A 72,089-nucleotide genomic window follows, 5' to 3' on the forward strand; every position below is an offset into this window, starting at 1 on the left:
TCCAATTATGTAATTCGAAACTTTGCATACGTATTAGGAGCCAATGACAATGCAATAGGTGAATTGTGTTTTTTTTTAGTTTTTTTTAACAAACTATTTTTTTGTCATCCCTATAATTGCGTAATCAAGAGGCTAACAAACGTTGTACTTTCAGCCGAAGACCTCTCCAAATTCACCCCTCTCACCTGGAAGGCTGTTGGTGATGTCCTGCAGGAACCAATCCTCTTCGCCAGCATGAAGAAGATCCTCAACAACTTGAACCTTTACCTGAGATCCGTGACCTTCGAAACCGAAATCGCTGCGTCCAACGACTTCATCTCACCATTCTAAGAGACTCAAAACCCATCAATAGCTAAATGACTGCGAATAAATATTAAAATATATGATTTTATACTTTATTGTACACATTATATTTATATTAGATTATTAGTTTCGTTTGTAAGGAATGCTATAAACTGAGTAAATAGACTCGATATAACATAACAGTGTGAGATAGTAAACAACCATATATTATTAATTTGTGAGTTTACTGTAATTAAACGCCACTGTCCTTACAAATGTACAATTAAAATTTTGGTGTTGGTACTTGGTAATGAATGGTGATTGGTGATATCAAATTTTGGACCTATGCTATTTATTTATTTATTTAGGCACATCAACAATATAAACACATATTTTTTAATCAACATTAAATAAATAATAGCTAGTGTTTACATCACTTATTACTATTAGATAAGCACAAAATTTTAGAAAAATTCAATTAAACAATCAAAATTAAGTTAATAACAAATAATTTTGGTACATGCATAGTATTAATAAAATACAAATTTTAATAAAATATAATTGTAAAAAATAAAATTGATGAAATGTTTTTAATAAAGATAATTATAATAATAAGTAATAATTGCTATAAATAATGCTAAAATATAAAACAAAGACTATATATAAAAAACTAAATCTAAGTCAGAGGCTGCGGGCAATGTACCCAAGAGGCTGGCAGCATTACCTCGCTGTATCGCAAGACTGATACGTTGGCCGAGGTAAACGCCAGCTCTGGGATCGTTAGTTTTCTCAACCAGTCTCTGGGATAACTCTCTGAACATTTGTTTGGCACCAGGGTCCCACGGACTCAGGGTTTCAACCCCGAAAGGTACAAAAAAGTAATCATTCCCCAGTGCTTCATATTTTCTTCTTTTGTTTGTCTCTGCTTGTGCCGCCGCAGCTCCCGCTTCCCTTGTTGTGGCCGTCACATGTGACGCCGCTAGCGTATCCACGCAGGTGGCGTCCCAAACAAGAGGCCTCCCGCGGCTCCATGGAACGAGCGTCATTCCGTCGGGCCTTTTGCCGTCGTCACGTGCGATACCGTTCGGCTCGAGAGTGGCCGGCACGTTGACAGAGGCAAGGGCCCTGCGGATCACGTCGTTCAAGGAAGCATGGCGGGACTGGCAGCCGGCGCTGCGTCGACAAGACAGACCGTGGTGACCCTGGCGGTCTACTGCGGCGCCGCAGTGGCAGCGGTGGAGTTCGCTGATATTGGCTCCTAGTCGCAAACTGAGTGATAAGTTGAATGTATGATTATCTAATAGTGTTCCGGTATTGGATGATGGGTATGCCTGGAGCCAATAATCTGATTCCGGCTCAGCGGACGCCAGGTGACGCGCGCGATCTGTAGTGGACGATGAACTTAGGATCTCTGACTGTGCCAATTTTATTAGGGGTTCATCCCAATTCTTTTGGATGTTGGGGTTGACAGGAACGTCACTGTCACTGGGACAAACACGTTTCCAAGCATCGATCGCCTCAGTTAGTGATACATTGCCTATGTTTCCAAAAGAAGTGGTGATGATTTTAATGAAGAGAGGATGGATGCTGTGAGCTGAAGAAAGGAAGACGGGAAGAGACACGCGGGACACACTTCTAAGACCCAAGCCACCGAAACGAATCGGGAGAGTAGCTTGGGCCCAGGAGGTGTCAGAGATTTGGCAGTTAACATGACATGTAAAGCTTATAAAAGAAATTACTAAAGTAAAACAATTTACAGGGGGCGCGTAATAGAAAAAAAAAACCTAAACTAAATAGAAAAAAAATAAGCTTCATAAAGGGCTATGCTAACAATTTACAGAGGGCGCGTAATAGAAAAGAAAAAAGAAACTAAAATCTAAACAATATACTTAGTAAAAAAAAAGGTTATTTATAATAAAGGGATAAATACTTAACTACCTGAATTCATAACAGATAAAAATAATACACTATATTAGAAATACTTAATAATATTAGAAATACTTTTTCCTCTGCTTCTTGTTTCTTGGATGCGGGAACCAACGATATCAAATACTTCTATGGCGTGAACTATATATGGAGAGTTGCTGCCGGTTCCGATGCTGATGCCAGAGCAGTCTACCCGCTGTTTGCGTCTCTTAGATCAATGACTACATCTTTTTTTATTACTTATTGACAAATTGATCGGGATAGATAATATCTTTAAAAGTGCGAAAATTATGCTGCGTCTTCCCTCGACAGGCTGGTCAGAAGGTGTGGAACGGAAGAAGGCTTCTCAGATTGTTTATATTTTTACATACTATTTTGCAACACTTGTACGAGTTCGAGTATTCAGAGGATATTATCTCGAGTCGATACTCAGTACTCACGGTTTTGCCTGCTCTGGCTGCTGTGAATTACTGACGATGGTAATAATAGTGCTGAAGAGAGTGTGTTTTACACTTTGTTGCTATATTTGTATAGATTTTTCTATTTATTATCGAAAAAAATTTGCGGAGAAAATTTTTAACTTTTTCAATAAAATAAATTGAAATTAAAATTAATGTCAAAGTTATCATAAAAGGAATTGCATTGATTTTTATTAACATTGTTTATACATTTCTTGTCAAAAGTTTTTTTCCTAAACGACGTGCGTTCAAAGAATTAGAAAATTCGGGGCTTAATTTCAAGTATAAAAATGAATTATAAAATCAAAACTTTAGGGTTAGTCGCCCCCTTAATAAGTTTGATTTATCTTCATATATATAAAATTCTCGTGTCACAATGTTAGTTTACCAAATTTTACATGCATATTCAGTAGGTCTGAGAATCGGCTACTGGGTACTTTTTATATTGATAAGTGCATTTGTTGAATAAACAATAGTAAATTATTACAACTCGAGACTGATTAAGTAGTTTTTAAATAATTATGAGGGGGTCAAAAGTGGTTCCAAATGGTTCGTGATTATACACGATGCTGATAGTCAGTACTGTTATACTTGAACTTGGCTTGACACGCTATCGCATGTCTAGATAATTGCTATTCCTTAAGCTAAGGCAAACTCATGACACAGTTAACAGGGGCTGTGCCCCCCCAAACAACTGAGTTGAGTTTCGGCGTTAAATTTCTCCTTTTTTAAGAACAAAGTTAAAAACTAAACGCATACGGTTTTCGAGTGTCATTTGATAAGTCATCTATACATATAATAAAATGGTAGAAAAGTAAATTCTGTACATTGAATATTTTTGAAAAATAATACTTGGGAAGTGATCTACTATGCTAACGCGGACGAAGTCGCGGGCAGCAGCTAGTATCCATATTAAGTGGATTTACCCATGCTTCGTAAATGCACAAAATTTTCAACGGTTCCATTGCACGACACAAACACCTGGTATAAACGTTGGACAGCAACTGAACAAAATGCACTCGTCTGGCAGCCCAACAAATTTCTGCGACGGAAATTCCCTGACTCACAACCTCACAAAACTAAGCTCGTTTTGACGTTAACTAAATGAAAGGGGGGCAAACGAGCAAACGGGTCACCTGATGGAAAGCAACATCCGTCGCCCATGGACACTCCCAGCATCAGAAGAGCTGCAAGTGCGTTGCCGGCCTTTTAAGAGGGAATAGGGTAATAGGAGAGGGAAGGGAAGAGAATAGGGGAGGGTAGGAAAGGGAATAGGGTAGGGGATTGGGCCTCCGGTAAACTCACTCACTCGGCGAAACACAGCGCAAGCGCTGTTTCACGACGGTTTTCTGTGAGAACGTGGTATTTCTCCGGTCGAGCCGGCCCATTCGTGCCGAAGCATGGCTCTCCCCTGTGGCAGTCCAACAGTCCGACTCTTATCTCACAAATTACGCTCGTTTGGCTTCACCCTAACCGTACTATTAAGAGTAGCGCGCACTGCAAACTTTTGTTCATCTGGCTGGGCAAGCCAAAAAATATTATGTATTATAGTTATTATTATGTTAAACTTTTTATATCGTAATAAATTTAAATAAACGTAGGGTCGTAACATTTCGAGGCTGAGACCTTAAATGTTACATACCTACTTTTAACAAGGCAAAATATATTGTATGTAATTTAACTTATATAATAAGTAACGCGTCAGCCAGTTCCAATTTTATGCAAGGGTAATATGTATTTTAGTAATATCATTTTATTATTTGTTTGGACATAAACATAGACAATTTTATTGCAGAGATAAATGTACGATAAGCTCAAGCAAATTCATTATTTAATTTATTTTTCCGTCTAACTTAAGTGTCCTGTACTAAATTATTCCTCGTAAAATTTTAAACCAGCAAATGCATTGATTGTAATCTTAATTGCCTGTGATAAAAACAATAAACCGGTTCTAAGCCGGAATTATATATCTAAGGTATATTTTAAGTGGACAAAGTTATCCCGAGAATCAAATGAACCCATGAGAGTAAAGACAGCCCAATGTTATAGTCAAAATAAAGAAAGTTCTGTACACTCACGAGCAGAATGGGCATTGTCCAAAAAAATCACATGTACTTTTTAATTTTTTTTTCCTTTAAAACAGGGTATTTTCAGAATATAAATTAAATAATTTTGAAATTTATTGGCTAGTTTTTTCTCAATAAATTTTTAAAGTTTCGCTCTGACGTCATCATCGGCGGCTAATTGACCTCTGCAGTATGTTTTAAATTTGCTTTCAATCTTATTTATAATGGCTGGTTCGTCTCATTATGTGAAAGCTGATACGAGAAGCTTACCAAAAGTTCAAAACGTAATGTTGGTCGAATTTATTGCTAATTTAACGCCATTGAAGGTCAAACAAAGGTTAAACATGTTTGTTCAAAAATATAAGTAACTAATAGGTATTTTTTGTTTATATACACAAAAACGATCACTGACCTTATTCCTCGAAATGTTTTTGTAATGAGCAAAATTAAAAAAAAATGGACAATCCCCATTAGCATGGCAATAATAAAAAATAAAAGAACAGACAGTCTGCAATGTGCGGCTTAGGGGAGACTGATTGAAAGAGAGTGGTCTCTGCGAAATATGTTTAATAACTGACTTAATAACTAATAACATTAACTTATATAGGAGGGAGGCGATACACACACTACAAGTCTATTTAAATTTCAGGGATAGAATATTTCGTACGTGCTTAAATTGTATATACAATGAAACATTTGCGAAAATATCCCAATTTCATATCGTGTTAGTTACAACAGAACAAAAACATTAATTGATAAATCTTCTGGTAGTTTTAAAAATTTCAGCTTCACCTCTGAACTGAGGTGAAGTTTTTCTGTGGCGGTGATCACACCGGTGGACTGAGTCAATCCACCGGTGTGATCACGGCCACTGTAAAAATATAAGACTAAGGGGCCTGTTTCATCTCTTCCTGATAAATTACCGGATAGGCTATCCACAACTTTTTTGACAGATTCTCAATACTCTATCTGTTAGGTGCTGGATAGCCTATCCAGCACTTATCAGTAAGTGGTGAAACAGGCCCTGAGAAAAGTGCTCGCGACAAAATCCGTAAGTAAATTACAGATAATATACCATTATATTGTTATTGTTCGTACCAATAAGTATATTCGAAAATATACAAAAATGTTTATGATTGATGATGATGAATCAATATAGAGGACGTAAAATATCGTAAGTACTTTGCATTAATACTGTAATGAGCAAAAAAACTTTTAAATGTTGCGCGTTTTTGTTGCAATTATAAAAACGCACCGGACTTAATATCCTTAGTACTGGCATTTATACTATGGTACTGGCTACATGTCTTTGAGTGACATAGTCTATAGTGCTTGTCGCAGAGGATAGACGTAAAGATGTTGCGTTTATTTTTATGTTCCCTCGTGTATTTTGTTTCAACAATATCGGATGTATATTCGAGTAAGTGCTCTTTTTTTTACTGGTTAAAAATAAAAATCTTAGGTGGACGTGAATGTATAAGTCCCGTGTATAGAGTTTACTGTAAAAATAGCAACGCTGAAAGAGCAATTTATTTTTTTCACTTTTATATGGGAAATCTCATGACACTGGGGCGCTTGCCCATTTATCACTTAGTTTTGTTACACTCTGTTTAAGCAAAGCCAAGTTTAGTAAAAGTCATAGCAGGAGTTGCTTTTATTAAAGAGATATTTAGTTAATACTGTTATGTCTTTGATTTCAGGCAATACTCTACCAACATGTGGACCAAACGATATCGCTTGTATGGAGAAGAAGGCGAACGCAGTTTACCAGATCATTATGAAAGGAGATCCAGAAAGAAACATAGAGCCCCATGAACCCTTATTCCAGGATTATATTGAAGGAAACCTTTCGGTGCTGGAATATAAATATTATAACTCTACATACACTGGTATGGACACTTGCAAAATCAGCAATTTAAGGTAAAAACCTAGTAGCATAAATTATACGCCCTGAACTTCGTACACACAAAATTCAGAAAGAAATAAAAAAAAAATCTCAGTAGAGGTATTCTTTATCCATTTCCGTGGTTGGCTTTAAGTATGTCCGAACGTTTCAGTCAAAACCTCAGAACAGGAAAATAAGGTCAAAACCGAAACCTAACTTTTGGGCAGTCACTGCCAAAATATAACAAACAAAGAAATCTAGCATGTTAATATTTAGCTTAGCATTTAGATTATGGACGACTAAATTATAATGGTGATTAAAATATAGACGACCAAATAATGTTAATTGAAATCTATAATATTTTAATGGCAATTTAGTTCCACAATTTAAAATAAACTCTAATCCGCGATTTAGCTTTAACCAACGACTTTTCGTTTTCAGTTGGGATGCAAAATCCTCAACCATGAGTTTTGACTACGAGTGTGCACCAATCAAAATAGACGGGAAGTATGAAATCACCGGCAGGCTTATTGTCTTGCCCATCGAAGGGAAGGGAGATTATCAAATACAGACAAGTAAGTTACTCTAGCTTTTTAAATGATATTTATAAATATTAGTACTTCACTCTCTTATGCTAAGTACTCACATACGGTTTTGCTCGATCGAGCAATAAAGTCGAGCAAAACCCGCGGCTCGGGATTTCGTCCACACATTCAGCATTGCTCGATAGTTTTACTCTAAATCGATATAATATTTCATTCCATGAAGCCAGTTCGATGCGAGCCTTCGAGCTGTGAGTTTTGCGGTCCACACACTAATTATTACTCGATTTGGAGTAAACTATCGAGCAAAACTTAGCAATTGGAAAGCGAATTTTTGCAACGAAACTATAAATATTATTACAAAGCATAATGAAGTTTATATTAACACTATAACATACAAATTAATTACGAGCCCAAAAATTGAACGCGCGTCTTCTGCAGAATTCCCGATAATAGTATGCCAGTGTCGTCTGTGGAGTGTGGAATCCGCGGGAAGTGGCGCGAACTAGTCAAGTAAAAGACACAGACAAAGCAATGGGATGTCCTCATGACGCTTTCATTCCGCGCGTATGTAAATTGAGTCATAGTTTCTAAACACACAGGCTGAATTACGCCGGCGTAAATTCCGCCGCGTTTACGCCGCGTTTCAAACGCATACAAAATACGGACGGAACGCGATGAACGACACACTATACCGGAATTTCGCCGAGTCGAGCGTAAAGTTCGGCAGCGATTCGGTGGTAATGTTTTTCAAAACCGAACATAGCATATCCATCCTTAACTCCAAAGCGTTAACGCACACATTACATCTGAGAATTTTAAAATTCCGCCGCGTAATTTCGGCTCTTCGCGTAATTTATAGTGTGTTTTCCTTTCGTTTTCGTTCGTTTCGGTTTCGTCAAAAGCAAGGAAAGGTGGTTGTATTGGTGGTGATTTTATCATAGACTTATTTATATACTTACTGTGCATTATAAGTTTGTGGATTTTATAGTGTGGTATATTCCCAGTACATAAGTACACAGATAATATTATCTTACAGCACGTCTGGCGAGACATCAGGCACTGTATCGAACTTTTAAGTGCTCATCCGACACATGAATCAACTTTCTTTATCAGACAATCAGGTGATCAGCCTGATCGTCCTGAACAAACTTGCAAAATCTTTTTTAAATTAAAGTAATTTTATCGCGGGCTTTGAGCGCGATGATCGAATCAAGAAATTCCGTAACGAAAAAACCTAACACCCCCCGAGCACTAGACGTATGCGAATTATAATAATTTGAAATTTCATAAGTTGATAAAAAATGTTATGCAATAGCTTTACAGCGGCAGTCCCCGAATGCGACACGTATTTTTAGGGTACCGTACCCAAATGGTAAAAACGGAACCCTATTCTGTCCGTCTGTCTCCAGGCTATAACTCAAGAACGGTAATAGCTAGAGAGTTGAAGTTTTCACAGATTATGTATTTCTGTTACAGCTATAACAACAAATACTAAAAACAAAATAAATTAAATATTTAAGGGGGGGCTCCCATACATCAAACGTAATTTTTCAATCATTTTTTGCTCAGTAACACAGGTAGGCATTTGAAATGTACACAAAATACTCAACTGTATTTATAATTTAACAATTAATAATAAAATTTAAATAAAATAAATAATTAAGGGGGGCTCCCATACAAAAAACACAATTTTTACTATTTTTGCTCTATAATGATACGGAACCCTTCGTGCGCGAGTCCAATTCGAACTTGGCCGATTTTTATTTTTTAACAAGGGACTCAAACCCACAACCACCAAGTTATGAACCACCAAGACACAGCTAGTAGTTTTAACTACGAAATATTTTAATAGCTATAATCTATATTCTGCATTATAAATTATAATAATGTTTAAATGCTAATAAAAATAAAAGACGAAATATTCAACATTTTTGTAATATAAAAACTGTTGCTGTAGATATGTAAATAGGGTTTCTTTCAAATACTTATTTGAATACAAATAATAATTATTAATATGAATTTCAATTGGTAAACAGGAAAATAAGCGGCTAGTTTTTTGTCTTATTAAGTCAATTGATGATGAATAATTATTATTGATGGTATACATGACAAATAGTTACTTACATTGTGTTCTGTTTTATTCGTGTTACAACACTTATTGTTTGAATTGTTATGATTGTTATGTTTTGATGTTTGTATTTCTAATCGTTGATGTAAATTATTGTAGTGTGTGTCCTATTGGGTGAAATAAATGTTTATTTATTTTTATTTTATATATTTTACAGAGTACAGACTACACACACAGACGGACATAATCAATACTTACGACTTTGTAAAATGTCTCTTGAAAGTTGAGACACAGCTGTTTCTTTCTGAATTATGTTATGTGGGGTAATTTCGGGTGGGAAATGCTTCGTATCCACGACTCCATGATAATGTCATCCACACACCAAACATCACTTTACATTCTAATTGGTGTAATTCAAATGCAATATGCTAATTTCTAATGCGTTTATATTCAGCCCTGCCGGGCTAAAATGGGCGTATAGCAATTCCTCTCAATCAATTCACAAAATTAATTGTCAAAACTGTCAAAGTCACGAATGTCAAATTAGTACGAATGTAAACCAATTGAATTGGTCAAACTCACATGTCAAGTTCGTACGAATTTAGACCAATTGAATCGGTCTAAATTTGACATTCGTGACTTTGACAGTTTTGACAATTCATTTTGTGAATTGATTGAGAGGAATTGCTATACGACTATTTTAGCCCCGCTGTTGGGAAGTCAGTCATAGTGTTAATGTCACTCTTGCTGCCACTGCTCGACGCGGCAAGTGAGTAGAAGGCTAAGGGCTATCCGGCACTTATCACCACTTCCTGATAAGTGCCGGATAGTGTATCCACCACTTAACTTGATATACAAAGTATGGAGATTCTGTCAAAAAGCTGTTAATAGCCTATTCGGCACTTTATCTTGAAGTGGTGAAAAGTAATTTGTAAATCCTAAAGAGATGCTGAATGTATGCTTGAATTTTGATAAATTGGTTTTACTTTGAAAGTTGATATCATGAGTATAATAAACAAAATTAGAAAATTTAAAACGGGAAAGGAATGTTGATATTCCTTTCCCCGTTTTAAATTTTTCCATACACACACCGCCCTTTTTTCCATACAAACGCTGTCCCCTGTTTCCTCCCTGGATAATGCTAGTTAAGTTATAATTTTTACTGAATATCCACGGCCACTAATACAATGTCCCTATGTTTTCCTTTTTTTCATAATTTAATTATTAAATAAGATATGAACGTTCAAAAACCCCAAAAAAATGGCCAGATTATCCGCTGTATTCAAACGTCTAGAAAACAGATTTGGCTAGATTATACAAAAAAGTAAAACATAGGAACACAGCTCAAGCCTTTCTTTAATTTTTAGTGAAAAAAGTACTTAAATCGATTAAGTTTTAGAGAAGGAATCAGGGGACAACGAATCGTTGATTTTCTGCAGTTGTCTCTATCGTTTTCTGCGGTATAGGCTTGAGGTAAGGGAGACAGCTATAGATGTTATACGTACTTTTTTTTATTTCTCTAGCCCCTGGTGTATCCTCTTAAATACGGTAAATTACGGAATCTCCGTAGGGAAGGGCCGAAACCTACGCCGAAACAGATAACCGCGTTGCTGCATCGGCAGTGGCGTGGCGCAGCGCCGCAATCCAGTATCTTCTGTGATTATTGTTTAAAACCGAGTAATGTTACAAATAAGTAGAGATGAGCCGACTAGTCGGTCGGCCACTTATGTAGTCGCCAACTATCTAGCTTTTTATTAATTTACTATTATTGAAATTACTTCGGTTTTTTGCAACCGACTAATCGGCTAGTCGGCCAAAGTCATGATCGATGACTACAAAATATAAGCAATATATTTCTTTCGACGATCCATGGACCATGCCAGAGACACGTCCATTCACAGTGAAATATCACGAGGTACTGGTTGGTTGCCATAATTGCTGCTGTTTTTCGCGACGCGAACGCCCCGCGACGCCGCAACGCAAGCTGCCGATTTCAGCGGCTCGGCAACGCGGTTATGTGTTTCGGCCCTAATATCAGGATGCCTCAAAATTTTTAATGACGTAATGACTGCATACGAGTTAATACGATGTAAGTTGTAACCAAGAAGAGAGTCCGTGGCCTTCCCTGTGGGTTAACATTTGGTTTGCACTCGAAAGGGTGAATTGATCCCGGGTAAAGGTGTATATCAATGAGACATTTTCAGATCGCAATGATCAATACGGACGCTCGTACGGCGAAGAAAAACACCTGCTCATTTCTTCGGACTAGACACAAATAATCCACAACGGATGCAAAAGCCTTCTTATGCCGGTATAAATAGTCAGTACTTAAGATGCGACCCGGTCTCAAGACGCGGTTCGGCTCTGTGATTGGTCCAAATTTTAACAGCCAACTAATCACAGAGCCTGAACCGTGTCTTGAGACTGAGATGTATCTTGAGCACTGACTATTTATACCGGCCTTAGTTTGAACTATAATCTCTTTTTTTACAGATGGCTACAAGCTACGCGTTGACTGTGGAATGAGCATAGTCGAGAAGGCTGACGGCACCAAACACTGGCATATCAACACTTACAAATTAGACGCAACAGCCACTGGACCTTTAGTTTTTTCTTACACAAATCTATTCAATGGCCAAAAGGATCTATGTAAGTAACTAAAAATTTACGAGGTGTTGTAATATGGAGGCCGATTTGTCAGATCGGATTGATCGCAGGTCGACCTAGTCGGACTCGTTTTATGTCGTTCGTGAGTACATGTCCGGTCAGTTTTGATCGGCCTCACCGTATATTAGCTGAGGAACTTGGGCTGAACACTGTTAGGATGGTTGCCTATGAAAAAGAAATTGTTAATCTGAAAACTAGCTATATTATGATTTAGAAGAAATTTCGAGAATTCAGAAGGTTGTTACTTGTTTTTAAATTGAAAAAAGGTTTTGGCTACGAATCACGATTAATGTAAATGTTACTTCCATTGGAAATATTAACATTATTTTGAGTAACATAAATCCAATCTTTCTTTCAGCGGACACTCTACATAAGTTCGCTAACGCAAATTGGAAAGAAGTAGCTGAGATAGTAGAAGATCCCGTGTGGTACGCGCATGCGAAGAAAATTATTGCTGCTGCGAACAAATACTTGAAATATGACAATATTTAAACTGAAATAAAGTCTATTATAAACGAGTCTCGTTTACTAATAATATTTACGCAGTGTATTAGCTGGTATTAGTATTCAGGATCCGCTGTCTTTATTTTTCACGTAAGTTTCCCAATGTGCTTAACAAAGACAAGCAGATATTCTGTATAGTATACTCGACAAGTTGAAAATGGTACAAAATGGTATAAACTTACTTATATAAATAAGTAGAATATTCCGAGAGTCTCTTCTTTCAGAATCTTTTTTTGAAATTTCTTAAATATTAATAGTTTATGAAATATTGCTAAAAAACGAAATGCCATTTTTTTCACCTTCAATTGTTCATAACTTTTGCAATTTTTTATGTGCAAATACAAGCTTTTGGCAAATTTTTTTAGACGTCATTCCGAATCGAATATCATAATTTTAAGAGCAGAGGAGCTAGACAAGCGTCAAGCGATTATTATAAACGCTAACTCCAACGCACAAAATGTATATGGGATTTGACATTAGTATTCGCTAGCGGAGCGATGGCTTATGTCAAATCGCATACATTTTGTTAGCGTTTACGATAATCGCTTGCCACTTGTCTAGTAGGGCTGTACCTCTAATTTTAATTGTACCATTTTCCACTTGTCGCGTAGACTAATAGTTATTCACTGTATATAATATATACTTTCAGTAAACACTATAAATATATTATTTTTAGTAAGGGGGTAGTATTTTTTACTATAGAGTATAACGGACTTTCATAGTTATTTGCCATAATTTAATTGACGTCAATAAAGTTTTTATATAAACTGTATCTTTTAATAAACAAAACACTTTGAATATAAGCTCAGTTATATCGTATTATACATACATATTTTATGTGTCTACAAAAATGTAATTTAAATGAATTACAATTCAATACATACTGTGTTGAATTGCTTCCACTCAGACTATACAAAAACGTGTGATCAGTCCTTTATTAATAGTAAGAAAGAAAGAAAGAACTGTATTTGATAAAAATAATTGTACATTAAAAGAGGAAATAAAACATTTGAAAACCGTATCTACCAAATTGGTGCTTACTCAGCATGTGTTGCGATCATAGTCGCAACCCTGATTTTCAGTAAGCGCCTTGTGCTTTAAAATAAGTAAATAATATAAAATTAACTTTTAAGAATACACATTTAACAGTCTTGACAGTCTTTAAAGTCTTTAAAACATAAAGAATAGAATTAATATTCTTTAGCAAGTCTTTAACAATAACAATTATAATATCAGTGTAATTTACAAATAGCCACTTAACAAAATATTATCACTCTGCTCCCATAATATATTATAACTTATAACAAAAATAATATAGTTTTATAATACATAAACTTTAAACGGAGTTTTTTGTTTGTTTAGAAGATAATCGCGCAGTTTACGTTTGAACGTGACAATTGTTAATAGTAATATAATAAGGCTGAAGAGTTCGTTTGTTTGTTTGACATTAAACGTGCCTACTGCCTAATCTCAGGAACTATAGGTCTACCAGAATCTAATGGCAAAAAATGGAAAAAGGGAATTGACGCTAACAATACTGGGGAAATTGGAGCAAAACGTTTGATACTTTTTTGCCTTATAGCGGCTGATTCTGTGTGTGATAATATATGCAAATGTAAAAAAATATCCAATGATTAAGGGTATTTTTTTTAAAATATCTGAACCAAATTTGCCATTAGATTCTGGTATATCTGCATCATTGGTTTATTTATCGAGGAAGGCCTTATAACAATTTTTATAATTAATTTTAACATCAGGCTACGACCAATAGGAGCAAAGAATCAGTGGAAAATGTGAAAAATACGATAAAAATCGGCCAAGTGCGAGTGGACCTCGCGCACGAAGGATTCCGTACCACAATAGATAGAGCAAAAAAATACTGGAAATTGTGTTTTTTTTTTTTATGGGAGCCCCCTCAATTAATTCATTTAAGTAAATTTTATTATAAATTATTAAAGTGCGAATAAAATAGAGTACTTATTTCGTGAATATTTCAAGTGCCTATGTATTGCCATTATTGATTACGAGCAAAAAATAGATAAAAAACACGTATGGTTGTTGAGCCCCCCCTTTTTTTTTTTTTTTTTTTTTTTTTTTTTTTTTTTTTTTTTTTTTTCGACGGGAAATGCATTGACGCATCCCGGGGGAATTGGGGACTCCCGATACACGAGTATGTGGGGCTCGCTGCGGCCGTAAGGATGGTAAGTGACCGCAGCCCTACCCACTAAAACCCGTCGGTACTCTTCGTCTTCCCGTTGCCGAGTCGCGAGAACGCGTGAGCTCTACTCCGTGGCTCGACAATCGACCGCCCGCGTATCAATGGCGGGCCCGTCCTCTTTGAAGCACTGTCGCTATGCTTCTGTCACCAAACAGAGCCCTTTCGGGGCTTGGCGACTCTCTCTGTCGTCGCGATGCGCGAAGAGTACACTGCGCATCGCGACCCTCTCGGGGACTCGGTACAATGAGTGACGGCATCCCCATACCGCCACCCTGAGCTCCCCATTTACGGCGGCAAGTTATCATTCCGGATGACACGTCGCCTTGGTCGTCTTCGTCAAAGAGGGTCCAGCGCCCGCCTTTCTCTATCGCGCTCTGCCTCTTCTTTGTTGGAGATCACCTCTTCGGCGAACTTCTCCACGTCCCTCCAGTTTTGCTCACTGCTCAGCATGGCACTTACCAACGCTGGCAGTGATAAGTCCGGTCCGATGGCGGCCGTTAATGCCGCACGTTGTCGTGTCCAAGAGGGACAAGCCGTTAAGGTGTGCGCGGCCGTGTCCCTTTCGTCGTCACAGTGGTGGCACCGCGTCGTCTCCTCCCTTCCGACGATCTCGCACAGGTACCGACCGAAGCAGCCGTGCCCGGTCAGCACCTGTGTGAGGCGGAACGAGAGGGCGCCTTTCTTTCGGTCCACCCACTCTCTGAATACTGGGCGAATAGCCCCTATGAGGTCTACGCTTACACGCGGCTCCAAGAGACGCTCCTCCCACAACTCCAGGGCCCTGTCTCTGGCTTCGTCCCTCCACCGACGTACGGCGTCCGGAAGGGGATTGCTGCCCCCCGCGCGGACTTCTGCGCTACGCCAGTACACATCGGCGAGGGCTCTTGCGTCCAGGTCCCATGGGACGCTTCCGGCGAGCAGGCACGCAGCATCCCGGGAGATGGTGCGATACCCGCGCACTGCTCGCGTTGCCATCGTTCTTTGTAGCCGACCAAGGATGAGCCTGTTTTTGGCTGACAAATTTTCGGCCCAGATCGGCGCACCGTACATGGCCATGGAACGTACAACGCCCATGTACAGGCGCCGACAGCTCAGGCTCGGGCCCCCTAGGTTGGGGAGCAGCGATGCTAGAGCTCCTGCTGCCTTCGCTACCTTCTCGGATAGCCGGCGGAAGTGCTCCTTAAAGGACCACCGACTATCGAGTACTAGCCCTAAGTATGTCAGAGTTGACGATACTGGGATGGATGTTCCACCGACTATCACCGCCAAACCGGGCGGCGGCGCGTTTCTGGGCCCATGAAAGATGATGGCCTCAGATTTGTTAAGCGCCACCGTCAAGCCTAACGCCTGTATTCTGCGCACAACTTGTGCAACAGCTGCCGTCGCAAGTATTACGGCTTCGCGGTGTGTTTTGGCGCGGCAGACCGCCGCGGTGTCGTCCGCGTACGCGATCAACTCCACGCCGGGTAAGTTGGCACCGCGAAGCACGTGGTCATAACCCATGTCCCACAGTTTCGGGCCGAGAGCCGAACCCTGCGGGACGCCGCAGTCCACCTCCTGCTCTTCCCATCCCTCTTCAGTAGGGTACTGCACCGAGCGCTCCGACAGATAGTCGCCCACGAGTCTGCAAAGGTATCCCGGCACTCGGTGGTATCGAAGGGCCTCTTTTATGGTTTCCCAGGGCAGGGTGTTGAATGCGTTGGAGATGTCTAACGAGACAACCAACACCACCCCGCCCCGAGAGATCTCCTCCCTCGTAATAGACCGGAGCCGTGCCACCGCATCCATCGTCGATCGACGAGACCGGAACCCGAACTGAGCATCGCTCAAGTTCGGGCCGACGCTCTCTAGATGGCGGTCGATACGCGCCACTACGATCCTCTCCATCGTCTTACAAATCTCGTCGATCAAGACGATAGGGCGGTAGGCTGACGGCTGGTCTTCGGGTCGCCCGACCTTCCTGAGTAGCACGAGTTTGCCAGTCTTCCAGCGACGTGGTATTCGCCCTTGCACGAAGCACATGTTCAGTAGGGCGAGAACACGCTCTTCCATCTGCTCCATCGCTAGCACCCAGACACGACCGGGGACCCCGTCTAATCCAGGGGCTTTGTTCTGGAGGGCCATTTTATGGACCGCCGCTGCCAGTTCTCCGGCTGTCACTGGGGGAATTTCCTCCTCCTCGGTCTCTGCAGTTGGTGGTGCCATAGTTGGTGGGGACCACTCGGCCCTGGGTGGAAATAGGGCCGACACAATAGTTCTACAGAATTCCGGTGGCAAGGACTGGGTGAGAGGTGGGGCAGCAGGGCGAAGCTTTTGCCTCACCCACTTGTAAGGTCTGCCCCACGGGTCCTGCTCCAGAGTACCCAGGAATTCCTCCCATGCCGTCTTCTTGGCCAGTCTGATGGCATCGCGAAGGTTATGGCGCGCAGTGCGGTATCCATCGTATATGGACTCCTCCTCTGCCTCGCTTCGGATCCGTCGTCTTCGATACCGCAAATAGCGGCGGCGAGCTGCCACACACTCATCACGGAGACGCTTCAAATCCGGACTCCACCAGTACGTCTGGCGTCTTGGCACGGCTGGTCCGGCGCGGGGCATTGAGGCGTCACATATGTTGTGTGCCGCCTCAATCAGCCACTCCGCGCATTCTTCTACGTCCTCTGATGGTAGAGGCGCCCACGATGCGACGGCTGCTGCCTCTTTGAGGAGGTCGCGGTCCAACTTCTTCAAAGACCACCTCAGGCCTGTACCAGGTGTGAATGAGCGGCCTGGCTCCGTCAAGTGAGCCGAGACGACGAAGCGTATGTAGAGGTGGTCCGAGAGAGTCTCAATGCGACTCAAGACCTTCCACTCGGTGATACGCGGGGCGATGGCTGGGCTGACCAGGGTGAGGTCCACTATGGACTCTCCCTGTGGCCGGACGCATGTACTGGACGCACCGCGGTTTGCCAGGACCAGGCCGGTAGTGACCAACCAATCCTCCAAGAGTCGACCTCTCGCATTTGCCGCCGGGGAGCCCCACAGCGGAGACTTCGCGTTGAAGTCTCCGGCAACAACTACGGGGCGACTCGACCCCTCTACGACGGCGGTCAGTTGAAGCAAGAGCGCCTCAAACTCAACGATCGGCTTGTTGGGGGAAAAGTAAACCCCCACCACGGTGAGGGTCCCCAAGATGGCGACAACAAATCCACGGCCCCTTATCGCGTTCCTCGACGAAGGAGGCACGATTTTGGGACCAAAGACTATGGCGACCAACGAGTCGACGTCTCCCACCCAGTCGCTTCTATCCAGGACGCGGTACGGCTCTGCAATAATGCCCACGTCGATCTCCCACTGCAAAAGAACCTGAACCCAAAGATCCTGCGCCGCAGCGCAGTGATTCAGGTTGCCCTGAAGGAACCGTAAGGTGGCCGTTATTGGGCCTCCATGGGGTCCGCTCTGGCACTGGGGGCCGCCGTAGATGTTGTGGCAGCCTCTCGAGGCGATTGGCTCTTTTTAGGGCCTTTCCGTTTTGTTTTGGAGGCAGATTTATTGCAGCGTGCGCTGCCTACTATGTGGTCTGCCGCCTTCCCTCTCGACTCACATAACGCGCAGTGCGGAGGGTTTCCGCACTGTTTGGTCGAGTGCCCGGGCTGACCGCAGCGGAAACAGAGTTCACTGCGGTCAGTTTCTGAGGAGCAGGTTGCTCGGGTATGTCCCTCTTCGTGGCACCGGAAGCATCTCATGGTGCGCTGGGACAGGAGGGTCACTTGCGCTACCGTCCAGCCGACGCACACCCTGGTAGGAGGTGCCATCACCAATTTGGCGGCCTCAACCGGGCACCTGACCCAGGCCATACCGCGTCCTCTTCTGTCTACACGGATCTCGCCGACTCTGATATCTTCCGGTCGACAACCACCCTTCCTTGCGACAGCAGCCGTGATTTCTGTCGCTGTTGCAGAGTCGTCGAGACCCGTGATTCGGAGCTCGGCGCATTTTTGCGGTCGGGACACGCGCACCATGTCCTCTCCGACAATCTCTCTTAATTTGCTCGCCAGAGCGTCGGCCCTCTCCTTACATTCCGCCCCCGAGACTTCGTACATACGAGCACCGGTTATAGCCCGCTTAAATTTGACCGCCGGGATGTCGAGTGCAGTCAAGTCCAGATGCAACTTGGCCTTATCAATGACGTCCTGGTAAGTGACGCCATTTTTCTCCGCATCCGGAAGCAGCGTAAGTACTACGGCTGCTGTCTTCGGAGCGCGGAGCTGTCTTTCCTTCTTCTTTTTCTCCTTCTTCTTCAGCGTCTTTTTCCTGTCTCCCGCCTTCATCGGTGTCTTCCCTCTCTTTACTACCTCTGTCCATGAAGGAGAGGCTGTTGGCTGTGTCGCAACTGCCGCAGTCGTTGCATCGCTTCTCGCGGTTGGAGCCTCGACGGCGGCGGCAGACTTTCGCCTCTTCTTTGTCCTTTTTGGTTTGGGACCCGGATTCGTCGGAGGCATCAATGTAGAGACTGATGGCCCCGGCGTAGGCGGAATCTCTTTTTCCATTTCAGGTAGCTGCGGCCTTGCGACTGATGTGGAGGCAGCGCTTTCCTTCTTTTTGTCCGCGGCGAGTGGAGGGCGCAGGCGAGGCTCCGGTAAAAGTCGGGCCTCCAGCCCCTCCAGGCGCGCGTCCATGCGGGCGTTCATCACGGAGACCGCCTCACGCAGCGCTCGCTGCAATAGCTCTTCCACATTCGGCTCTTTGATGGTGGGAGCAGACTGTGGTTGGGCGTCAGCGAGCTTACGCTTGACGGCCTCTAGCTCCTTCTTCATAACCTCAAGCTCTCTGGAGAGGCGTGTGTTTTCCGCCGCCAGGGCTCTCGTCTCTTCCGATACTGTCCTGCTAAGAAGGCAAACGCACGCCTCCTTTATGGTGCAGGACGCTTTCTTAAGGGCCGCGATGGAGGTTCCCTTAAGATTCTTCGACTTCTGAGTCACAGCGGAGATGGCGGCAAGGCTCTGCGTTATTGCCTCGCCAAGTTTCGCCGTTGTGACCTCGTCTTCCGCCATTATGCGATCCGAGAGTGAGGACTCCGACAGCCGGTTGGACCGTAGGTTCGGGAGTCCCTTTGTCACGTCCAGTAGTTCCTTCTCTACCTCGACGTCAAGTTCCCTCTGCTTGATGTCGAGGAGATCCTTCTTGGTCTTGTACAAGCCAACATATTTCCCTGTGATGGGCGGTCTTCCTCTTCCGCGTTTGGAGGAGGGCTTTGCGGCCGCTCCCCTGTCTTTTTCCGGGCTATTTTCGAGCTCACTACCGCGCCTCTTGCGCCGGAAAGTGGCCCGGGTCCTTCCCCTCTCACTGTCTACGCCCGGGTTATGAGAGGCGGCGGACTCATCACCGCTCTCGCCGCTATCACCTCCGGGTCTTCGAAAGAACCCAGAGCCCATGCCTATGGATGCGGGCGTTGCCGCCCGTGATCCACCCTCGCTCGCCGTCGTCATTACCAAATCGCATTGCCTTTCATCGTCCATTAAATCGTTGCCAAAGTCGTTATTCCTCCCCCTCTCCTTCAAAGCATGTTTGGGGCCCCCAGTATACATGGCCCGATCCCCCGCCGAAGCGGGAGTGTGGGATTCTCCGGCATTGCCGGTACCCACCCTGGGAGAATTATCCGCATGCTTGTTTTCCATATTGGTGTCAGTTAGGGGTGATTCTGCCCCAGCGCCCTTGGTACGTAGCCACCTGCTCGTAACGCATCCCACGGCCGGGCGCCAAAAACCCTGGATTAGGGGCCCACGGGCCCATCCATCGCACAAACACTCACAGAAATACACACGCAAACAAGCAATAGTGTAAAGAAGAGTGTAACAAAAATTGAAAGATAGTGAAGAAAAGGTGGTGAACGATAGCGAAACAAAAATAAAATAATACAAAAGAAGGGTATACTACAAAAAGAGAAGAAAAATAGCAAAGACCGGCGTTCAGCCATCCTGGGTGCCTCACCCCGTGTAAAGGGCGGGGCGGCGCACCCAGGCGCCCAGGGACACGAACATGGACGGACCGGTATCGCCCCCTGTTGAGCCCCCCCTAATATTTAATTTATTTTGTTTTTAGTATTTGTTGTTATAGCGGCAACAGAAATACACAATCTGTGAAAATTTCATAAGTCTAACTATAACGGTTCTTGAGACGGACAGACGGACAGACATCGAAGTCTTAGTAATAGGGTCCCGTTTTTACCCTTTGGGTACGGAACCCTAAAAATTGTGAAAAAAATTATTCATCTCTGTTACTACTTATGGGGCGAGTGAGGCGACTAACCCAAAATTGTCGATTTTGTTATCCATTTTTATACTTGAAAATAAGCCCGCGAATTGTTTTATTTTTTAAACATACGTAACATCTACATTATTTGATCAGCGGGGCTAAAATGGTCACATTTAGCAATTCCTCTCAATCAATTCAGCAAATGAATAGTCAAAACTGTCAAACTGACGAATCTACTCCCGTGATTTTTTCACATTTCCAGAAGCAACCGTTTAGCTGGTAGAGGAGCCCCCCCTCCTCTACCAGCTAAACGGCCCCCCCCGTTTAGCTGGTAGTACCCAGTGTCTCTCTAACTCTAACGATTTTTTCCACTTTAAAAGATAAACTGTTTTTTTTTACACAACACGTTAAAAAATAATCTATGAATACTCATATTATTTTTAAAAAACCTATCCAATGACACCCCACGCGATGGGGTGGATGCGAAAAAAATCATCTCCGCTTGGTGTGTACCATAAAAAATATTGTAAAACAATTTAAAAGATTTCATGTACCATTTTGTCGTAATTATTTCTATGTGCATTTATGCCAAATTACAGCTTTGTAGGTCTTATAGTCTCTGAGAAAAACCGCGGACTGACAGACGGACAGACGGACAGACAGACGGACGGACAGACCAAAACTATAAGGGTTCCTTGTTGACTACGGAACCCTAAAAATGTACGATAAACGTGTCCTATGTCCTACGAGTTCGTTTCAAAAACAGGTCTGCTCTGAGGTCACCGGTGCCCTACGTGGCGGCTTGATAAAGGCATGGGTCCGGTGACCGGTGACCTACGCGGCAGAGAACGTGTTACACATTCACATAATATTTAGTATGGATCTATTTTAAAGTTTATTAAATAATCATATTATGTTATACTAGCGACCCGCCGCGGCTTCACACGGGTATAAAATATAAAGCCTATGTCACTCACTGAAAAAATTATAAAAATTTAAAATCGATTCAGTACATAGTTTTGATTTTTATTCATAACTAGATGTCTCGCGCGGCTTCGCCCACGTAAATTAGGAATTTTACGGAAACAATACATTTTCCCATAAAAAATAACTTATGTCCCTACTCCCTTCACTTGGTCTACTCTATATCTGTGCCAAATATTGCCATAAAAATTGCTCCAGTAGTTCATAATCAGTTCATAATCTAATTTTCACGAATTTTTCATTTATTGCCATAACCGTGCATTGAACTAAGTTAATATTTAAACTAATTGTATAAAATTCTATCATTGAGAGATCAACCTAGCGGATTTTTAAAATGTTGTATATTTATCGAGATATTGAGAAAAAACTAATTTGGATAAGAATCCGCGTCGTTCTTATGCACCTGGCATATGAAAGACGGGCGTGAGTGTGAAGAGAGATGGACTTGGGGTTAGTCGCCCTCTTATATATATATATATATATATATATATAGGATAAATCTGTTAGGGTAGGGTTCAGCCTGCGTTTGCAATGTAAGCGGAAAAAAATGAAATTATTCACGACATCACATTAGAAACCCCAACAATAACAGTATTTCTCCACTATTTAATGAATGTTATTATACTAACTAAACCTTCCTCTTGAATCACTCTATCTATTATAGAAAACCGCATCAAAATCCGTTGTGTAGTTTTAAATATTAAAGGGGACAAAGGGACATGGGGCAAAAAAGCGACTTTGTTATAATATAAGTATAGTGATTTAGATCAAAGAAAACATCCAGAAGATTCGACCGACCTTCAAAGACACGTTCCATATAAAATCCGTATGATATAAATGTTATCATTCGGGTAAACTGGTTACGAGTATTTCCATACATAAGACAGTATATTTTACTTTAATTTCTTCATTCATTGTTGGACGTTTTGTTCCGCAAGTATGTGGAAGTTGGTCACTTTGACCATTTTGGTCTTTCTCCATAATGCTGTATCTGAGAAGCAAGGTACTTTTTTAATATTTTTATTATTGAAAATAATTATATACTTACTTAAAACAATTTTGAAACTACTTGTATTGGTATACTTTACAAAATTATTATCATTAATTACTTTGATATTTTTGAATAAATATAATTATTACAAAAACATTTTATTCTTTTGGATTTAATTCTGATTAATAATGTTTGGAGTGCCTTATTTGCATGAATTACTTTTGATATCAATAACAACCTCTTGAAAATGTTTTTTATTTTTGTATTTTATTATTTTTTTTATTTTAAATGCACCGATGAATGTTACTGAATTGATAAACCATATTTTTGTCATATTATAGACGTGGTACCAACGCCTCTAGTTGAAATTGTTGACGATGGTCACGCTAATCTTCTAAAATATACTGGCGATGAGAAAATACCCATAGGTTCTATAGTAAAATGTGGAATGGATCTGTCAGAGCCATTAGGAATTAACCACATCGAAGGTGGCCTGGTTGGAGTGGATTATTCTCTCGACGATGTAGTTGTGTCAAATCTTTCGAAGTGTGCTGTAAAATCGTTAAAGTATGTTCATTTATGTAATTATTTTGTTTATTTTTGGTTATATAATATTCATAAATGAAGTATTTAGAAACTTTTTCTATAAGAGTTACTACACCATCATGAAATGAAACCCAGCGCGATATAAGGACGCATAATATAAGTCAAATCTGAAAGACTGTTGCTAATTGCTATACTTATAGCAATATTTTTTTATGCTTTTTGCTCACATCACAATAAATATTTCATAAAAATTTAATTATTTATTAAACCGCATTATCTTGGACATAATATGCGTCTATTCTTGTTGTATCTAGTTTTAAAGAGACTGGATCCTCAAAACTGTGAAAGTATATATCTTACCTAATCATTACAAAAATTAACTTAAGTATTTAATCATAACCTAACTTACAGGATAGATCTAGATTCATTAGATATGAATATTCACTTGGACTGCCCGCATTTGTCTATGTTTGGCAAATATAACGTGACTGGAATGATCATAGCTATATTCTTTGAGGGACTGGGCGAAACCAGAATTGTTGCAGGTAAACAAAGATGCAAAATACATAATTTTTAATAGTTACTTCATTTCTACTGAATTAATATAGTTAATTACTTTGGTGGGAAGAAATGGTGTGTTCAGATGTCACTGCAACGTAAAGAGGCAGCACCAGAATCGACAGTAAACATAAAGTTTAATTCGACGTTCGACAATGTTTCTGTCAATATTCTGATATGACGTGTGTAACATGTCGGAATTTGGACGGATTGTTTACTGCGTAGACTTATATTAATTATATTAATTAAGGGTTTACTGTATATGCTAGTAGTGCGTTCTGCTCCTTTGCGTAATTTTCTCTATTAAGCATGACTGACTGCCAGATTTCTTTGTACTGTTGATATTGTGTGCATGGATGAAGTCCATGTGTGTGTGATGGTGTGACTTTTAGATAAAATCAGTATAATTTTACCAGTGTCTAATACAGTTTTCGCAGTTAACATTCTATTAACTTTCCATTTTACTTCACAGAAAATTACGGACTTTCAATTAAAGGGAAACTGGAAGAATTTATTGGAGAAGATGACCAAAAGCACGTTAAAGTCAAGAATTTCATACCAAAACCTCATTACGGTGGGAAAGTTGTTTATAATCTGACAAATCTGTTTTATGGAAATGAAATGTTAGGTAAGTAATTCATTTTACCCTGAAAGGTTGAAATTTTTTGTATAAGCCTCCGCACCTAGAGATATTTAACATTTACGAAGATCATGATTATATTATTTAGATAATAGCCGTATAAGAGTTCAGTATAATGATGCATACCGAACTCTTATGCGGCTCCCGCGAAGCTGCAGTGCTTCGAGTATGTTTGCGGAGGTGGGAGTCCCTGTCTTTTTTGCTATCATTAGATCTCGGGTGGCTGCATTTTGGCGCAGACTGCGCAGCTCTGGAAATAGGATACTCGCGGCTATCTCTGACGACTACTACAATAATTTAATGTATGTGCGGTGGATCTCTGTTCACATAAACCAGAACAAGAAGTGATTTTATGACTGGACACCCCTTTACAGTGTCAACATTATTTTATTTTAATTTTACATAATATTTTATATAATTTTTATGGGTACATTTATGCCTGAAATAAAGACATTTTATTTTATTTATTTATTATTTTATTTTATATTATCACACCATATTTTATTTTCCGTCAAACATTTTATTATATTATAGTTTCCTTAATGTCTGAGTGTCTGAGTGCGGTCTTTACAAGCTTGATCAATGTGTTGAATATCAAATATTAGAATATTTTGTCAAACATTTAAAATGATGCTGTAATTCTAATAATTGAAAATCTATTAAGAGGGCGGCTAACCCAAAAAATCAAACATCATCCTTCTCTCTTGACACTCACGCCCGTCTTTCATATGCCAGGTGAAAAAGGACGACGCGGATTCATCGCCAAATTAGGTTTTTCTCAATAACTCGATAAATATACAACATTTTAAAAATTCGCTAGGTCGATCTCGCAATGATAGAATTTTAAACAATGTGTTAAAATATTAACTTAGTTCAATGCACGGTTATGGCATTAAATGAACAATTCGTGAAAGTTAGATGCATCTATGTGATTTTTTTCTATGAGAAAATTTTAAGATATCGTGTTTTTGCTCAGATTGGATTCTTGGAAATATAATGTAGTATCTAATTTTAGAAAATGAAACTATTCGGGGCTTATTTTCAAGTATAAAAATGGATTAATAAAATTATATATATTTAATCGAAAATTTTGGGTTAGTCGCCCCCTTTATAATATGTCTGCTAAGAATTGCAGACCCAATAGATTTTCAATTGTTCGGCGTCAGCCGGGTGCCGCCTGGGGATTGATGGGTTAAATTGCAATTCTAGTGTTATCGTTATATTCGTCTCGATAATATGAACATTGGCAGTTGCATCAATACCACTGCTTTTAAACGATAAACCTCCTTTGTTGTTTTCATATTTTATTTAAGGTTTCATTGTTACTCTTTATCTCGTTACATCTCGTGTATATTTTGTCATTTACAGCTACCGAGGCCCATAAGTACATCAACGGCAATTGGAAGGCGGTGTCAGAATTCGGCCAAGCTCCAATAATGTCTGCTGCGCTGAGACTATTCTTCAAAAACATCAACAAGTGTCTTAAGCCTATACCGGTTCAAAATATAGAATTTTGATTTGTTTTCGGTGTTTCATTTTGACGTACTAATCTATACTAGAGATCGCCCAATGGTCGAAATTCAACCTTAATTTCATTTTGTAAAAAAATATTGACTTTTATACATATTTTTTTCAACTCTTGTCTCTGGGACCCAGCTGATCTCAGACTGGCCGTGTAAGCATTGTCTTCTATCTTAGCATCCAAGATTCAATAAAAAAAACTATAATCCATTTTCAATTTGTCACCTTGTCAATGTTGTCAACAGACTTCAACCATAAATATAAGAGTATAATTCGTATGTATAGGCTTGTCACTCAAAAATATGTCATTTTCCTAGTGTGTGTGTTGTAGTGTGTGTAATGTTTTATTTGTTAAAAAATTGTATGATAAAAGCATAATTTCAAAATAATATTAGCTCGATGCACTCCTTCACCATATAAACTATAACTGTGCAAAATTTCATTCGCCTACGTTTCCCCATTTTTCGTCAAAAGGGATACAAAGATTTTTGGCTCACGTATTAATATAATTATATAATACTCAAAGGTGACTGACTGACTGATTGATCTATCAACGCACAGCCCAAATCACTGGAGTCTGGACGGATCGGGCTGAAATTTGGCATGCAGGTAGATGTTACGACGTAGGCATCCGCTAAGAAAGGATTTTGATAAATTCTAACCCCAAGGGGTTCAAATAGGGGATGAAAGTTTGTATAATATAATAATACAAACTTTCAAAAAAAAAATTCGAGTCACGAAGCGAGTCACGTCGCCGGCAAAACGTGACAGTGTTAGTTTTTAAGAATATATATAAAATAAAGAATATATCTATATTCTATACACAGACGTAAAAAAAGTACGGACGTAACCTTCTCTAATCACGAGTGAAGCCTAGTTATGGCCGCCCGTGTAGGACGTGTGCGTGATATGAGGGTTGCCATATAAATCATAAATTTCCCTACTTTTAAATTTTGTAAACTCAGACAAGTTAAATGTATTTTTTATACTTAAACATATTTTTATGTTTTTTTCGCTTCAGAAATGTAAGCGGTTGTTAAAGATGTCATAATGAAAATATTATTTTTATGACACTATAGATAGAAAAAAAACACATATTACGTACAGAGAAGTATATTATTTACATAATATACTTCTCTGTACGTACATTAGTACATTAGTAATAATGATTATGTACAAACATTTACAATAATAAAATTATTACTAGCTATTTGACCGAGCTTTGCTCGGTATTCGATAAAACACGAATAAAATGACATTTTCTAATAATAATTCCTAGCTAGACAGATTTATCGCCCCCGAAACCTATAAAAGAAACCTGTATACGAAAAGATATAAGATACTTAAGTCCCGTAACCCGTTTCATCAAACAATCAAGTAATGTTAAATAAATAATGGCTTGTTAAATCAGTTAACGACCTGTTAGAGCTATCGAGAGTTCTACCATGCGCTAACGTCAAATGAAATCACCTAACATGGTGTTAAATTTATTCCTGGTCTAGAGGTCCAGAGAGAGGTTATATTTATCTTCTTCCAACTTAACATCTGGTGTATAAATATTTCCCCCCCACCCTTCTAAGGGGACCAAAGAGGGGGTCAAAATTTGTCTCAAACTTTTTTCTTCAATGGACTAACTTCATATTATTAACTGTATTTTCCAATTTTACATCTGGTGTATAAAAATTTTTCCCCACCCCTTTAAGGGGGCCGAAGAGGGGTCAGATATTGTATCAAACTTTTTTTTTAACATGAAAACTACTGATCCGATTTGAATATGGTTTTCGCATATATATCAGGCTTTGCTCCTGCCCTTACTTGGGGGGGCTGCGCCCCCCCAAACCCCCCCTCTCCTGGTAATGTTGCTAAGCAAAATGTTGTTGCGCCGTTATATGTTCGTTTTAAGGTATTTATTATATAATTGATATGTATGTTAGATTTAAGGTATTTGTTATATGGGCCACTGATGCCCGAAATAAATGATTTGAATTTGAATACTTCTTAACGCGAGCGAAGCCGCGGGCAAAAGCTCGTAGGGAATATAAACGTACAAATGTTAAAGCAGAGACCGCTACTGGCACAAACAGTAAACAATCCGACCAAAATACTTAGAATATTTTTACCAAAATCCGACATGCTACCCAGTGGGTAACGTGGTGACGCCGAGTTAAAGTAAAAAATCGTTTTGGATACGTTTTAGATCGCTTGTTTTCTATTGAGAGGCCGGGCCGACCTTTCAAAGAAAACAAGAAATGGAACAGCAAGAAATGGAAAGGGCATAAGCGCCAAATTTTGTCGCGTAATTTAAAAACCTAAAATGTGGAAGTTCGTTTTAACTTTGTGTATTTTGGGTATTTTCCATACTGCAGTGTGTGAGAAACAAGGTAATAATAATTGCAATCTTCTGATTATTTTTTAAGAATTTGACTTTTTATACTACCAAACTATGGCCAAAATTCGCTAAATCGCACAGAATATATTATAATATATTCTGTGCCATAGTGCACTATAAGTCATACCTGCCAAAAGGTGGTGTCTAACGTCATACTGTATGACGCTGGATGCCACCTTTCGGCAGAATTTTCAGTCTAGCTTTTAATCTGCTTTCCGGCTCATTATAGAAGTACAGCTGCTGCAGGAATGTTTTATAGAATATTAACTATTTACTTACATAAAATATATAAACAAAAAAAAAACAAAACGGCCCTCTTTATGAAATTCGAGAAAAAATGGATTTGCATTTTTTTGCAAAGAAAAATAAATAGTTAAAAAACTCATTAAATGACGGCGCGTAGTTATACAGTTCGACAAGGCTTTCAAATATTATGAATATGTCAATGATGTTAATGGGCGCTGCTGGTAAAGAACTGTCAAAAATAACGTTTTTGTATGATAGAAGCGTTAGTTCCTTTTCTCGCCACGTTCATAAACAGCCTTGTCGAACTGTATGTTGAATGGTTAAGTCATTTTTCTAAAATGTACGAATAACTAAAATTAAAAATAAATGATGTAATTATATGATAATTCTTTTTTTTATATAAAATAAGGGGGCAAACGAGCAAACGGGTTACCTGATGGAAAGCAACTACCGTCGCCCATGGACACTCGCAACATTAGAAGAGCTGCAGGTGCGTTGCCGGCCTTTTAAGAGGGAATACGCTCTCTTCTTGAAGGTTTGCAGGTCGTATATGTCCGGAAATACTGGTGACAATTCGTTCCAGTGTTTTACAGTGCGCGACTGAAAGTTACGCGAGAAACGCACGGTGGAAGACTGCTGCACTCATCAAGGTGATGAGGATGGAAAATTTTTCGCGTGGGACGATGGCGAAAAGTTGCAGGTGGTGTGATTTCGAACAATTCCTCAGAGCACTCCCCGTGATACAACCGATAGAGAATGCAGAGTGAAGCTACATCTCGACGTAATTCCAAGGGTTCCAAGCTGTTTGAAACACTATGGCAGTCAAAGATTCGAGCGGTCCTTCGTTGGATACGATCTAGAGGGAGCAGTTGGTATTTTGGCGCTCCTGTCCAGAGATGAGAACAACCTGCTTCTTTTTTTTAAACGGGCTTTGGCCCACCACACATTCCCACCACTGTATCTCCCCGGGATCGACAGCGGTATCCAACCACGATAACCCTTTGATATGATCTCAGGGAGCCCGAGGGACATGCTAAAACTGTCTTGAGACCCGCAATGAAATTAATTAGAAGAAAATAGGAGGAGTAGGAAGATGAACCTGCGCCTTGTAGAGGTGTAGGCGTTGGTCCGGACTGAAGTACTGTCTCGCTCTGTTGAGAACACCAAGCTTCTTCGAGGCTAACTTGGCCTTACCCTCTAGATGATATTGGAACTGGACTTTGCTCGATATGCTAACGCCAAGTCTTTCAATGCTAGGGGAGATGGTTAAAGATGTGCCCTCAAAACGAGGATGTACGACCATTGGTGACTTTTTAGCGGTGAACGCGCAGACTTGTATCTTGGCGGGGTTGAATTGGACTAAGTTACGTCTACCCTATTCAGAGACTTTCTCCAATGAATTCTCAATTTTAGACACATGTTCGTTTCGACTCTCAATAACATTTAGCCGAGAAATATTGGGGGAGTCGGTATATACAGCATCACCTGTACTATCATCCGCATAGCAATGAATGCCGTTGGTCTGTAACATGTCATTGATATGCAGTATGAATAAGGTAGGCGATAGCACACAGCCCTGAGGGACACCAGCGTCAACAGACTGAGTTTCCGAGCATTCGCCGTCAACTACGACCTTTATGCTTCTGTCTGCTAAGAAACTTTTTTGTGATTTGCATGGGCAATCGCCCTGGCGTAAAGAGTTTCCCCATACAAAAACGAAAAAAAATGTTCTCTTTCAGCGCTACTACTTTTACAGTAAACTTAATACACGGGACTCATACACAGTACATACACTAAAGTATTATCACTTAGTTTTGTTATACCTTGTATACTAATATTATGAAACTGAATTGTTTGTGTGTTTGAAAGTGCTATCTCAGAAACTGCTTGTTCGATTTGAAAAATTCTTTTTTTTATTTTGGATAGCCCATTTATCGAGGAAGGCTTTAAGCTAATATATAATGCAGTTTTTTTGTATTTTACTGAGTATTCATGTTATGATTGAATTTACTTTTAGTTGAAAATACGAACTTAATATGCCTAATATCTCGGCTCCGATATAGTTTAGCTATATGTCCCCCATAATAAAGTTTACTCCCCTTGATATGTTCTTTCATAATATGCCGGTTTGGTGAGTGGCCGCGAAAATGACGCCAATATTACCCAAACCCCTTTTCCACAGGCGTTGCCGGCTTTTTAAGAGGGAATAGGGTAATAACTAATAGGGGAAGGTAGGGATGGGAAGAGAATAGGGGAGGGTAGGGAAGGGTATAGGGTAGGGGATTGGGCCTCCGGTAAATATAATTATTATTACGATATCGCCTAGGGTGGGGGGGGGATGGGCTCAAGTTTCTTTATTTTTAGTTGTTTGATCATATCGCTAAAACGGTGCGTTGTAGAGAAAAAAGTTCTGTGCACAATGAAAGCTCATAAAATTTCTCTCCTTTACACTTTGTATCTATCTCCACTCCTTGCCTTGCTATGAGCTTTTATCTCTCTAATCTATACAGATTTCGAGTGAATTTTGGCGCAATGATATTGCGGGAGTCATTAAGTAGGTAGGTACATTACAAGTCGGATCGGGTTTAATTAAATGTAAACTTATAGTTGGAGTTTGGACTAACGTGTACAGACAAACCCTTCAGGTTTTTGTGACACCGAGTTGTTCTTGTAATATTCTTAGCTTTGTTACTTGTACTATTATCTATTCTGTGGCTTTGTGAAGAAATAAATAAATCAAATAATACCCGCATTTGTTTATTTGCGAGGTATATCTACTTTTCGGTCGAACATAAGAGATTAAATTAAAACTGTAGTTTTTATACAAATACAATATATTCTAGATACTTTTACAATAATTTTGACTTGATATATTAGAAATTTTAACTATGAGCATCCACGGCGGTTGTAGGTATGGAAGTGTGGCTCGCGGTGTACCTCGTAGTCGTACCGCACCGCGAATGTTCTCGTGCGTGTGAGTGGGATGGAAGAACGCCAACGGCCGCGCTCGACGATTGTGTAGGTGTTCGCAGCTAAGGCGCGAACATCTACTAATCCTTATTGTATTTCATTCTAGATATTCCACCACCACTGCATTCAGTTGAAATTGACGACGATGACCTCACAGAGCCTACAAACACTAGAGAGCTGAGGAAGAGTTTCGCGTCCATAGTGAGATGTGGCATGGACCTCTCTGAGCCCATCAACGTAGACCACATCAAGTCCAGCCTCATTGGTTTCAAGTACACCCTCGATGATGTGACCTTAAAAAACCTGTCGAAATGTGCATTGAAATCGTCAAGGTATGTTATAGATTTTGGAATTGAAAACTTCTTTAGCGGCATTGCATTTTTGGGGTGGGTTAAAATGTTTGATTAGCGTCAGGAATCAGGATACGCAACTTTTTGTTTAAAAAATAACAATATGACGGAAGAACATACCATCAGCGCTACGTAGAGTAAGTTTTCTGTTACTATGTGAGGGGAATTTCTTTTTTACTAAACTATAATATTATTATATACTATACTATATAATTGATATTTTCCACTTTTTTGGTAAAAGGTGGCCCGTACGAGTTTCTTACGCCGGTTCTTCTCGCTGGGTTAGTTCCCGAACCGGTGGTAGGCACCATGTAGACTTTCTGAGAACCTTTGTTTCAAATTAATTATTCAGAAATAAAACAATTTTTATTTTTATTTATTTCATTCAGCTTACTGCGTGTTCTGTGCACCTGCTGTTACATTTCTTTTTTTGCTTTTAATTCAGCTTGCGAAATATTTATTATTTTAAAATACCATTTTGTTTGGAGTACTTAATCGATTATGACAAAAAAATCTCTTTTAAGATAAATACTCAGACATATAACAGATATCCAAAAACCCAGTTCTAAATCAAAATGTTATTTACAGTCCCGGACGTAGATTCGTTTTTTGATTATTTTGATTTTCTGTCTCGATTGATAAATGGCAAGAAACTTGGTACCCACATTTTCTTTGCGTAAGGCCCGGGGATATTATTTTTAATTATCCTGTTCTTACTTTCAGCATAAATCTAAATTCTAAGGATATCAACATGTACCTAGATTGTCCACTTCTGACTCTGTTCGCTAAGTACAACGTTACCGGAATACTTATTGCTCTACCTCTTGAGGGACAGGGTGACGTCAACATCGTTTTACGTAAGTAAGCATTGATATTTTTTCATCCATTGGGTCTTTCCTGTTTAAAATATGAAGCACAATTGTGGCGGTTCCCACAACTAGCGCAAAAATCCTACATATTGCAAAGACAGCTTCTGAGAACGGCAAGACATAAAAATATACATCTGAAATGACGTCAGTGGGGTTCGGCCTAACCGAGCATGCTATATCCCTTGTTCGAAAGATCTTTTTTAAAGGTGCCCAAGCGCCCCATATTGGTGACCCCCGACATGCCTTCTTCTAATCATTATCATATAAACAGGAGAGTTGTATCATGTTAATGCTCTCCTCTGATGTCTCTGAATCTAACCTCTGATGCCCGAATTAAATGATTTGAATTTGAATTTGAATGCGCCTATACATAGTCTATACATAGTAGAAGTCGGAACAAATCACGTGGCACAGATTACAGGCCAACCTGACCGGACTCGTGCACACACAGGATTAATGCACTAAGAGAACGTGGGAGAGCCATGCTTCAGCACGAATGGGCTAGTTCCACCGGAGAAATAGCACGGGCTCACAGAAAACCGGCGTGAAACAGCGCTTGCGCTGTGTTTCGCCGAGTGAGTGAGTTTGCCGGAGGCCCAATCCCTTTCCCATTCCCTACCCTCCCCTATTACCCTATTGCCTCTTAAAAGGCCGGCAACGCACCTGCAGCTCTTCTGATGTTGCGAGTGTCTATTGGTGACGGAATTTGCTTTCCATCAGGTGACCCGTTTGCTCGTTTGCCTCCTTATTTCATAAAAAAAGAGAGTCCGGTAGGAACAGTCTGGTCTAATCTATCGGTCAGACCGTATAATATTGTAGTGGACCTTAAAAAATAATAATTTACAGGTGACTACGGTATATCACTAGTCGGTAAACTACAGGAGTTTGTCGGTAAAGATGGCCAACAACACGTCAAAGTAAACCGACGACTTACTTCGGAGGACCTGTCGTTTATAGCATGACAAACTTATTCTACGGAAACGAATTTTTGTGTAAGTAAGGTTCTTTACACATTTTTTCTGTTATAATAATATACAGCGTGTAACAAAAATAAGTGATAATACTTTAGGGTGTGTACGTGTTCCTTGTACAGAGTTCACTGTGAAAGGAGCAGTGCTGAAAGACGAAATTTTTTTTCACTTTTGTATGGGCAATGGCCCCAGCGTCACGAGTTTCCCCATACAAAAGTGAAAAAAAATTTTTGGTCTTTCAGCGCTGCTACTTTCACAGTGAACTCTCTACAAGGAACACGTCACATCCTAAAGTATTATCACTTATTTTTGTTACACCCTGTATAAGCATTAAGCAGGTATCATGCGAAATTTACAGAGCATTTTTTCGTTTTGAAAACGTTTGTAATTTCGAAAGAACTGGATGGACTACAGCCGCGGAGCTAAAATGGTCGCTTTGAAGAATCATGATTTAAATCATAATATGATTAATTTTTCTAAAATCGCAAAATGCAACTCTGCTAGCAATTCATTTCTGTATTTTTGTACGTATTTGACATTTGTCAGTTTGACAGTTTTGACAATTCATTTGCTGAATTGATTGAGAGGAATTGCTAAATGTGACCATTCTAGCCCCGCCGATTATTATTCTTAGTTTGGAAAGAATTTATGCATCCTGCAAAATAATGGACCAATCGAAATCTCTGCCTGTTTAATTTCATTAGTAACAAACAAATTATTTCATTAATTCACTTAGCAGTACTCTACCGCCCCGTTATAATAAAATGCAGTTTTTTTTTTTATGTTTTGTTATTATTTTCCAGCAAAGGAAGCCCACAACTACATCAACTCCAACTGGAAGCTTGTCTCTGAGTTTGTCCAAGGACCAGCCGTCTACGCCATCATCAAACAACTCTTCAAAAACATCAACAAATGTCTAAAGCCTATATCTGTTGCAAATATAGAATTATAATTTGCTTGTCCTTTGATTTTTTGACATTTTTCTTGACTGATCTGGGGGTCACATTTAGCAATTCCTCTCAATCAATTCAGCAAATGAATTGTCAAAACTGTCAAACTGACAAATGTCAAATCAGTACAAAAATACAGAAATGAATTGCAAGCAGAGTTGTATTTTGCAATTTTAGAAAAATGAATCATATTATGATTCTTCAAAGCGGCCATTTTAGCCCCGCTGGTCAAATTGATAATTTTACATTATTACATTTTACTCAATACCATTTAACTACTTATTGCAACTTCATGTAAAGAGAAGAAAATACAGGGTGTAACAAAAATAAGTGATAATACTTTAGGGTGTGTACGTCTTCCTTGTAGAGAGTTCACTGTGAAAGTAGCAGGACTATTTTTTCACCAGGGCAATAAATCAACATACGTAATAGTAGTAGTTGTCAAAAAAAAAACACTAGCGATTTTTGGCACTACCCCTTTGGAACAAAAAAACAAATTAAATATCAAGCCCCGGACTTATCCGCTAAACTACTAAAAAATGTGGATGCATTACGCATTTGAGGCAAGGCTGCGTAGATTGGATAAAGGGTAAATTAATTGAAATGAAAAAAATAATATTCGTGAAATATACTCTATTGTCGATACCAATGACGTGGTAAAATTTATTGTACTGGTGAAAAAATAATTCTGTGTATAGTGGAGACTGAATATATTAAATAAATAATAATTAGCAATGAGTGGAAAACTCCAGCTTATCTTTATGTTTACTTTAATCAGATTGCCTATTCAGGAGCTATAAAAAATTAGAGTTAGGCAAAAAATGGATAAACTAAACTTTTCTTTGTGAAAAAATGGCACTCGAAATGTTACCTAGGATATTTTTTTCGAAATAAATACTCAAATTCTTATTTAAAGTAGCTTTGGTAAATTTTATTTTCATACAGTTTTAATATTCAGATATACTTAATTATAATATTATGGTTTCATTCTAACATACACCACAAAAAAGAAAGCAATAAAATTGCATCTGAATTAATGGAATAGCCAAAAAACTGATGCTGTTTTGAATCATTTTTATTACAATTTAATTTCCTCTAATAAGATTTTTATCGAATTTAATTTACTTAAGTACAGATGAGGGAATAAATAAGTATTCATTATATTTTCAGTCGCAGCGAAGTTTACTTATTAGTAAAATCTTTTCGTGCGCGGTCGCAGGGATGTCGCAGTTTTCAGTTTGGTTCACGAATTTAGTTCTCATTGTGTCAGTTTATACTGCAGCTGGTAAGTAATATTTGAAAATATTTCAAACACATTTCACAAGAATTTTAAAATTAAAACAGTTTTGGAATTCTTGAGAATTTTTCGAAAATATTTGAAAACAATGCTAAGTGTTTCAGTGTTAGGTTCAAATTATTTTTCCTCTTAATTTAATAATGAGTATTCTACACAACTTATAATGAGTATTCTACACAATTTATAGTGTATTTTTCAAAATAAAACAGTAAAACTTTGTGTAAATTAGATGTTGTCATGTAAATGAGTCAAATATCCCAAAAAGCTTTATAAATGACAAAATATAACGTCCCATAGCACCTACCATAGCACATTAGAATCCACGCAAAATACAGATTTTGCGTGATGACAGCATCAGTAGTCCTAAGTTGTTGTAGGCTCATTGAGAAAGGAACTTTTGAACATTAAGGATTCACAACTTGGTCATAAGAAAACCATAAAAGCAAAATTTACCTCAGGATTCAGCGATCGTGTTACGAGCAAACTGGCGTTATTCTAGATTTTACTTTAGTGACATCAAAAAACAATTCATTGAAACCGGTCACAAAATTTTCTTTCATATTTTTAGTACCTATAAAACAGTCTGAATTCTAGAACATCTTAAGAGATGTTCACGAAACTAGAGAGATCGACGAAAATAAAGGCTTATACGTACTTAATCTTTATATTTTTATAAGAATAAAAATTATTTTCTCCTGTAAGAACTAATAATAATTCTGCGAACACGATTCTATCTTACTACACTGTGATATTTTCTTTGAGAATTACATCTAATTTAAATATAAAGACGATTTTTATGTAGTTTCTATTTTAATTACACAGTATTTGCATATTATGTCGGCAACGTGCTATAAAGTTTTTGTTATTTTGCAGTTGTTTTATACTGAAATTTTTCGCTGATGTTTTTAAATAATATAATAAAATCAGCTTAATTAACATTAATTTATAATTAATTATAACAAAAATATTCTACTTTGATCGTGTAAAGGTTTTTTTTCCCTGAGTGGTTATTTTTCGGTAAAAGGAAGGAGATAAAATTTCGAGAATTAATAAATGTTTTTCTGTACTAAGTATAATAATTGTTTGAATCTGCAACATGGATTAAAGCTTGAGAGGTTTCGATAGATTCATATTTACGATTTACATTAATCAAAATGCAGTTGGTTTTTCTACTCTTTGGGGTTCCGTACCGGAAGGGTTAATTTACACTTTTGGAACGAAGTTCCTTTTCCCGCGTTCGGCCTAAATCAGCTGAAGGCTAGACAGAACGACATTTGACCTTGATTTAACCTCTACACTTTTTATTAGTACCTGCATGTTAGGGGCAGATGGCGCTGATATTTTAGTATTCCTGTGCGTCAACTAGATTGCGTTTTTTTAATTAACAGCGACGCGTTGTTAGTACTCCTGGGCGTCAATAAATGACGTTTTTTAAATATTTTTTTGAGTGTATATGTATACAAGTTTTTTTAACATAACTGAATAACTTCGTTCCATTCCATTGACACCTCTCAAGTTTTTTTACTTGCTTTAGTATGCTTAGGGTCAATTCAGACCGCAACGCGACGCGTATTTATTCCTAAATTTGTACTGAATTGATAGATTTAGTGAGCGAATCTGTCAAATCCGCACAAAAGAAATGCATCTACGCGTCGCGTTGCGGTCTATTATAAATTGACCCTAAGGGTCAATTATAGCGCAGAGTCGAAGCTAAGCGAAGTGAATTCCCAAAAACTGAACACAGAAAATTCAATCATAACCCCAGCGCGTAACGCATACATTACTTCTGCGAGGCCAATCAGCGTTGATCGGGCGCATTCACGCGAATTCACGCGCCTTTTTTTTAAATTCTCAGAAATACTTAATAAAGTGCGTTAACGCTTTGGAGTTAAGGTCGAATTTGTTATGTTCAGTTTTAATAATTCGCTGTGATGCGCTTCGCGCTTCTGCGCTAATATAAATTGACCCTGTACTGTTAAATAACAAAATTTCCAATATTATTCCAGGTCAAAATCTAACAGAATGTAAGCAAAACGATATGGCATGTGTGGAGAAGAATGCCAACACCCTGTACCAGATGATCATGAGCGGGGATCCGGAGAGGCACGTGGAACCTCACGAGCCTCTCCATCATGAGCTCATCGAGGGAAACCTGTCCATCCTCAAGTATAAGTTCTTCAACTCGACCTTCATGGGAATGAATACTTGCAAGATTAGTAACCTCAAGTAAGTAAGGCTTCTCAGGTGAACGGCACTTATCGACGCGACGGCAGTCAACGGCAGCCGTCAATTATAGTGGCAAGTGATTATCGTCAACGCTAACGCTAACGCCACAAAATGATTTGACATTAGTATTCACTAGCGAAGATGACTTATGTCAAATTGCATACATTTTGTGGCGTTGGCGTTAACGTTTACGATAATCGCTTGCCACTTGTCTACTAGGGCTGGTTATCGAACCATAATTGTAATTTGTAATTCTATATTTTGTTGAAACTTAAAAGCAACTTTGCTGCACTAAAATGAGTACCGAAAATAGTTTTCGAGCTAAAAACCATATTGGGACAAACAAACAGACAGACAGACAAACTGACACATACTTTTATATTGTTTGTCGAAATAGTTACCATAAATCAATATATAAATAATATATATGTTTGAAGATTCGTAAGTTATTACTGCGCAAAAACCACAGTACAACAATGGGGATTGTCCATTTTTTTTTAAATTTTGCTCATTACAAAAACATTTCGAGGAATAAGGTCAGTGATCGTTTTTCTGTATATAAACGAAAAAAATACCTATTAGTTACTTATATTTTTGAACAAATATGTTTAACCCTTATTTGACCTTCAATGGCGTTAAATTAGCAATAAATTCGACCAACATTACGTTTCCAACTTTTGGTAAGCTTCTGGTATCAGCTTTCACATAATTTTTTTTTTTTGGCAATGCCCATTATAACACTTTTATCAGCTGTTTAAGCATAATAGGTCTGTACTTTTCTTATTTATGACAGACACTTTCAATTCTACGATTTAAAAAATAAGAATTTGTTACTTAAAAATGAAAAAATAATTCTTATCTCATTCTTATGTTACCTTATGTTACCTTGTGTTACCTTATGTTACCTTATGTTACCTTATGTTACCTTCAAATACCTCTACTATATGTATTACAGTTGGAACTTTCAAGCTTCTCTCATCCGTTTCGACGTGACCTGCGGCAACATCACGATGTATGGCAAGTACGAGATCGACGGTCGACTCATCATACTGCCCATCAAGGGAGAAGGAGATTATAAAATTGATACGCGTAAGTATATTTTTTAAGCTGGAACTTAGACTTTTTTTTTTAAATAACAAACGAGCAAACGGATCACCTGATGGAAAGCAACTACTGTCGCCCATGGACAGCTGTGGACACTCGCAACATGAGAGAGCTGCAGCAAAACTTTAGATCAAAAATTTACTGCCGCACCCAGAGACAAATAATAATTACTTAACTGTGATTAAATATAATATGACATAAGCCCCATATATTATCTGTCATCCCGTTATATCTATACCCCCTTACTAATAAACGTTGTATAAGCTTTGAATAGTCATAGTGTTTTGTTTCTGTCACACAAGTGACATTTTTAAAAGGATTGAAGAAGACAAAACACTGTATAACTATTCAAAGCTTATACAGCGTTTATTAGTAAGGGGGTTAAAGTTTAAATCGTCAATAGCGTAATGACATAAATATTAAGTATAATCGGAGCTGAGTGAGTAATTTTTTAACAGTCCGCGAAATTTTTAAAATATTTCTCCCCGCATCGGTTCAGCGGTTTGGGCGTGAAGAGGTAACAGACAGACAGACAGACGGACAGACAGACATACTTTCGCATTTATAATATTAAGTATGGATATTATCATTTTTATCACACTTGAAGGACGATATACCTACTCTGATGTTATGAAGTTCGTGTACGTATGTAATATGTTACACAAAAAGTATATAAACAATATTTACGATACATATACAAACAAACGTGTTTTTGTCAGTCATGATTCATAAATAATTTTTATTAGCATTTGTAGCTACTACAAAGTAGAATTATCTAATGTATGAGTGAGTGTATATTATAGGCTGTTGCTAGTCGTCCGGTAATTGGATGAATAAAATAAATCTTAGTCGCCCGATTACCGGATGAATTGAAAAAAATAATTCATCCGACTACCGGACGACTAGCAACAGCCTTAAAAGATAATCTAATCGTCCGATCAAAAATGACGTTTTTGTATGAAAACTCGTGGTGGCATAGTGCTATATATATGTACAATACGAGTATTATAACTTAATCTGTGCGCCTATCTGTCTACATAAATATTTATAATATAACTTAATCTGTGGCATTGTGTTCTATCACGTGATTATAACTCTTAAAATATAAAACTACCACTTGATAATAATAACGAGTGAGGAACACTGACATGATGAATACCGACAGTGAACTTTAATTTCTTAGCTTTAGTCTTTGCTGAGAAAAATCGATATCGCTACAGCCAAATTACTGATACATTTATTTTCTAATTAAAGATAAGTAGCGATACACACCAAACAATGAGCTGAGCAAGCGAGACGTCACTATCGTCTATCAGTAACATCACTAACACTTCGTGGTAGGAAGGGATGCGTGATTTGAAGTGGCAGAACCCTTTTTTTCATCTGTTTTGACAGTCAGTCGGCACTTATCGGCACGTTGACAATTTGAGCTTTAAGAAAAATGTATGTAGGAACATCATTTACACTCACACGTAAACATACACAGATATAGTTCAATTTTGGTTTTGTTTGACAGCTCGGAATTGTTGATCTATTCCGCTAGCTATATTAACTTTATTGCGGTAGGTTGATCGTGCCTACAAATAGTTGTAGGCACGATCAACCTACATAGGCATAGGCCTAGGCGGGGAGTGGAACACCAGTGGGTACTTCCTCGGAGAGTCCCATAAACCCCGGCCGATGTCCCCTTGATCCGCCGCGGATCCAGATCCGCAAAGCATTTCCAAAACGTCTGGATCGTGGGAATCGCAGACACACAGACTTTCAATTGTTATGCGACAACCTGGTGCCGCTTGGAGATTGAGGGGTAAAAAAAAGAATATGTATTCTGTTAATCTGTAGAGCTCGATAACGCTTTAAATGAACTTGGCGAAAAAAGGAACTAACGCTGCCGTCATACAAAAACGTCGTTTTTGACAGTTCTCCTTTACCAGCAGCGCCCCCGCCCACGTTCATTTATGTCCGGTATATAATGTTTTATTTTTCTCAATACCGGGGTAATTGGAATAAAACATTTTGATCTTTTTTTTTCTAATAACAGCTGATTCTGTGTGTGGAACATGCAAATATATTTTTTTTTCAATGATACGGACAATTCATCCACTTACCGGACGACTAGCAACAGCCTTAAAAGATAATCTATTCGTCCGATAATCGGACTACGAGTACTAAGATTTATTTTATTCATCCGGTAATCGGACGACTAGACACTTCGTATATTATATTATGTTTGTTACTTCTGAGCGCAAATACAAATGAAAGAATTTTGATGAAGCTTATTCATTATTCAGCAATAGTTTAAACTCAGGTAAAGATAGATAGATTTACTTAGAATGTAGACAATACAATAATTAGATGTTATTTATTGTAGCATAAATTATAAATACGGAAAACGTACATTTTTCTAAGACAGAAAATAACCTATAACGTCATATACGTCATCATTGTATACGTTATGTCGTGTTCTTTATAATTACTGTTCTATATACAATTATTTTGTGTTTCATAGGCGCAGCGCAGACGACAGACTATCCGTGACGCACTTTTTAGTCCCTGCAACACGACGCGCAGCGCGGACGTGTGCTTTACTGCATATAATTGCATAGGTTCTATTTCCACGGACTAAAAAGTGCGTCACGGATAGTCTATCGTCTGCGCTGCGCCTCACTCCGAACAAATTAGTCAAGAAGCTCAGACCAAATAAAATGTCGTCTGAGTCAAAGAGTACTCTACGTAGTATCTTTTTAATCAAAAGAAACAAAAAAAAATGTTGGAATAAATAAAGAAATGAAACGACCTAGATTATAGAAATTAAGTTTTTTTTTTCTTTTCAGATGGTTACAAGATCTCAGTGGAATGTGAGATAGACGAGATCGACGGGAGCGACGGTAACAAACATCTGCATATACACACGTACAGGCTGAAAGAGACACCTACTGCTCCTATTGTCTTTTCGTTGGATAACCTTTTCAATGGTCAAAAAGAAATGTGTAAGTATAACTTGTAAGACGGTTTCATTAATCGTTTTAGTATTTTGTAACAATATAAAGCCTGATTCTGATCGACAAGAAAGATGATGCATGCGCATTCCATGCATTGGATGGGCATATAAAAGTCGGTCCCCCGTCTGATCACTAACCAGTCGCGTCTGACATCCGTCCCACATATAGGCCGGTATAAATAGTCAGTACTCAAGATGCATCTCGGTCTCAAGACACGGTTCAGGCTTTGTGATTGGTTGGCTGTCAAAATTTTGACCAATCACAGAGTTGAGACCGGGCGCATCTTAAGTACTGACTATTTATACCGGCCTTAGTACTTTCATAGAGTTAAGGCACTTGGGCTCTTAAAATACTACTGCATAACTGGCTTGGTTTTCACTGAATTTAACATTAACATTTCTTTCACAACTATAAACACAAATGAAACAAACATATTGAGGAAAATTGTTTGTTTCGTGTTTGGCGAACATAGCGCTATCGAAATATCTGAAGTGCGACCATATTATATAGGGTACTCATAAATCAAAGTGTAAATACTTTAGGGCGTGTACCTGTGTGTCCCTTATGATAAAGAGTTTATTGTGAAAGTAGCAGCGCTGAAAGAGCAATTTTACTAGCAAAATTATAGCGCATACTGTGTAAATTACGCCGCACAATTTATATATATAGCCTATATATAAATTATAATACTAGCAACTGTTGCCCGCGACTTCGTCCACGTGGACTTCAGTTTATAGCGCGTGATGTCAACAAAATTGGTGTCAAAAGCTTTTATAAAAAAACCCTGGTACCCCTTAAATCAAAACAGCTGTGCAGTGTGCACATCATATTTCATTATTCTAAATTAAACTTTATTTAAGTAAGTATGTCAAATTTTAAAGCTTATATTTTAGCCCCCCATTACACAACTTTACCCATAAACTATAATTTATCATTGGTAGGTTAAGTCACTGCATAGATAAAGTACTTCGTGTCACTTTACTATCGACATTTTCTAAATATTTGCATCCAAATTGCCCGATGATTTGATTAGATGTATATGATCGTAATGATTACATTCAATGCAAAACTTGTTTAATTTATTCTAACAACTATCATAATAATATTATGTAAGCAAACGCCGCATATTATTACTATTCAAAGTAGTAAATAACTTCCTACCCACCACGTCGGCAGTTTACAAAACTCTTTTTCCGTTATACAAATTTTCGATCAGGTCATGTGTATTGACGCGAGTTTAATAATAATATTATAATTAACATGGTCTTCTTCATGGTCGGTAGGAGCCAATGGCGATGGCGCTACTAGAACATACAGTAATTATTTCGACCAAGAACGTGTGCGTATCAGAATATTGACAGAAACGTCAAACAAAACTTTTCGTGTATCTAGGCTGGTGACGCCTCTAGCTTGAAAACATTGCAGTAATATATCTATATATTAATACGTGAGCCAAAAACTTTGTATCCCTTTTGACGAAAAATGGGTGAATGAAATTTTGCACAGTTATAGTTTATATGGTGAAGGAGTGCATCGAGCTTTAATATTATTTTGAAATTATGCTTTTATCATACATTTTTTTAACAAATACACATACTACAACAATACGCACACTCAAGAAGATGACAGATTTTTGAGTGACAAACCTATACATACATACGAACCTATATAATATACTCTTTTATTTATCATGGTTGAAGTTTGTTGACAACGAGTTGACAAATTGAAAATGGATTATAGTTTATTTATTGAATCTTAGATACTATTAGACAATGCTTACACGGCCAGTCTGAGATCAGCTGAGTCCCAGAGACAAGAGTTGAAAAAAATATAATCCTACTAATATTATAAAGGCGAAAGTTTGTTTGGATGTATGGATGTATAGATGTATGGATGTGTGGGTGTATGGATGTTTGTTACTCTTTCACGCAAAAACTACTGAACGAATTTTAATGAAACTTTACAATATCATAGCTTATAAATTACACATCAGAATAACACATAGACTACAATTTTAACCGACTTTCAAAATGGGGGAGGTGTTATGTTCGTTTTCTTATGTTCAACGATTACTCCGCCGTTTGTTAAACGATTTTCAAAATTTTTCTTTTGGTATATAGGGTAATATCCCAATTTGGTATTATATTCACAAAAGTGGTGATCTGATGAGGGATCCATAAGTAATCGAGGGAACTCCTCAAAATTTATACGGAAACATGTGGTGACTTCGGTTTCGTGAGAAGTAAGTAAGCATATGCTACCAACAAGTAAGATTTTGCACCGAGGTATACCTGGTATACCGTGGTTTGGAAGGCGCTGAAAGAACTCCTGATGCCTTATAGATACAAGTTTGGGAGTTTCGGCGTTGTTTTAAGAACGGAAAGCATATGCTACTATGCAAATTACATTCATCATCATCATCACTACCATATTATACTGTGCATCGTCTCATGGTTATGACTTATGAGCCTATAATGACCCTGTTATTGGTACTTTTCATAGTATTTAAGATCGAGACTCGAGTAATTTATCAAGCGATAATTAAAAAGAAATCTATAAGTACCTATCTTATATTATAAACCTGAAGAGTAAGTACGTTTGCTTGAACGCGTTAATCTCAGGAACTACAGGTCTGATTTAAAAACTTATTTCAGTGTTAGATAGCTCATTTATCGAGTAAGGCTATATAATATTATCACGCTAAGACTAATACGACCGAAGAAACTCAGAAAAATGTGGGAAAAACGGGGAAATATTAGAAATTACGAACTACTGGAGCAATTTTTTGTGGCAATATTTGGCACAGATATAGACCAAGTGAAGGGAGTAGGGACATAAGCTATTTTTATGGGAAAATATTGTACGGTTTCCGTAAAATTCATAATTTCCGCGGGCAAAGCTGCGCGGGACATGTAGTATTATGATAGAGTCAATATTTTTTTCCAAAATATAGGTAACTTAGTCCTAATGTCGTTGAAACTAAGTTCGAATTTCGACCATTGGGCGATCTCTAGTTCTATTAAATCGGTCGACCCGTTCTCGAATTTCTTACTATCTTTTTTGTACATAAAAATTAACGTAGAAGAAGACACTTCTTTTTGAGCCTATTAGTTTTTTTAACGTTTTTCTTATTTTTTTTTCAGCTGATACTCTTCACAAATTCGCCAATGACAATTGGAAGGAGGTAGCTGAACTCGTCCAAGACCCAGTGTGGTACGCACATGCGAAGACACTCATCAGTGTTGTCAATAAGTACTTGAAATTGAGGGTCATCAACTTCTTTATGATATAGTCATTGAAGTTTCAAGGTCACTCGTGCTTCTAAGTTTTTTGACAGGAGTTTATCTATTGACAAGTGCTATTAATTGACTCGCGTTAGCATGTTAGCCAATCAACGCCATTGTTGAATACATAAATTCCTTCAAAAAGCTTCAGGAACTGGCCATTTGAGCAAGGCCTCCTTGCTTTGGTAGTCGCATCGTGATAATAACATATTGTATGCCATATCTACGGTGTGTTGTCGCTGCGACGCCGCAACGAAACCAGGCAATGTGGCTTCGCTTCTATTCCAATCCCCTCATCATATCCTACTCTATTTCAAATCCACGTAAACTAATTAACGAAGTTGTTGAAAAAAAACTCGTGTTAGAAAGCCTCAGACACCGACCATATTTTGAGCAAGCCCTACTCCCTACTTGCTTCGGCTAGATGCGTCGTCACAACGTATTGTATGCAACATCAGCGGTATGTTTTAACGCAGCGAATCCGGAACGCAACCGAGCAATGGAGCTTTGCTCTTATGCCGTTTTTGGCACCTAGATCTAATATATTTTAGTATATTTTTAACTTAACCATTGTATTAACAAGGGTAGACACGTAAACGTCTACTTCCAGAGACATTGAACAAACTTTCGAACTTAGAACTTATATTCATATGTTGGATTATTCTTATTATCTGTATAAAATACAATTTTTTAGTAAGTCTCTTTCTGACTTTTATAGGGCTCGCACAACAATCGGTACACGTGTACTAAATCTACCATTTTACAATAGCTACCTATAACGATCCATCTGATTAATTATTATCTCTCGACTTAAGACTTGAACCATTCGAACCACTGACCTCTATCATATAATACGCTGGACTGGCTATGCCGTACAAAATGACAGCTTTTTTTGTGTCGATTTGAAGCGCCGCGGTGAGCGTACTGTGAACTAATTACATTGCAAATGCAACGGCCATTTGCAAAATAGTAGTTCCAAGTACGCTCACTACAGCTGCTATCACTGTAGCTATCAGCGCCAATTTTATTGATAGCGATCGCCGCCGGTCCAGCGTATTGTAAATAAAGGTCAGTGATTCGAACACTACCCCTCCTAATGTTAGCCGAGCGATCGGCGGGGCTAAAATGGTCGCTTTGTAGAATCATAGTATGAATCGTAATATGATTCATTTTCTTAAAATTGCAAAATGGTCACTCTGCTTGCAATTCATGTCTACAGATCGACAAGGCTTTATATGAACGTGGCGAAAAAAGGAACTAACGCACAGTGTGATAAAAACCTCGATTTTGTTTCACCGCGTTTTTCTTTCAAAATACTATAGTTGATAGCTATATAAACATTAGAGTAAAACTCCGAGATCGATATTCTTTGTAGTTATTTTTTTAAAGAGTGTCAAAGTTGGCGTTTTTCCGGGTAAAAAATTTGCATAAAAATTAATATAAAAAAAACTAATCAAGTAACATTAATTTTGTTTATACCAATTAAACAAGCACTTAATACTTGACTTTTTCTCCGAATTTGGTTAACCTACTGTGATCAAGTAGGCAGATATTTATTTATTTAGTAATTTTAGTTTTTTATTTGTTATTTCGCGATTAGATCGAATTAGAAAAAGTTTTAAGCATGAAATGATAGTGTGAGTAATCCTTTTTCAATGTTATCAAAAATCACACTCTAATAACCTCTGTGTCAGAAGTAATATCCAATTCAATTTTTTTTATAAAAATTCGGATTTTTTTATACCTAGGGTTGTCACTAAAGTTGATATTTTATTTTCCCCGACTACATCAGAAGGTGATTACTGATTAGATACTGTTTGAGCATATAAAATCATTAATTTACGTCATATTTTTTCACTTTTTAGATTTTTTATTATTAGACCTACCTAAACGTGATCCTGATATTTTTTGTATAGGATATCGATTGCGAATTTGCGTATTAACCGGATAAATCAAACAAGAGACCTTTAGTGACAACCTTAGGTACAAAAAATCCGAATTTTTATTAAAAAAAATTTAAATACGATATAACTTCTGACACAGAGGTTATTAGAGTGCGATTTTTGATAACATTAATAAAGGATTACTCACACTATCATTTCATGCTTAAAACTTTTTCTAATTCGATCTAATCGCGAAATTTAAAATAAAAAACTAAAATTACTAAATAAATAAATATCTCCCTACTTGATCACAGTAGGTTAACCAAATTCGGAGAAAAAGTAAAGTATTAAGTGCTTGTTCAATTGGTATATACAAAATTAATGTTACTTGATTAGTTTTTTTTTAATTAATTTTTATGCAAATTTTTGACCCGGGAAAACGCCAACTTTGACACTCTTTAAAAAAATAACTACAAAGAATATCGATCTCGGAGTTTTACTCTAATGTTTATATAGCTATCAACTATAGTATTTTGAAAGAAAAACGCGGTGAAACAAAATCGAGGTTTTTATCACACTGTGTAACGCTGCCATCATATTACAAAAACGTCATTTTTGGCAGTTCTCCTTTACGTGCAGCGCCCCCGCCCACGTTCATAAAAAGCCTTGTCGATCTGTAGTAATTCGCACTTATTTGACATTTGTCAGTTTGACAGTTTGATAATTAATTTGCTGAATTGGTTGAGCCATTTTAGCCCCGCTGTTCTATTCAGACCACAACGCGACGGGTAGATGCATTTGCAAGACGTATCACCAGAGTAGACAGAATGATAGAGTATGCCGTCTTAGAACTGATGTTGAAATTTTTAAATTTGACGTATTATGACGAAAATCGTCGCTAGGGTTGTTAACTTGTTACCTACGAATTTAAAAATATGACATATTCGATGGACGTGTTCCTCTTTGGTCGTATTGTTGTTTGTGTTTTGGCACATGCGATTAAAATTGTCAGAATCCAATTTCGAAATCTTTATTTTAAATATTTAAAAATAAATTATATCAGCCAGCGCGAGGCACATTCCGTTCATAATCCTAGTGAAACCCGACGAATTTGACAGATATTGAAACCTGTCCGTCTCTTTGCAGTCGAACTACTGGTAGTTATGTCTATTGTGGTATCACGCAATTGAAATCTGTCAATTCAGTACTAATTTAGAAAGGTCTGAATTGACCCTCAGATTTTTTCGCGGCCCATAATCCTATACTTTATTTATTCACAACATATTAGTGCATTTTTATTAAGTAACCTTATAATATTCAATATTGCATCAACGTGTACTTACGTGTAAAATTCTCAATAATTACTATTTTATACATTTAAAAACAGTTTTATTTTGTCACGTGAATAAAATGTTTTATTTCAACTATCATTTATTTTTATTTATTCACTTCTTAGAGTACCCGGATCTATATAATGCTCAAAAATCAAAATAAACGAAACACTTCAATATACTTGTACACTATACTCTTTAACTTTTTGCTACTTAATTCTCGCTAAACGATAAGTTGTTGTTTTTATGTCATTGTAACAGTTGTATTATATTGTATGATATATATTATTTGTTTGTATACAAGGTGTAACAAAACTAAGTGATAATACTTTAGGGTGTGTATCCACTATACAGAGTTCGCTGTGAAACTAGCAGCGCTGAAAGAGTTAGGGTCAATTTATATTAGCGCAGAGTCAAAGCGCATCGAAGCGGATTATTAAAACTGAACATAACAAGTTCAACATTAACTCCAATGCGTTATTTATTACTTCTGAGAATTTAAAAAGGCGCGCGCATCCGAACGATTTCGCGTGAATGCGCCCTACCAATGCTGATTGGCTTCGCAGAAGTTAATATATGCGTTACGCTCTGGAGTTAAGGTTGAATATTTTTCCGTGTTCAGTTTTTGGGAATTCGCTTCGCTTCGCTTCGACTCTGCGCTACTATAAATTGACCCTAACTTATTTTTTACTTTTGTATCGCAAAATTCATGACGCTCGGGCACTTACCCATATCAATCACAAAAAATGAGCTCTTTCAGTGCTGCTACTTTGACAGTGAAAGCTCTATACAAGCGACACATACACACCCTAAAATATTATCACTTAGTTTTGTTACACCTTGTATAATTCCAAAGAAAACATCTTCATGGGGATTCCAAGATGAGATGAGAGGCAATGTCTAAAAGAAATCGAATGTTACAGAAGCCAAGCTTCTAAATTCAGTAGATCTCTAACTATATTTCAGCTGTTTTGAAACTTTACTTAATAAATAAAGAAGTGACAGGAAAAACCACAGGACTTTATAAAAAAAGAAATGCAAATATTTTTTTTAAACTGAACGTACTTTATTTCATAACAGATTTAGTGAGAATAATTAAATTCCACAAAAGCCATATACTTAGTTACACCGAGTATACTTTTTTTTTATGAAATAAGGGGGCAAACGAGCAAACGGGTCACCTGATGGAAAGCAACTTCCGTCGCCCATGGACACCCGCAGCTTCAGAAGAGCTGCAAGTGCGTTGCCGGCCTTTTAAGAGGGAATAGGGTAATAGGGGAGGGTAGGGAAGGGAAGGGAATAGTTGAGGGTAGGGAAGGGAATAGGGTAGGGGTTAGGGGATTGGGCCTCCGGTAAACTCACTCACTCGGCGAAACACAGCGCAAGCGCTGTTTCACGCCGGTTTTCTGTGAGAACGTGGTATTTATCCGGTCGAGCCGGCCCATTCGCGCCGAAGCATGGTTCTCCCACGTATAAAAATATACTACCATCGGTTCGGGAACTAGCCGGGAAAGTAGATGAAAAAATACTGTTAGAATTTTCCAATTTAAATTCTAGCTAAGCCAATTCTTTTTTCTCGGATGTAAATAATATTTTACCTACATGAAGGGAAAAGCTATCAAAAACACTTTTTTGCTTGATAGGCATCATTTTATTCATTATTATTTTTTAACAAAAAATTGAACCTGACTTCCAAAGTAAAAATAATATTCTTAAAATTATCTCAAAAGTATGAAATGATTCTTATTCTTCATTAGTGCCTTTTTAAAAATTCGACTTAACCTCAACTTATTCTTGACGGTACTCAATTTTCATTCGTTTTAAGTCGGTACCGGCTAAGTTATTTTATCGTCTATAAAGAGGCCAGAGTTTTGTTCACCACCTTCGAACCATGGTATATCTTGGTGCAAAATCTGACTTTTTGGTAGGATTTACCTGGAATACTTCATTATTTATCCAAAATCACTAAACTAAATATCTAAATAAATAACTAAATTTTCTATTTGAAATAGTTCAGATTATGAATCGAAATCGCAATATCATCAAGATAAATGCGTTTTTGGTATAAATAGCGAGGAACTCCCTCGGTTACTTATGGATCCCATCATCAAGTTACCTTTTTTATGAACATGGTACCAAATTTGAATTAAACCCGATACAATAGCAAAAAAATCTTGAAAATCGGTCCAAAAACGGCGAAGTGATCGTTAAACATACAAAAAAAATAACATATAAACTCCTCCTTTGTGGAAATCGGTTAAAAAGCTTGAATGATGAATACTAAAAATAGTCATAATACCATACAATCAACTATTCTTATTAGATAATGAATATAACGACGTGTAAATTATGAAACAATTCTAAAGATAATACATATTATTACTAGACACGCTAATGTTAGGTAATACAGTGTTTCTTATAAACTCCTTGTTTATGAAACTGTTTACATTGTCTTATTATGAAACAAATTTCCATACAAATTATAGTAACGAGTTTCATCTTCTATAATATATTAAACTAGTTGTACTGCGCTACTGCGCTACGTCAAAATTTGTTTATCCTGTCTCGGAATCAAGATATTGTTACGTGCTAGGGCTCGAAGGATTTGGAGAGAAAGACCTGCTGACTCTCTTGAAGACTTTATTCACTAAGTCCAGGTCACACATGCACACACTAGGTCAAAACACTTAGGACTAAATCCAAAACACTAAGCACTATCACTGTCCTAGGTCGTAGCCAAGTCGCAGGTTTCACTGGTTCACTCATCTTGATCGCTTGTGTTCACTCCGAAGCCACCTAGCCTGCCTCGATAAATGGACTAACTAACTAACTAACTTTTAAAGATTAAAGGGAACAAAGGGACATGAGGAAAAAAAAGCGACTTTGTTTTATAATATTATGTATGTATAATAATATAGACTATGGACTTTTACAGCTAAGTAACCACTCTTGAAATACTGTAGTGCCTGGCCCGCACTAAGAGCCGATAAATACAGTACAAATGTGACATCAATAATATATAATAACAATATACAATTTTGCATATGAATTCTATTTGTTTTTGATATGAGAAAGAACCTCAGTCAAATATAGTATTAGACATCAACGCGCACGAATGTACAAGACAGATTTTTTTTAAAAGTCTCACTTATAAAAATATTATGACATATTATGTACTAACATAGTTCTTAAATCAAATTATTGTTACTAATACTATAATGGATCGCTGGTCTGAGAATATTTTTTAAAAATTTACTATTAACCATACCTACTTATAATTTTATTGGGTCAGTTCACACATGAGAGCCAATAAGATGCGATATTAGCGATATAATAAATGTATCATCAAGTAGAATCATGCTATTGGAAATTCAAATTTTATGCTTGTTGTTTCGAGGGCAAACGAGCAAAGTGGGTGATGGAAAGCAACTTGCGTCACCCATGGACACACATATTTCGGGTATGATAAAAAGACGATAGCTGATTCTCAGGCTCCAATACAACAAAACGCAAATTTTGAACTATTTTTGCACTATTAACAAATATTATAGAGCAAAAATATCCGTACCAACGGAACCCGACTCCGACTCGCACTTGGCCGATTTTTTCCAAAAGTTTTATTTCTTCTTAGTTATCAGCTATACATAACTACGCCTAGAATCTTCGCGATAAGTAAAGAATATTTTTTTTCCACAAAATTATGAATTGCCAAACAAAATATTTTAGTGTAAAATCTAATCCCACCAAAAACATGAAATGTAAAAGGCGCCAAGCAAAATATTGCATAGCTATTCAATACTTCTGTCGTAAAAAGTTTTCAAATCACATTCAAGCCAAGCCTTCAGCTTATTTTGTAATTTAAATCAACATTCAGTAAACGTATCAATAGATTTCTTTATTTTATAATTATTATAGTAGTTTGGCAATGAGCACAACAGAAACAAATATAAAACTGAATATTTGGAGGAGTTCATACTTACACAGATGGCAAGTGTAAAGTGTTTGTAATGAAACAAGTTAACGACGCATGTGGCCGATGGTACCCAATAAATCCAATTAGTCCCTGATTATTTCTCTAGTACTCATTGCCAAGCCACTATAATAATTATAAAATAAATAAATCTATTGATACGTTTACTGAATGTTGATTTAAATTACAAAATAAGTTGAAAGCTTGGCTTGAAAGTGATCTGAAAACTTTTTACGACAGAAGTATTGAATAGCTATGCAATATTTTGCTTGGCTCGTTTTACATTTCATGTTTTTGGTGGGATTTAATTTCTTTTTTGAAGGTTTTTTTCTTTTCTTTTCAGGTCACGTTATAACTTTTCTGTACTTAGCTTAGCACTCATTCTCTCCTTTATATTTTTTCTTTGAGGCTTCATTAGTTTTAAAGGTGGACCACGTAACATAAATACATCTGAGTTCTGAGTCGATTCTTATATTCATATATAATTGACTCTTAAGCTTCAATACTTGAAAGGTGTTCATTTTTAGCATTACCGTTGAACAGTGAATACATAGCAGCACTGATGTAAGACCACGGTCTCGACGTTCCTCGCAGGAAAGGAGTACACCTTATTTGATGTGATAACATAAAACTCGCAGTAGTACTCGTGTATCGCAGTACTGATTACATTTATATTTTAATCGAATTTAATTATTGTTTTATTGTTAACGTTGTTAATACTATTTTTTATTAATACTATTTCATTAAGTACATGACTAACTGAAAGCCTTTTGTACATTAAACAAATATGCAGTCGAAACTCATACTGTTCTTTAAAAGTTACAAACATAATAAAAATGTTGTATTTGATAAAGTATTATATTTTTCTATTATTTTTCAATTTATAGGTTTCCCTGCCCAAAAGATGAAAACGGGACCCTATTATTAATTAGCCTTCGCTGTTTGTCCGTCGTCCATCCGTATGTCACCAGGCTGGATCTCGAGAACCACAATAGCTAGATAGTTGAAATTTTCACAAATTATGTATTTCTAGTGTCGTTATAAAAGCTAATAGTCCAATTAAAATAAAATAAATTATTAAGAGGGGGCCTCATACAATAAACACGATTTTTCCCCCTTTTTTGCTCTATATCCATAATGGTAACAGTAAAGTTTTTAAATTTTCAGAAAATACTCAACTATATTTTAACTTTAATAACTTATAATAAAAATTAAATAAAATATTATTTAAGGGGGCCTCCCATACAAATTTACGGTACGGAACCCTATGCACGCCAGTCCGACTCGCACTTGGCCGGTTTTATAATTTTTCCTTTCATTGTGAATAAAGACCTATCCGGGTACCAAATTTTAAGGTTCTAAGTCTGCTAGAAGTACCTTAGAATTTTGATGATCTATCAGTCAGTGAGTGGCAAAATGTAGTAACTTTGACCATCCGTAACTATGAAAATGTTTATCAAAATTTCATGTAATTTGGAGGTTAAGCTAGTTTTAATACTTGCTTCTAGTGACCGAAATTCTAAATCCGTAGCTTTGTTAACATCTAAGATAAAGGGGGTGTGAAATAGCCGCGAACTGCTTCGAGAAAAGTATGGTACCACCGTGCCTTTGCTAAAAAGCTTGGCTGGGGCACTGCCGTGCCTCCAGATTATATTTAAATGGAATACACATTTTGAATACATAATATACCTAATTGCAGTCGTTTACAAAAAAAAAAGAAGTAAAGCACGGTATTTTATGCCTTTGTTCACTAAAAACTGACTTTAATGGTTGATCTCTATCAGCTGATTTTAAATCATTTAAAATCCTGTATCTTAGTTGTTATTAATTCTTTTATTACGGCAAATTTTTCAGTATCAGAAAAGGACGAGGAGGATGTAATACCAAATTTCATCGAAATCCAGCTTTGGGGTAAAACGTGAATGTAGGTAAGACCTAATAAGTGTTACCTTGCCTTACTCCTCAAATCCTATTATACTGTCACTGACCTAAATTTGGATAAGGGACACCCTTAACAGCATGGCATAATACGGCCCTTAAAACACGCCACCTGGCAAGAAGTTCAAAATAATATATTTTTTTTATACAGAGCAGACTAGACTAAGAGTTAATTTTTTACAAATTTTTTTTCTGAACGTTGGATGGAACTAATGAAACTCTCTATCCTCGAACGTTACCACAAACTTCGTTACTACCTATTACTTACAGTTATCACTTATCAGGATTCAGGTTCAGGAATCAAGTCGCAGTTTGGACCGCTACAACTATGTTTGCAGGTATAAAAAGTGATATTGACCGAATCTCAGACTAGCCTGATAAGCACACAAGACTAGACATAGATTGTAATGTTTTTTGTTTGTCCTGCTAGACTAAGGTTGGGTTGCACCAACTAACTTTAACTATAACTGTAACTTTTACTATAACTTTAACTTTAACTACAATGCAAAATGTCTAATCTTTGTTAAAGTTAAAAATGGATGCCATCAAGACGCCATATTTAACCATAACCATAGAACTCGACAAGGTTTTAAATGCACGAGGCGAAAAAAGGAAGTAACGCTGTCATCATACAAAAACGCTGACAGTTCTCCTTTACCTGCAGCACCCCCGCACACGCTCATTTATAACCTTGTTGGACCAGCTGTCATCTGTCAATTTCTCCGGTCAAAGTTAAGGTTAAAGTTAAAGCTAAATTTAGCCTTAACTATAACCATAACTTTAGCCTTAACTTTAACTTTAAATACGCCTCTGGTGCAACCTAACCTTAAAATTTTAAACCTTTTAATAAAGTAATTACTATAAAGAATGAGTTTTTTTTAATAGGATATGAGTAGTGATGAAGTGTTGACTCCTACGATTTTAGCAATCATATTTTATTTTAAGATGTTTTTTGCAGCGTACGTTTTCGTTTCGTGGTCAGTTTTTCATATGAAAACTGACAGACCCGACGAAATTTTTGAACATCAGATAATTGCGTATTGCTAAAACATTATTTTTTGCCTTGATTAAAACCGGTATATATATATTTTTTGCAGCGAGATAATTTTATTATAAGATAGGACAACTTGCGTCGGATTGCACTTCTACGTGGTATCTCGTAATAAGTGGTCAGTTACGTTAAAATGGGTTTAACTGTAGTCTTCCTTGTAGTTAACATACTGCTGTTAAGTGTTAACGCAGGTATTATTTTTTAAACATATTTCCTAAACGTTCTTTTTAACGATTCCCATAGCTTATGCCACGTACGCATAATGTTTGTTGATATAGACTAAAATTTACCCTGTTTATAATGTAATTGTTAATTATAATATTTAAACCATATAGTTAATATACCTAGCGGAATAGAGCTACAATCTCGAGCTGTCAAACGAACCCGAAATTGATTTACGACTGTGTTTTTTTTATGAAATAAGGGGGCAAACGAGCAAACGGGTCACCTGATGGAAAGCAACTTCCGTCGCCCATGGACACTCACAGCATCAGAAGAGCTGCAAGTGAGCTGCAAGAGAACGTGGTATTTCTCCGGTCGAGCCGGCCCATTCGTGCCGAAGCATGGCTCTCCCACGTATAAACGTGTGTGAAAATTTGTTTACGTATACACTTACATAAGCATCTTTTTAAATTCTAAGAGATTTCAGTGGCGATAAGTGCCGACTGGACGTGAAAAACTATGAAAAAAATTGGTGCTGCTGTCATGTATCACACGTCTCTTTTTACCACGCAGTGTTACTGATAGTGACATCTCACTTGCTCAGGCCTTCGTTTCTATATTCCGCTAGATATATTAACTTTATAATTTAAACCTAATCCATAATCACATTAACCCTCCAGTTAAGTCTTGATCTGTGCAACTTCGTCTAAATATCGGTCTTCGTCTAAGTTTATACTTTAGATGAACTTACAAACATTTTCAATATTTGGATTTGCCATTTGAGTTCTTCATTTCACACTTTCTTTTACTATCTTTGGACGTATTTTATGTCATCCAACCACTTCTATAAAATCTTTACCCGTTTTATTTCAGAGCTGTTCTCAAAATGTAAGCTAAGCGACTCCAACTGCATAGTGAATGAAGCTAACAAGTTTGTCCCCGTCTTTACCCTGGGGATACCGGAGCTTAAAGTCAGTTCCCTGGACCCGGTGTATATTAAGTACATCGATGCTTCGACCGGCACCCTCAAATTCCTGATGACTGAGAACAACCTGACGGGAATTAAGAATTCGAAGATAAAGTCTATCAAGTAAGTAATAAGAAAATTACACAACGCTAGCTAACTAATCCGACGTTGTTCTGTATGATATTCCTGAATCGGATTGATTTATGAATCAATCTGGGGCATCACCCAAATACATGAAAAATTCTTTAAAATAAATCCAACCATCTAGGAGTTATGAAGATTAACCCCTCCATTTTTACCACGCAGCAAAAATTATGTCTGCTTCTGCTATGTCCACGTTGAGACACGTGATCTAATTGTAAATTCGTAAGACGAAAGGTTAGACTGTTGATGCGATTTGTGAGAAGAAATCGCCCTATTTTTCTACCACCATGCCAGCGAAATTAATCTTTGCTTGCTATTTAGTTTTTATTTCTGTGAGCACTGCCAGAGTACAAACCATTGTTGTTTTTAAGCACCATCGCTGTAATTTACAACATTGAAGAAAACGTGTGACTTCTTTGTAGTTTTGATATCCGACACTCTTAGTGTCTTAACACACTAGGCCGAAAATACGCGGCCGAAGTTCCGCATGATTGCGTCAGCAATGCGCTACGCATACAATATAACGCGACGTAATTTCGGCATCGGTCATCGGTAATTTAAAATATATTGCAGGCTTAATCATGCCGAACTTCGGCCGTGTATTTTCGGCCTAGTGTGTTTTTTTTATGAAATAAGGGGGCAAACGAGCAAACGGGTCACCTGATGGAAAGCAACTTCCGTTGCCCATGGACACTCGCAGCATCAGAAGAGCTGCAGGTACGTTGCCGGCCTTTTAAGGGGTAATAGGGGAGGGTAAGGATAGGAAGGGAAGGGAAGGGAATAGGGGAGGGTTGGGAAGGGAATAGGGTAGGGGATTGGGCCTCCGGTAAACTCACTCACTCGGCGAAACACAGCGCAAGCGCTGTTTCACGCCGGTTTTCTGTGAGAACGTGGTATTTCTCCGGTCGAACCGGCCCAGTCGTGCCGAAGTATGGCTCTCCCACGTTTAGACAGAGTGAATTATTGTTTTTTTTTTCTTTTTATAACATTTACTTCGCTACTTTCCAGGATCAACGAGAGCAAGTCCACCATTTCCATCGTGTACACGGTGTACTGTCAGCTGGACGGCCTGTACGAGATGTCGGGCAACTTGCTCTTCCTGCCAATTATGGGGAAAGGGCCTTTGCACACTAAATTAGGTAAATCATAAAACACAATCACATATTCACATAATATTATATTATTAAAAACGAGTAACAAACATCCATCTATCTATATATATAAAACTCAAAGGTGACTGACTGACATGGTGATCTATTAACGCACAGCCCAAACCACTGGACGAGGGCATCCGCTAAGAAAGGTTTTTGATAAATTCCAACCCCAAGAGGTTATAATAAGGGGTGAAAGTTTGTTTATAATAATACTTCTTAACTCGAGCGAAGCCGCGCGCAAAAGCTCGTACATACATACTTCCATACATACAAACTTTCGCTTTTATAATATTAGTAGGAGTCACATATATTACGAACGCAAAAGTATATAATATTCTGTTTGTCAGTTTGTTACATTTTTGACCCATTTCAATTTTTATGATCTTGGAAAATCATAATTCATAATCATACAATATAGCCTAATATTAATTACACAAACACAGGTCTGTAATATTTACTGTGCACAATAACTCAGATAGAAAATGATGTAATTCGGTAAAAAAAAACGAAAATACATTCCCCTTTTAACGGCCTACACTGACTGACCTCATAGAATAATTGATGATATGAACTTTGAAAATTTTGAAAATAACAAATGGCAGGGTAATCGTTTATCATACAAAAAAAAATCTAGAGCCGAACATAATATAACCTCCTCCTTTTTGGAAGTCTGTATTTGTAAAAATTAAAAATCTGTATTTTTTTGCATAAATGGAGGCTTTAGGATCGGGAAAATAATTTAAAATGAAAAATGTGGATTCTTTGTATAGTTATATCTATTAGCTAGATGCGAAAGTAGGTAAGTAACAAGGTTTGTTCCAATAGAAAGGAAAAAATGGGTAGTTACTCTTAAGGCCATCCCCCGAGCAAACGACCTTGACCATACATTTGACGCGTTGCCGAGATCGCACAAAAATCCAATTTTTTTTAATTAACTTAGTTCGAAATTGATCTAAAAAAATTAAAACGGGAATGCAGTTAATGAAATTGTCTAACTATTGTCGTGTGTTTCACATAAACGTAATTTTTAAATACTAGGGAGATGCTGAAATTATGCTTCAATTTTAATAAATTGGTATTACTTTGGAAGTTCATATCATGAGTTTAATAAACAAAAATAGAAAATTTAAAACGGGGAAAGTCAAATGTTGATATACTGAAGATTATTGCTGTATTTTTATTATAACTTTGTAACTAACAAATTATGAATTTATAAGGCTTTAAATACGGTAAATTACGGAATCTCCGTAGGGGAAGGCCTTTACTATGTTCTTTAGAACATAAGACATAATGTAAGTTAATCACTTCATACATTACAACAAATGTTAGTCACTTCATCCATGATTCATGTCTTCAATAATTATTATATCTTATTTAAATATCGGTAAAGACGTTTACCTTGAAACCATATTATCTTAGTTTAAAAAAATCAATTAAGAGGGCGAATAAAGCAAAAAAATTAACATCGTCCTTCTCTCTTCACACTCACGCCCGTCTTTCATATGCCAGGTGAAAAAGAACGACGCGGAATCAACGACAATTTAGTTTTTTCTTAAGAACTCGATGAATGAACAATATTTTTAAAATACGCTAGTAAAGTACCTCGGTAAAATAATTTTATAATATTTATTATAATTCAGTATCTATGTTTAAAAATTAAATAATAGTTTATTATCAAGCACAAAAATGTATTATTAGATCAACTATTTTGCTTTAGTAGCATCTTTAAACAATAATTATACTTGATTCTAGCTGGAACAGAAATACACATGAACCTGAATCTGAAGGAGGTGATGGGAGAGGACGGCAAGAAACATTGGAGCGTATCATACAAGAGCCACAAATACTTCGCCAAGGGCAAAAGCGACGTGGTATTCGAAAACCTCTTTGAAGGGAATGAAGTACTAGGTAATTTTTTTAACGCCTGCGTGGAGCGTGGCTCTTGACTCGGACGTCGTGGGTTCGATTTCCGCGTTGGAAACATGTTATTTCCAAGTTTGGTTAGGACAATGCAGGCTGATCGTTTGTCTGATAAGTAAGATGATCCATGCGTCGGATGGGCATGTAAAAAGTCGGTCCTGCGCCTGATATCTCGCCAGTCGTATGGGTCTTCCGTCCCACTGGGTTATGAGAGTAAAGGAATAGAGAGTGCTCTTGTGTACTGCGCATACACTTGGACAGTATACAAACTCCTCAATCGTAACAGCTGGCCTGGTTTCAATGAAACCGGCCACCGTCACCGAAACCGGTGTGGGAGTTATTTTTATTATTGTAGTCCAATGAAGACGCCAGTGATCTATTACGAGTGTATTATTATAATGACAAAGACGATAATGATAATCTCGTTACAATTTTTATTGCATAACAAGAAGGTCACTCTTTGTGTTAAGTACGTGTAGTTTTTATTTCTAATTTTCCTTGCTGTATTGCGTAAAGGATATTCATTCTTCATTCATTTATATTTCCGTTTAACGTTAGTCATTCAAAATTGCTAATTATTATATAAAGTTCTGTAACCTGTCAAACTAGGTAAAAGCAGCAATAGTAACCAAAAAAACCTGACGCGTAAATGCCACTGAATGTGCCCTAGTAAACCATTATACTATTATCTATGATAAAATTCAAACATCAATAATTCACTCAAACTTTAATAATTCATTCAAACTTCAAGCACTCATTCAATACCTACATACTAAGCACTCACATACGGTTTTGCTCGATAGTATTACTGAATCGAAGGAAATGACATAGGTAGGTATTTGACATATTTAATTCAATCGAGCCGGCTTGAAGCGAGCCTTCTAGCTGTGAGTTTTGCGCTCCACGCGGTGGTTATTGCTCGATTTGGAGTAAAACTATCGAGCAAAACCGTATGTGAGTACTTAGCATAAGAACAGGTCATGTGAGCTAGTTTACTTTGTACCGTAAAATTGTTTAAAAAAAACTGTAAGGGTGAAGTCAAACGAGCGTAATTTATGAGTCGCAGAATTTCGGCTGGCAGAAATTCAGCTGCATTCAGTTTCATAACAAAGTCCTGTTTGATTTACACGAGCGTAATTTTGTAAGTCGTGATTTGTATAAAAATACAGTGTGTAACAAAAATAAGTGATAATACTTTAGGGTGTGTATGTGTACCTTATAGAGAGTTCACTGTGAAAGTAGCAGCGCTGAAAGACCAAAAATTTTTTTCACTTTTGTATGGGCAAGCGCCCGAACGTCACGAGTTTCCACTTTCCCCATACAAAAGTAAAAAAAAATTTGGTCTTTCAGCGCTGCTATTTTCACAGTGAACTCTTTATAAGGAACACATACACACCCTTAAGTATTATCACTTATTTTTGTTACACCCTGTATATTTACGTGACCGAAATTCTGCGACTCACGACTCACAAAATTACGCTCGTAAGTCGTAAGGGGGAAGACCCTTACCATTCATTCAAAGTTCAATTATTTATTCATTTCTTTTTTTCAGCCCAAGCAGCTCAACAAATGATTTCCCAGAACGGCAATGCTATTGTCACAGAGATAGGTGGACCAGCAGTCAGGGCAGTAATCGACGTTATCATCAACAGCATCGAAGAGTTTCTGAAAGCTGTTCCCGCCGAAGACTTGTATGTTGAATAAATTGCCATGAAAATTATATTGTTTTATATTTTACTACTTGATGAACTCCGTTGCGCCAAAAGTAGTTTATTGCACGGAAGCCGTGCATTTTCCGGGATAAACAGTACCCTATGTCCTTTCCCGGGACTCAAAGTATCTTTATACCAATTCAGCAAAATCGGTTCAGCGATTTAGGCGTGAAGAAGAAGATGTAACAGACAGACACACTTTCGGATTTATAATATCAGTATGGATTTTATTCAACAGGAAAATTAAACTATAATAGGCTAGTTTTCCATGTTTTTTTCTTATTGACAACTAAAGGAACTCTCAAAACTAGAAACATCGGTGAAAGAATGACTCTGACAGAGTAGACAGAATTATAGAGTATGCCGACTTAGAACTGATGTTGAAATTTTTAAATTTGACGTATTATGACGAAAATCGTCGCTAGGGTTGTTAACTTGTTACCTACGAATTTAAAACTATGACATATTCCTGGACGTGTTCCTCTTTGGTCGTATTGTTGTTTGTGTTTTGGCACATGCGATTAAAATTGTCAGAATCCAATTTTGAAATCTTTATTTTAAATATTTAAAAATAAATTATATCAGGCAGCGCGAGGCACATTCCGCTTATAATCCTAGTGAAACCCGACGAATTTGACAGATATTGAAACCTGTCCTTCTCTTTGCAGTCGAACTACTGGTCCTTATGTCTATTGTGACTCTGATATCTTAAAAACTCTCCAAGACATCACAATTAAAAAATCACATAAAATAAACCTTCCCAAAATGCTCCATACAAAATTTTACGCATCCTGGGAAGACTTTGTTCGAAAGCTATGTTGAATATTGCGTTAATGAAAGTGTTTTCATAAAAAGCATTGTTATAAAATATAGCACATATCGAGTCGTGTATAAAAATATTAAGAAATTGAAAAAAAATCCGGCGCCCATTGACACTCGCATCATCAGAAGAGCTGCAGGTGCATTGTCGGTCTTTTAAGAGGGAATAGAGTAATAGGGGAGGGTAGGGAAGGGATTAGGGGAGAGCAGGGGAAGGAAATAGGAGAGGGGAGAAAAAAGGTAGGGGATTGGGCATCCGGTAAATTCACTCACTCGGCGAAACACAGCGCAAGCGCTGTTTCACGCCGGTTTTCTGTGAGCCCGTGGTATTTCTCCGGTCGAGCCGGCCCATTCGTGCCGAAGCATGGCTCTCCCACGTCAAAAAGATGTCATTAAAATCACAATAACGGATATTATAATGTATAGGTTATTACTTATTAATTTATCATGGTTTAGTTTGTGCCTGTGTATGTTTATTGCTTCAAGATCCAAAAGATAAGCGAATTCCTATGTCTCGAGAAACATATTGCTATGAATTTTAGCAAGGAGATTTTAATATGTTGCTATTACACCTTAGGGTCTACATAGACGGACCGACCGACGGCAATCCAACCGCAAATTGCAGTTTGAATGCAGTTGACACGACTGCAATACGACTGCAACTGAACTGCAATCCGACTGCGCGTTTGGTTTGCAGTTCTATTGCAGTCGTGTCAACTGCATTCAAACTGCACTAGAACTGCAATTTGCAGTTGGATTGCAGTTGAAATGCGGTCCGTCTCTGTAGACCCTTAGTGTTTGTCAATTATACTCTCACGCTGACGGCTGATAGATAACGAAGAGAAGTAGTTCGACTGCAAAGAGACGGACAGGTTTCAATATCTGTCAAATTCGTCGGGTTTCACTAGCATTATGAACGGAATGTGTCTCGCGCTGGCTGATATACTTAATTTATTTTTAAATAATTTAAAATAAAAATTTCAAAATTGGATTCTGACAATTTTAATCGCAATTGCCAAAACACAAACAACAATATGACCAAAGAGGAACACGTCCAGCGAATTGTCATAGTTTTAAATTCGTAGGTAACAAGTTAACAACCCTAGCACCGATTTTCGTCATAATACGTCAAATTTAAAAATTTCAACATCAGTTCTAAGTCGGTATACTCTATAATTCTGTCTACTCTGCCTACTACCTAGTACCTAGGTGCCCAACTCCAGAAACTCATTTATCGCGTTTCAACCGTACATTTGTAAAAGACAAAAATATTCTATGTCCTTTCTCGGACTCAAAATATCTCCATACCAAATTCCACTTCTTTTCAGCGGCTTAAGCATGAAGAGGACACACAGACGCACTTTCACATTAGAATAACAGTGTAGATTGTAGTAGCAACAATCGAAATATTTTATTGCTCGTAGCAGTAACGCAGGCAATTCTTATTAAAATAGGAACGTTTCAAAGTCCACATTTAGGAATGACTTAAAACCTACGAATAATAAAAACTAAGGAAAAGTAACTCTGTCAAAAAACATGTTCTACAATACGGCCCTGTTATGACAAAACGCTTTATTCCGTAACATGTCAACTTGCGAATTACCAAATTTTATCCAATGTAGATAGGTACATGGTTTCTATCTATTACTAATATAATATTAATATTATAAAGCGGAAGAGTTTGTTAGTTTGTTTGTTTGAACGCGCTAATCTCAGGAACTACTGGTCCGATTTGAAAAATTCTTTCAGTGTTAGCTAGCCCATTTATCAAGAAAGGCTATAGGCTGTATTTTATCACGCTGAGACTAATAGCAGCGAAGAAATAGAAAAAATGTGGAAAAAACGGGGGAAATTATTTGAAAGGGCTTATCTCACGAACCACTGGAGCAATTTTTCTGTTATTTGGCACAGATAAGAAGTAGACCACGTGAAGGATTATAAGCTATTGTTTGATGGATGTAATTTGTCTGAGAAATATATAATTTACGCGGGCGAAGCTGCGCGGAACGTTATATTTCGCGTGGTCACTACATCACGCGTAAACGGCTGGACCCATTTTGCTGAAATTTGGTATAAAGATACTTTGAGTCCCAAAAAAGAACATAGGATACATTTTGTCCCGGAAAATGTACGGTTCCCGCACAATAAACTTTTATGATTATCGCCTAAACTATTCAATCTATTTTGATGAAATTTGGTATGGCAATACTTTCAGTCTTAGGAAAGGACAAGGGATACTTTTTATCCCGGAAAATATACGGTTCCCGCACAATAAACTTTTATGATTCTCGCCTAAACTATTTAATCTATTTTGATGAAATTTGGCATGGAGATTGGAGATACTAATTTGAATCTGGGACAAGGAATGTTTTTTGTACCGGAAAAATGTGTGGTTCCCACACAATATACGTTTCTGATTTGCGCGTAAACGACTTAATCGATGTACGAGAACAACAGCTATAAATTAAAGTCCACGCGGACGAAGTCGCGGGCAACAGCTAGTATGAGATAATTACTTATAATATTTGAAAATTTTCATAAATTATAACTTTAGTTTTTTTTTTATCTTAAAATTTTATAAAAACATGTTTTGTCGTGACAGTATGCAGCTAGTCAGTATAAAATATGAATATAATAGTAGGGGAGGGTAGGGTGCTATTTGTGTAGTCACTTGAGCGTCCTAGAGACCTAGTATGCTTTTTACATTAGGTAAAACTGATAATAAGAATAAGAGCATTTTTTATTTTAGCGGTGGGTTCAGAACCCTACCCTACCCTCCCCTATTACTCTATTTCCTCTCAAAAGGCCGGCAACGCACCTGCAGCTCTTCTGATGCTACGAGTGTCCATTCCGTAGCCCACTACGGAAGTTGCTTTCCATAAGGTGACCCGTTTGCTCGTTTACCCCCCTATTTCATAAAAAAAAGAAACTGCAGCCATTTTAAAGTTTTGAAAAAGAAAATATATTCAGAAAATTGCTTATTTAGGTAAATTATAAATATATTTTAGAAAATAAGAACTAAATCATTTAGTTTAGTGCAAATTAAAATATCTGCAAAGTTTAGTTAGGTAAATATGAAGCTTTATTTTTTATATTTTAAAATATTCCTACAGACTTACCTAACTATACTAAACATCCTCTATCTTAATCTGACAGATCCGATGACATTTCAATATTTAAAAAAAAAATGTTTAACCCACCACTGAGTAATCTGATTTCTATACCATGATAACTAAACACATGTCGGAAGCCTATACCAGTATACAAGCTTAATCTGACACGCTCGAGCTTGTCCGAAATCCCCTCTTCCCCTTCCCAACTATAAGGGGCAAACTCAGCTTGCAGCGTTTTGCAAAAATAATAAAAATAATAATAATGAGTAAAAATTTTAATTAAATTATGCAAGCAGGCACTCTAATTTCATGTATTACTATATGACTCGGGAATAAAATTTAAAATTAATTTTTGTTTATATACTTAGATGAAAATTATAGAGCCAACACTAGAATCTTGATAATTAGTTTTTCAAGACTATAACCCGTTTTTATAAGGAAAACGTTACAACAAGTAGGGATATAGAATTAACGAACCAGTTAGTTTTGTAATCATAATAGTATTATTATACCTACTAGGTAGTACATACAAAACTAATTACTAATCAAAGTTACGAAAATAATGTTTAGGCAAATTACTAAGATTTATATTATAATTTATAACTGAATTTCTTGTAGAACGTTGAAAGAACAAAGTATATCTAAATACTGTTATAATGCCATTGTATTAAAATGCCAGAACAGTTACAACTAGGTTTTTCCCGATGATGCCTCCCGTATATTTAAATAATTCTAAAATTCCTTCGTAGTACTCGTAATAACTCATGAAATAAGGAAAAAAAACTAGACGGAAATCCCGAATTAAAGATGGCAGATAGTGCTAGGCGCCATAGTGTGACGTCATATTTTTTGTATTTTATACTTTCTTTATGGAAAAATTTTTATGTGCTAAATGTACGAGTCTAAAAGTTCCAAAAATTCGAAAAGATTAAATTAGAAATGAGAAATCATATGTAATGTTTTGTCACATTTGTCACATTGTAATGTTGAAAACTTTTGGAGAAAAGTTTTGACCATTTTATTCCCCAACTACAATGATACAAGGGAGATAATATAAAAATGGTAATCTGTTGAAGCAGCATGAACATGAGCATGAGCTTGAGCACGAGCTTGAGCTTGAGCATGAGCATGAGCATGAGCTTAACCCGGCGTGAATGAGGTGAAAATTTATTACACCAGCTGTGAGGTAGGTATGACATACCCTTATATTGCATTGTCGAATTTGATAACAGAAAATTAATTTAGAATAATGTTTATCACTATAATAATTAATTAACATAAAGCGAATGATTTTTTTACAATAAAACAACGTCTTATTAGAAACAAGTATCTTATTTTCTATTAGTAACAAAGTGGTATTTTTATACGGACAAATCAACTTTACTTAGGCTTAAAATATAAAAATTCGACAAATTGTGATCATCATTGTAATTAAAATTAAACAATAAATCACTCTCTTAACCATACCAATATTATAAATATGAAAGTATCTGTCAGTCTGTCTGTCTGTCGGTTACCTCTTCACGCCCAAACCACTCTTTTTTATGAAATAAGGGGGCAAACGAGCAAACGGGTCACCTGATGGATAGCAACTTCCGTCGCCCATGGACACCCTCAGCATCAGAAGAGCTGCATGTGCGTTGCCGGCCTTTTAAGAGGGAATAGGGTAATAGGGGAGGGTAGGGATGGGACGAGAAGGGAACAGGGGAGGGTAGGGAAGGGAAAAGGGTAGGGGATTGGGCCTCCGGTAAACTCACTCACTCGGCGAAACACAGCGCAAGCGCTGTTTCACGCCGGTTTCCTGTGAGAACGTGGTATTTCTCCGATCGAGCCGGCCCATTCGTGCTGAAGAATGGCTCTCCCACTGAACCGAAACCAGTGAAATCTTGCTATTTTTTGGCATGGAGATATTTTATGTCCCAGGAAAGGACATAGGATACTTTTCATCCCGAAAAAATGTACGTTACCCGCACAATAAATGAATTTTTTCGCAACGAAATTGAATTCGTCATCTAGTAATGTATAACTTCAACTTAATATAAAATCAATAATTTTTTTTTTAATTAAATAAGGGGGCAAACGAGCAAACGGGTCACCTGATGGTAAGCAACTACCGTCGCCCATGGACACTCGCAACATCAGAAGAGCTGCAGTGCGTTGCCGTATGATAAAAGATCAATCTTATATACAAATTATATGACATTCTAGAATTTACACACGTAAATATAAAGCAACTTTATTATTAAACGCATAAAATTGAAAAATAACTGAAACACAAAATAATGACACCGACTCCGGTCGGGTATGACGTACCCGCAATGCGTTTTGCTATTGTTACTGTCACTTAAAATCAGTCCTCAGACTACTCCCTCCAGCTACTGAGCCAACCAAGCTCCAGGAATCGCAAAGTTGACAAATATTAAGTGTTTTATATACCGCCGGGTATGACTGAGGTAGGGTACCTACCTCGGGGGCGATACCGGTCCGTCCACGTCGTGTCCCTGGGCACCTCCCCCGTGCCATCGTGAGCGTTTTCACGGTGACACGGGAGGGGTGGCTGAACGCCGGTATGGCGTGTGTTTGTGTGCGTGTTTGTTATGTATGTCTGGCAGAGCTCTCTGTGTGATGAACGAGCCCGCGACCCGGGGTATCGGAGTAGGAGGAATATGACAGATCGCACGAGTCAAAATAATCTCCGGGCGGGTACCGGCTCCTCTGGGGCCGGAGAATCCCCTGCACTCCCGTACACTAGGGAGTACGAGGTCCGTATATACGGAGGGACCAACGACTGCGATGAGGGACGAGGGGGCCGCTAAGGCGGCGAAGAAGGGCGAGGAGGCTGCTAAGGCGGCGAGGCAGCGGGCCATTTTGGCCGCATTGAGTGAAGACGGCGCAAAAAAGCGCGACAGCCCGAAGCCGGCGCCCATTACCGCGTCGGTGGTGGAGCTACTAACGGATGGAGATGTGGACTTCAGCCAGGCGCAGCCCAACGGGGTGGAGCGGAAGCTGAAGTTCCTACAGAAGATGAAGGACAGGGGCGACAAGAATCTTCCGCGGGTCCTCTTGACCCGTGATGTGATCATGCCACCCCCAAGTACCGGACGAGATAGCTTAACTGGTAGAGACTCCCCTCGCGGTCGAGTCTCCCAGCATGGATACGACGCACACGGACGTGACAGCGAGGACTGGCTCTCGGACTCCAGCGAAATGTCCGGCATGTCGCTGGACTCCGAGGGACTGCCCGCATTCCTGGACAGGACACGCCGAAAGAGGCGCTCGGATGAAGACATGGCACCGCCCTTTAGTAAGGGAGCGATGCCGAAATCCAAAAGAGGACGCGGCCTCCCGCCAACGACTGGACAGTACGTCGGTCTAGCAAAGGCGCAGGCCGATTACAATCGGCAGAAGGAGGAGGCCCTTCGACTTCAGGCGGAGGTGGAGGTGGCAGAGGCGGCCGGGGCTGCTCGAGAGACGCGCTCTTCGCTCCTCGCAAGCCCTGCGCCCATGGAAAGTGACAAGCCGGAGCAGACCACCAACGCTCTGGTTCAATGCGTCGAGACTTCGTTGGCAACGATCACCATGGTCGGAACGAAGTCCAGCAATTTAAAGGGGACGTTCCAGCGTCTTTTCAAGGAGGCGGTCGGCGACATACGTGCGACCGTCGCCGAAATGAAGAACCGAGGAACGACGGACGAAATAAGAGCCCTCGAAACTCAAAATGCGCGGCTCCAACAGGAAGTGGAGTCCTTGCGCAGAGAAGTCGAGGGCCACCGTCGACAGATTTCGAAGCCGGCCGAGCAAGACATACGCCAGCTGTTGTCTGAGGTCTTTCGTTCTAACGTGGAGACCTTCAGCAACATGCTAAACGCTCGGCTGGCCGGATTGGAGAGTCGGCTCTTACCGGAGCCACGACTTCGACCTCCGCTCGCAGCAGACAGAGCCCGGAGTGTCACTCCGGCCGCTGCTGCGAGCGTTGAGGCACTACCGGACGAGACGCCGGGGCCCTCGAGGCCAAAAGCCAAGGGGAAGCCAGCCCCGAAGAAGAAGCGGCAGCCAGAGCATGAGCTTGAGAATAAGCCTGAGCATGAGCTTCAGCATGAGCATGAGCAAGAACATGAGCATGAGCATGAGCTTAAGCATGACATGAGCATGAGCATGAGAAAAAATGTGATAGCGTCCTTAAAAAAGTTTTTTATCTTTAGAAATGCATTCGTTCTTCTATAAATAGAAAAGTTTAAAGGTTAGTAATTCTGTATACCTTCTTATTATTGTCGGAATAAAATAGGTAACAAAAGAACAAAAATATTTGCCGACATCCAGCCACACCACAGAGCAAAACACCGTTTTTTAGGGTTCCGTAGCCAAATGGCAAAAAATGGAACCCTTATAGATTCGTCATGTCTGTCTGTCTGTCTGTCTGTCTGCCTGTCTGCCTGTCTGTCCGTCCGTATGTCACAGCCACTTTTCTCCAAAACTATAAGAGCTTTACTATTGAAACTTAGTAAGTAGATGTAGTCTGTGAACCGCATTAAGATTTTGATACAAAAATGGAAAAAATATTAAAATTTTAGGGGTACAACCAACTGAGGTACAAATGAAACAAAAAAATAATTTTCATCTAAACCTATGCGTGTGGGGTATCTATGTATAGGTCTTAAAAAATCATATTGAGGTTTCTATTATCATTTTTTCTACCCTGAATAGTTTGCGAGAAAGATTTTTCCAAAGTAGTAAAATGTGTGTCCCGGGGCCCCACCTCTCTCACTTCTAAAGTAGGGGCATGATAATTCTAAAAGTAATAATATTATATTATGATGTTCATTACTATAAAAACTACCAACTAAAATTGGTTTGAACGAGATCTAGCAAGTAGTTTTTATACGTCATAAATGGTAAACTTTAGTTTAACTTTCATTAAATCAATTGAAATCTATACATTGTAAAAATAAATCAAAAACCTTTTAATTTCATAGAAATAAGCCTTATTGCTGTTGCGGAACCCTTCATGTGCGAGTCCAACTCGCACTTGGCCGGTTTTTTCTGCATGATTGAAATATAACATAAGTAAAAAATTACACGTTCCAAACGTTTAAAAGGTCATTAATTAGTTCCCAGCTAGTAATAATTGGTAATAATTTTAACAGTACTAGGGGCATTCCACGCCAAGCGGACAGGAAAAAATAGTCAATATCTCCGATTTTGATAATATATACCTACTCGTGTTATCAATATGTGTGCCAAATATTTTTGTAATAAAATTGCTAGATTAAGAATGATGGGACTTTGAAACGTGACTTTAATATTCGGCACTCAATGCTTCAAAGCCGATTATTATTATAGATTGAAAAATGTATATATTTGAATAATTAAACCACTGAACTTGTTACTCCATTACATGACCATTTTAACTGCATTTTTGAAAAGAAAAAAAATATTTCTTTATTTGAAAAAAAAAAAAAGCAAATAATTTTTTTTTCTTGATTTTCTTAAAGAGGGTTTGATTTTTTAATGTTTTTTGTGTCAATAGCTAACATTCGATAGAACATTTCTGCACTACTTCTATAATGGGCCGGGAAGTGGATTAGGAGCTAGACTGAAAACACTGCCGAAGGGTGGCGTCCAGCGGCATAATGTACTATGGGCAGAGATCACTACATGGTGGAAATTGGCAAATAACATCAATTTTGATGTGGTGAAAAGTAACATTCAACAGATTTTTGTAAGAAAAACAGACAAAAAAGTTTTACAAGAAAAAAAATTTCGTGAAAAAAAATTTTTTGGCAAAAAAAAATTTTAGTACATTTACTTAAGTATATATTTTTTTATTATGTTACTCTTTAAAAAACTTATCTAAGGGTACATTTCCCCACACTGAAATCGAAGCTTTTTGACAATTTCCACTACTTAGCGATTTCTGGCCACAGTATGGCGCTGCGCGCTGGACGCCACCCTTAGGCAGTATTTTCAGTCTAGCTCCTAATCCACTTCCCAGCCCAATATAGAAGTAGTGCAGGAATATTTTATAGAATTCTATTTATACAAAAAAATATTAAAAATCAAAATGATCCCTCTTTGAGAAAATCAAGAAAAAAAATTGAGTTGCATTTTTTTCCAAGAAAAAAATACTTTTTTTGTTTTCAAAAATGCAGTTTAAAATCTCATTAAATGGAGTAA

The 72,089-nt window shown here is 38.0% G+C and overlaps 6 protein-coding genes across 6 annotated transcripts in view; 5 read left to right on the forward strand and 1 right to left on the reverse strand.

Annotated features, from left to right (window-relative positions):
- Positions 1–12,601, forward strand: part of LOC121733914 — a 15,365-nt gene extending 2,764 nt beyond the window's left edge. Inside the window, exons 5-9 of the mRNA XM_042124315.1 lie at positions 155–328; positions 6,433–6,652; positions 7,059–7,192; positions 11,724–11,879; positions 12,256–12,601. Coding sequence (XP_041980249.1) covers positions 155–328; positions 6,433–6,652; positions 7,059–7,192; positions 11,724–11,879; positions 12,256–12,389 — 818 coding nt within the window. The 3' untranslated portion in view covers positions 12,390–12,601. The remainder of the gene's footprint in view (positions 1–154; positions 329–6,432; positions 6,653–7,058; positions 7,193–11,723; positions 11,880–12,255) is intronic.
- Positions 12,602–14,955: 2,354 nt separating this feature from the next.
- Positions 14,956–20,276, reverse strand: LOC121733915. Its single transcript, XM_042124317.1, has 2 exons — positions 18,203–20,276; positions 14,956–18,092 (listed from the first exon to the last, which is right to left on the reverse strand). The coding sequence occupies exons 1-2, from the start codon at positions 20,274–20,276 to the stop codon at positions 14,956–14,958; spliced, it is 5,211 nt and encodes a 1,736-aa protein (XP_041980251.1).
- A 3,000-nt stretch (positions 20,277–23,276) lies between these two features.
- LOC121733916 lies at positions 23,277–26,089 on the forward strand. Its single transcript, XM_042124318.1, has 4 exons — positions 23,277–23,395; positions 23,786–23,919; positions 24,405–24,560; positions 25,941–26,089. Exons 1-4 carry the CDS (start codon positions 23,277–23,279, stop codon positions 26,087–26,089), a joined length of 558 nt encoding a protein of 185 aa, XP_041980252.1.
- Positions 26,090–28,410: 2,321 nt separating this feature from the next.
- Positions 28,411–34,818, forward strand: LOC121733762. Its single transcript, XM_042124111.1, has 5 exons — positions 28,411–28,474; positions 31,805–32,030; positions 32,772–32,905; positions 33,764–33,909; positions 34,692–34,818. Exons 2-4 carry the CDS (start codon positions 31,912–31,914, stop codon positions 33,877–33,879), a joined length of 369 nt encoding a protein of 122 aa, XP_041980045.1. The 5' UTR covers positions 28,411–28,474; positions 31,805–31,911; the 3' UTR covers positions 33,880–33,909; positions 34,692–34,818.
- A 1,241-nt stretch (positions 34,819–36,059) lies between these two features.
- LOC121733917 (circadian clock-controlled protein daywake-like) lies at positions 36,060–45,775 on the forward strand. The gene is made up of 5 exons (XM_042124319.1): positions 36,060–36,123; positions 38,142–38,361; positions 39,317–39,450; positions 42,300–42,455; positions 45,611–45,775. The coding sequence occupies exons 1-5, from the start codon at positions 36,060–36,062 to the stop codon at positions 45,757–45,759; spliced, it is 723 nt and encodes a 240-aa protein (XP_041980253.1). The 3' UTR covers positions 45,760–45,775.
- Positions 45,776–56,016: 10,241 nt separating this feature from the next.
- On the forward strand, positions 56,017–61,983 carry LOC121733643 (circadian clock-controlled protein daywake-like). The gene is made up of 5 exons (XM_042123958.1): positions 56,017–56,115; positions 56,960–57,176; positions 58,206–58,336; positions 60,104–60,259; positions 61,824–61,983. The coding sequence occupies exons 1-5, from the start codon at positions 56,058–56,060 to the stop codon at positions 61,973–61,975; spliced, it is 714 nt and encodes a 237-aa protein (XP_041979892.1). The 5' UTR covers positions 56,017–56,057; the 3' UTR covers positions 61,976–61,983.
- Positions 61,984–72,089: the final 10,106 nt, after the last annotated feature.

Source organism: Aricia agestis, chromosome 14 (assembly GCF_905147365.1).
Source record: "Aricia agestis chromosome 14, ilAriAges1.1, whole genome shotgun sequence".
NCBI lineage: Eukaryota > Metazoa > Arthropoda > Insecta > Lepidoptera > Lycaenidae > Aricia > Aricia agestis.

What these genes read in the sequence shown, in the direction of transcription:
- LOC121733643 (XM_042123958.1), top strand. Translation starts at nt 56,058, where the DNA reads ATGGGTTTAACTGTAGTCTTCCTTGTAGTTAACATACTGCTGTTAAGT. An exon ending in TCGAAGATAAAGTCTATCAA is followed by an intron (nt 57,177 to 58,205) that starts GTAAGTAATAAG and finishes GCTACTTTCCAG; the next exon opens with GATCAACGAGAGCAAGTCCA. An exon ending in TGAAGGGAATGAAGTACTAG is followed by an intron (nt 60,260 to 61,823) that starts GTAATTTTTTTA and finishes TCTTTTTTTCAG; the next exon opens with CCCAAGCAGCTCAACAAATG.
- LOC121733917 (XM_042124319.1), top strand. Translation starts at nt 36,060, where the DNA reads ATGTCGCAGTTTTCAGTTTGGTTCACGAATTTAGTTCTCATTGTGTCA. An exon ending in AGATTATAAAATTGATACGC is followed by an intron (nt 39,451 to 42,299) that starts GTAAGTATATTT and finishes TTTTCTTTTCAG; the next exon opens with ATGGTTACAAGATCTCAGTG. An exon ending in CAATGGTCAAAAAGAAATGT is followed by an intron (nt 42,456 to 45,610) that starts GTAAGTATAACT and finishes TTTTTTTTTCAG; the next exon opens with CTGATACTCTTCACAAATTC.
- LOC121733762 (XM_042124111.1), top strand. Translation starts at nt 31,912, where the DNA reads ATGGACCTCTCTGAGCCCATCAACGTAGACCACATCAAGTCCAGCCTC. An exon ending in TGTGCATTGAAATCGTCAAG is followed by an intron (nt 32,031 to 32,771) that starts GTATGTTATAGA and finishes TCTTACTTTCAG; the next exon opens with CATAAATCTAAATTCTAAGG. An exon ending in TGACGTCAACATCGTTTTAC is followed by an intron (nt 32,906 to 33,763) that starts GTAAGTAAGCAT and finishes AATAATTTACAG; the next exon opens with GTGACTACGGTATATCACTA.
- LOC121733916 (XM_042124318.1), top strand. Translation starts at nt 23,277, where the DNA reads ATGGATCTGTCAGAGCCATTAGGAATTAACCACATCGAAGGTGGCCTG. An exon ending in CGAAACCAGAATTGTTGCAG is followed by an intron (nt 23,920 to 24,404) that starts GTAAACAAAGAT and finishes TTTACTTCACAG; the next exon opens with AAAATTACGGACTTTCAATT. An exon ending in TTATGGAAATGAAATGTTAG is followed by an intron (nt 24,561 to 25,940) that starts GTAAGTAATTCA and finishes TGTCATTTACAG; the next exon opens with CTACCGAGGCCCATAAGTAC.
- LOC121733915 (XM_042124317.1), bottom strand. Translation starts at nt 20,276, where the DNA reads ATGGAAAACAAGCATGCGGATAATTCTCCCAGGGTGGGTACCGGCAAT. An exon ending in CCCTCCGCACTGCGCGTTAT is followed by an intron (nt 18,093 to 18,202) that starts GTGAGTCGAGAG and finishes TCGCCTCGAGAG; the next exon opens with GCTGCCACAACATCTACGGC.